Source organism: Polypterus senegalus, chromosome 2 (assembly GCF_016835505.1).
Source record: "Polypterus senegalus isolate Bchr_013 chromosome 2, ASM1683550v1, whole genome shotgun sequence".
In the NCBI taxonomy this organism is placed as follows: Eukaryota; Metazoa; Chordata; class Cladistia; order Polypteriformes; family Polypteridae; genus Polypterus; species Polypterus senegalus.
In genome coordinates this window covers 316,069,576-316,141,664 of record NC_053155.1, presented here as the reverse complement: position 1 = coordinate 316,141,664, position 72,089 = coordinate 316,069,576, and the positions used below count along the sequence as shown (strand labels likewise).

The following is a 72,089-nucleotide window of genomic DNA, read 5'->3' as shown; positions in this document are numbered from 1 at the left end:
TTATGGGATATCATCTACTGTTAAATTCTACTCCGTACTTCTAAAATTTTTATTTTTATAATGTATTGAGGATTTGTTCTGTTCCGTGTATTGTACTGTATTGTATTGACCCCCTTTTTCTTTTTGACACCCACTGCACGCCCAGCCTACCTGGAATGGGGTCTCTCTTTGAACTGCCTTTCCCGAGGTTTCTTCCATTTTTCCCTACAAGGGTTTTTTTAGTCTTCTTAGAGAGTCAAGGCTGGGGGGCTGTCAAGAGGCAGGGCCTGTTCAAGCCCATTGCAGCACTTGTGTGATTTTGGGCTATACAAAAATTAAATTGTATTGTATTGTATTATTAGGATATAGCGGGTTGGACAATGACTGACTGACAAGCTATCAAGGCTCAGTTCACAGGGATAGGTGAGTTAGAGTTTGAATGTTTTATGCAATACTAGGGGGCTTTGCCCCTGCTCACTTTGCTTGCCAACCCCCGTCCCCCCACCCGGCCTTCGCATCACACCGTTGTGAAGAAGGGGACTGAATGCGACCTAAGGAGACACGTCCGCTTCTCTGAAACCACGCTTACAGGGTGATACAATGGGATACAAATACAGTTTTTTTGTTTAACTCCTCTTTGCTCGATTAGCTGTTGGCTTGCTGCTGCTGTTTTGCTGCGTGATCTGCACTTCGCTCGCCTACCCCTTCTCATCCCCCAGCTAGCGCTATGCTCTGTCAAGCGATGTGATGTGAATTTCGCTGGCATACCAACACAAACACGCTCCATTGTGAAGAGTGTGGCTGAATGCACACCTTCTTAACACTAGAATTACCAGGGCCTACAAAAAAACTCGTAGATCTATCCCACCTTAAAATGTTTCGCACCTCTCTGTCAGTGTCTTTTGTCCTTTAAATGTGTTGATTAGCAGCAAACAGCAAGCAGTCTGCGATAAAATCCCCCCACCCCGCACAGTTTTCTCAGCTCAAGTCTGTTTACCTGCGTGTCAGTTGCTTAGAGTTGCACAGAGTGAGAAGTCAAGAAAATCACACCTTTTATAAATACTATATCGTTATTTGGAACACATGCATTTCATGTGTGTTCCGTGTCTACAATGATCTATGTAAAGCCATCGTTAAAACAGAAACGTTTTTCATGTTTTAGTAATAATGTAATAAAAATGTAGACAGTGTATAATGTGTGAAGCCTGAAATCCAAATATCAAAGAAACACTTTCAGAAAAGGTACAAATATAACAGAACAAATGCGCTTCGATTCAAAAATATAACTGCAGAAAAAGCACCCGCGTTAGGGTGTGACATTGACAGGCCAGTTGCTACGACAGCATTGGTGGTGCAACAGTATCAACTGTTGACTGGTAATCAAAGCTTCATGGGTTCGACCCCGGACAAGTCCGTTTTGAGAAGTCTCGTATTCTTACTATTTTAGCATAAAAACATACATTTGATTCCAGTCTATAACAGCCGATGTAAATGTATCATACTTCTAAAGGTTAGCTTTGTTTTTTTTTTTTTTTATTCAGTTTAATTTTCTCAGCCGCGTTAACGATCCCATCTCCCAACATTTGACACTGCTATTTTCACATGAAGACGCACAATAACAGAGGTAAACTCAAATCATGACAACGGTTCTACATCGAATTGAAAATGCACTTTTGCAGTCGCTGTACTTTGTATACGTACATGGGAAGCTCTGCACTCTACTTGTGACTTTACGCTGTAGGAAGTAAGTAAATAAATAAAGGTAAATAAGTAATCAAATTTCCAGTTCCATTGTCTCAAAACACCACTCACATCTATAGTTATTCCCAGTTTCAGATAAAAAGTAACCGCAGCAGATATGGGGTGGGGTGTGGGAGTGTGTTGTATTATCGTGATCGTGACTGAGAGAGTAAAAGTGCAAAAAAATAACGTTAAATTTTACAAGTCCTTTTAATTTACAGCGGCTGTTACAAACACAAATTAAATGTATGTTTTTATTGTATAATATTAACAATAACAGCAGCTCACTACTCTAAATGGCAAATTTGCCTAGGAGCTGGTTTCAAACTCACGATCTCCGGATTTTAAGTCAGCAGTTCCAACCACAGCACCACGGAAGCTGTCGTATTGTGTTTGCACCTTTTGTGAAAGTGTTTATTTGATATTTGGTCATCAGCCTTCACACATTATACAGTTCATGTCTACATTTTGTAATTTATTACTAAAACATGAAAAACGTTTCTGTTTTAACAATGTGTTTACATGGATTGTTGTAGACACAAAACAAATTATTTCCCCTTACAATTCTGGGTAGCTCACACCCAGATAATTAATCAAGGCAGCAACTGGGAGAGCTTCTGTCCTGTTCTGAGCCGGTAGTGGGGATGGTATAGCAGGCTGCTTGCTGTTTATCATCATGTTTAGACAAAAGACGCTGACGGAGAGGTGCGAAGGGATTTAAGTTGGGCCGGATTTATGAGTTTTTTCGTTGGATCTGGTAATTCTAGTGTTAAACGGTGATACAATGGGAAACAAAAACAGCATTTTGTTTGCCTCCTCTTTGCTCAATCAGCTGGTGGCTTGCTGCTGCTGCGGCTGCCGTGCCCGGTGATCTGCATCTCGCGAGGCACAGTTCTGTCATATCACCTACGTCCATATATTCGATCTCTTTTACCTTTTCATCAATATTGCATTGAATTTTGATTCTGGAATAACATTATGACAATGCGACGTTTAACTACCTGTGAGTGAATATTGTTTCTTTCTCTCTACATGAAATGTGTCTGACAATAGCATTCACATAAATGAGAAATGATTTCTCTTTATGGGATTTCACTTTCACCAAACAACAAATCTTTTAATTCTTGCAGATACGCCTCTTCATTGGGAAGACACACTACTTTTTTTATCCCTGATGGCAACACGAATTAATCGAGTCTCCAACTTAAAGTTTAAATCCGAACAATATATTTAATCTCTTTTCGCTGTTTCGTTATTTCACCGAGTAATAATTTCTATTTGTTTGCACTATTGCGATATTTACTATCCTTTTTTTGAGACTTTTGAATTTTCATATTTCTATTATCTCTAACCTGCTCTGCCTGTGTATGAGCCATCCATCCATCCATTCATCCTCTTCCGCTTATCCGAGGTCGGGTCGCGGGGGCAGCAGCTTAAGCAGAGAGGCCCAGACTTCCCTCTCCCTGGCCACTTCTTCCAGCTCTTCCGGAGAATCCCATGCTTCCCAGGCCAGCCGGGAGACGTAGTCCCTCCAGCGTGTCCTGGGTCTTCCCCGGGGCCTCCTCCCGGTTGGACGTGCCTGGAACACCTCACCAGGGAGGCGTCCAGGAGACATCCTGATCAGATGTCCGAGCCACCTCATCTGACTCCTCTCGATGCTCTACTCTGAGCCCCTCCCGGATGACTGAGCTTCTCACCCTATCTTTAAGGGAAAGCCCAGACACCCTGCGGAGGAAACTCATTTCAGCCGCTTGTATTCGCGATCTCGTTCTTTCGGTCACTACCCATAGCTCATGACCATAGGTGAGGGTAAGAGCGTAGATCGACTGGTAAATTGAGAGCTTTGCCTTACGGCTCAGCTCCTTTTTCACCACGACAGACCGATGCAGAGCCCGCATCACTGCGAGCCAACGTTTTTGAATTCTTTACCACGTTCTACTCTGTCATCTACTCTTTGTCTTTTATTTCTGGCCCTGGGCCTGGTTAATTCCCTTGGCACAAAGACTCGTCTCATGGGACATGAAAGTATCTCTCTGAGAAAATCACGTCTCATTTCCTTCCGACCTTCCAAGATTTTTTTTATAACAGAGAGATATTCACTAGAGGAGGTAAATCATTCTACCTCGGCTAGTCAAGAAAGTGGAATCTTTATAAATAAATCATATTTATTATACAAAAATGCTCTGTGAACAGTGAACCTCTGGTGAACACCAAAGACAGAGCAGGGGTGGCTTGAAAAAGCAAAGGCAATCCAAGGTAAACAAGGTCTCAATGCACAAATCCAAAGAATAACCATAAAACAGACCAAAGGTGCCCAAAAATTCCAGAGTTTTCAGAAGAAAGTGCAGTATAATCCCAAAAGACATTCACCAGTGCTGGGACATTCAATGAACCGCAAGGGACTGTTTGTTTGCTCAGCCTCTATAGAACTGAGAGCAGCCCCTTGACGGCGATAGACAGGTGGTTCTGCTTCTTGGGGGAACCACTCCGCAGGAAAATGACAAGTGGAATAGAGTAGAAGTAGCCTAGTCATGTAGAACTGAGGTGATAAACAAAACTAATTACGAAACAAAGGCACAAATTATTTCAACTATTCAGTTATTTTTAAGTCTAGAGCCTGGGGTGCTGACGGTACTCTGAACACTAAAATTGAGACACCAGTAATCATATCGTGATCCGTAAATTCTGAAATTGTATTTGTTTTGCATGGCCATATGATTTGTGGATCAATAAACACACACAGTTGAGTGCATGCCGGACTTTCAGGCTTGATGATTTCTTGAGTAATTAAGAGTGCAGTTTCCACTAACCGCTAACCTGCGTCTGAATTCATTATAACCCTCAAATATGACTTTTGTGCTTCCATACAAGATGCCGCTGACTTTATGAGCCAACCTAAATTAATATTACAAATCATTCAGCGGAAATAACAGTATTCCAAAGGGCTTTGGCTCTGTTATGGGCAGCTGAAAGAGGACATGTTTGGAATACGTCGCTAAGGTGCAGTGAGACCCAAGCTTTGTTCTTCGCCCTGTTTCGGCACCAAATGTGGAATTGTTATGTCAGATCTTCATGAAGTCTTTATTCTTTCCTGCCCAGGACAGCTTCTGGTTTTACTCATGTTGGTTGTGCAAATGGAGAGCCCTCTGCTTATTTTCACTGCTTTTCAAATTTGGAGTTCTGTTTACTTTGTGTTAACATTTCCACCCAAATGAAGTCCTTCCTGGATGAACATGCAATACTGGGAGTGTTCCAGTATGGGTCTAAAACTCACCACAGCACTGAGTCCTCTCTGTTAAGGGTTTTTGATGATATTCTTTTAGCAGTGGACTCTTATGCTTATGCTTCTGGATTGAACAACTGCCTTTGACACTCTAGACCATGAGATCCTCCATCTCCAGGCTGGAGCAGTGGGTGGGCATCACAGGTTCAGCCCTCCAATGGTTCAGTTTTTGTGTCAGTGTAGATGATTTTACTTCCACCTATGTTGCCTCACCCAGGGGGGTACCACGGGGCCCTATCCTGGGACTTTTTCTGTTCTCCTTGTCCCTGCTGCCACTCTGCGCTATTTTCCATAAACACGATATTTCCTTTCATCTTTATGCAGACGACTGTCAGGTTTATTTCCCTCTGAAGCACCCTGGTCCATGCTCTGTCCAGTCCCTGCTCGATTGCTTTATTGACATCAGGAGTTGGATGGAATTACATTTTCTAAATTTTAATGAGAACAAGACAGAAGTCATGCTTGTTAGATCCAACAGCACTAGCGGGACCCCCTAGCATCAACCTTTCGACTGTGGCTCAATATGAGAAATCCATGATCATAAATTTAGGTGTTACATTGGTTTCAACTTTAAAACTTGATGGCCGTGCGAATGCTGTGGTAAAGTCTCACTTTTTCCATTTGAGGCGGCTGTCAAAAATCAAGCCCATTTCTTCTAAATGCAATCTTGAAACAGTGATACGTGATTTTATAACCTCTCTCGTCTAGATTACTGCAATGCACTTCTTTTTGGAATTAGCCAGGCCTCCATTGCTCGATTACAACTGGTGCAAAATGCTGCTGCTCGATTTTTAACTGGCACACGAAAGCATGAGCACGTTACCCCAATTTTGGCTTCCCTTCACTGGCTTCCAGTTCGTTTTCAAATCTATTTTAAGATCCTTGTATTTGTTTTTAAATCCTTTAATGGTTGTGCCCCATTTTATTTGTTGGAACTGCTGCACCCTTATGTACCATCTCGCCATCTCAAGTCAGCAGACCACATCGGCCTCATGCATAACACCGTGAGAAGAATTCATTCTTGAAAATGGTGTACAGACAAAAGCGGAAATGTGCGTATGCACAAAAAATCTAGATGCATAAATCTGTGCGTTCGCCAACTTCCATGTTCTTCCGCTTCATAAATCCCGGTCAGCGTGAAAAGTAATGCATGTACACATACCTGCTGTCCTGCCCTGTCTCCTCCCAGAATTACGCCTCTTTGAATATGAAAATCAATATAAATTGCCCTTAAGTCTTTGAGGGCTGAATATTTTTTCCAAAAAACATTGTTTTCTGAAACACAATGGCTTCACACAGAAATCAACATAGAACGTCTGTTGCTGCATGCTGTGGCCAGTTTGCCAAGAATGTGCGGCAGACAGGTTCTACGAGCCTGTTCAGCACCAAAATTAGCTGGGGACCCATCAGCTGAAGCTGCAAAACCTCATATTCGTTTTCGATCGCCTGTATCAAAAGCAGAGTGTGACAAGTCTTAGTCCAATTCAGAGAGAATAAGCAAAATGCCGTCCACTGAGTATTTTGCTTTACACATTCACTTTGACCTCTCACCACATGTCAGTGCCAATTTTGCCATTGTCTGTGCCTCATTCAAAACCTAACTTTCCTTCTACCAATGAGAGTCTAACTAAAACGTAATGGTTGGTTTTGTCACAGTTTACAGTTGATTACCAATTATCGTCAGCTCCTCCTTTTGACAAACGTCAACATCAGCCCTGAAAGAGTTAAGCTCAGCGTTCTGTGAAAAAACAATGGCAAAAGCACGGGGGAAAATAGAAGAATTTCAGAGGATACCAAGTGGAGGCCAAGAAAAACGCACTATTTGTTGGTTTAAAAATTAATATAAACAACAAAAGGAAATTGATCAAGTGACAGAGTGTGTCGGAGAAACTCGAAAGCTCAAGTTCACAAAGTCGCAGGGTGTCCCAAATAAAAAAAGAAGTTTTCAGATATCAAAGTCGCTGTGAAAAGGCGAGTTGTAGTCCACCATCTGAGTGTCACATGAATGCGTATTAGGGTACAGAGGAAAAAAAAAATAGGGACACAGTGGGGAAAAAAGCACGAAATGTCAACTTTAATCTTTAAATTTCCACTTTAATCACGTAGTTTATTTTGTCATTAAAGTAGAACATCATAAGCTTCACCTTAAAATCTTTTAATTTACTAGTTTCTCAAAACCCATCATAACTAAAGTAGCACGTTAAATGCTTTGTTTTGTATTTGTTCTTCTATGTGCTTTATGCATGTGAATCACTACGCGCTTCTTAAATGGGCTTTCTCTTCCTCCGACAGAACACAGAATCCATTACATTCATGATATTACAGCTCTCTGAATAATTAAAATACTGAGACGTATACTTGATATTATTTTCATGATGATAGGAATTAAAGCATAAAACATGGAAACACGGTGACACAACGATAGTGACGAGCTGGTGCCCCGTCCAGAGATTGTTCCTGCCTTCCACAAGATGCTTGCTGCTCCGTACGCGACATCGATGAAATAATTTATTGCAGCAGTACTGTCTCTTTCAAACGTACTAACACCTAATTACTGTTGTTACTTTGTTTTCTCCAAGTAACCAATCCCCACACAATCAGCTCTGTAATGGATGTTAAGCCATCCGTAAGCTGAGAACGCAGATTCTTCAAAACTTTTAACGAACATTGAAATATCTTAATAGTACGTGTTTAATTATTCTATCCATCTATCCTCCCCTTGTCATGCCAGCCCCAGCAAGAATACAGCGCAAGGCAGGAACAATCCCTGAATGGGGCGCCAGATCCTTGCTAGCGCTGCGACACCATGTCCTCACATGTTTAATTATTAACAATATAGATTATTTACAGTTAATGGTGTTAACATTTTATCTGTATAATGTAATAAACATGCTTTACTGCATTTCATCTTAAAAATTATATCAAGAGCTCCAAGAAGATAGCGCTTGGAAATCTAAATTGACTTAGAAGCCAGTCGTCATCATATGTAAATATACGCTTTATAAAGTGGCTCAGGTTGTACAATATTATAACTATTGCAAGTTTACAGCGAGGTGATTGTACTTATAAGTACTAAGAGTTCTACAAGGAGCAGTTGATCGACAGATTGAGTGCATTTAGAGTTCTTGGGATGAAACTGTTTCTGAACCACGAGGTCCGTACAAGAAAGACTCTGAAGCATTTGTCGTATGAGAGCAGTTCAAATAGACAGCATGTCTGAGGCAGCGTGTGCTTGATGCTGTATCCCGATAATTCTCTTTCCGATCAGCTGCTGTAGAGCTGTGATTCCACACTCAGATACAGTGGGTTAAATACTCAATGGTGCACTGGGAATAACAACACTAAAGCAATGATGGTACAGTATTTAGAATAGTTTAGCCATTCGGTGCACCATTATATTTTTACGGGTCGATTACAATGAGATGCCTTGAACTAATCAATGATATGCAGTTACTTGCATGGTATTTGATAAAGCCGCGTCAAGGATGTGAATCTAAAAACTAAAGGGAAACCACACAGGAATAGTAGCACTGCTTTGATACTGGGTGCTGCTAGTTTGCAAAACCAAGCGGAGAATTAGTGTACGTCAAGGGATTGAACTGGCATGAAAATGTGCGCAGCTTTACACCAAGTTTAGTTTTTATACATCGCAATGTGAACGTGGAAATGGACGTAGACAACATTTTTGTGCGTAAGCACCATTTATACATGTGGCCCTAGATGCTTTTACTTGTTCCTAAGACACGATGCAAACTCCGAGGTAATCTGGCTTTTTCAGTTGCAGCTCCAAAACTCGGGAACTATTTGCCGTTGCATGTTAGGCAGGCTCCTTCACTTGCTGTCTTTAAGTCTTATTTAAAAGCGCACTTTTACTCCCTGGCCTTTAACCCAGTATGATAGGTTGACTATCTGTGTTGTTTTTTATTATGAATTTCTTCAGCTCTTATGTGTTTCTGTTTCTTTTATGCTTTGGTTATTGTGTGTCTGATATGTTGGGTTTTATGGTACAGCACTTTGGTCAGCCTTGATGTTGTTTTTAAAGTGCTTTATAAATAAATAAATAAAGAAATACATTTTTCTGGCAGGCATGTTCATCAGTATTGAATGATAAAATCGTTTTCCATATTTCTGGATTTGAAAGACATGCTTGTGACACTGTTAGAGAATTTGTTGCTTTGTACCTGCACCCTCATTATTTTTTTAATTATTATTTAACACTAGAATTACCAGAGCCTACGAAAAAACTTGTAGATCCGCTCCACCTTAAAATGCTTCGCACCTCTCCGTCAGCGTCTTTTGTTCTTTAAATGTGTTGATAAGCAGCAACAGCAAGCAGTCTTCTATCACATCTCCCACTACTGCACAGTTTTCTCAGCTCAAGTCTATTTACCTGCGTGTCAGTTACTTAGAGTTGTATAGAGTGAGAAGTCAAGCAAAATGACACCTTTTATAAATACTATATCGTTATTTGGAACAGATGCATTTTCATCAAAGCAACATGGGAATGCTGTGGCCAAAGTGCTTTACAATAATAGAATTAAAGAAAAACATACAATTAACATGAATAACATAAATAGAAATAAAATAAATGAACATAAATAAAATAAATAATAAATAGAAGTAATGTTATATAATCACAATGACGACACAATCAGTATTACTGAAGGTCACGGAATGTAAGTGAATAGAAATGAGTCTTTAATCTCATTTTGAACAGTTCAATTGCAGACGACTCCTTTATGTGATGAGGTAAAGAGTTCCACAGGTGAGGTGCCACAGCTGTCCCCCTTAGTTTGTCATTTGGTATGAGGGACAACAAGAGACAACTGACCAGAAGATCTAAGCACTCTGGATGGCTGGTGTAAAACACACAATTCAGATAAATAGGCAGGAGCGAGAAAGTGTAAAGATTTAAAAACCAGCAACAAGATTTTAAAATCAATTTGAAAACTGACAGGCAGCCAGTATAAAGAAGCTAATACTGGAGAAACAGAATCAGACTTTCTTACCCCAACCAGAAAGCGAGTGGCAGCATTCTGGACCAACTGTGACATGCGTATCAGAGATTTGCTAATCCCAGAATACAGCGAGTTGCAGTAGTCGAGGCGAGAGAAGATAAAAGCAGGAGTAGCTTTCTCAAGATCCCTAGAAGATAAAAAAGGCTTGATCTTACCTAATAGACGAAGTTGGAAAAAGCAACTTCTGACTACAGAATTAACGTGTTTCTCAAAAGTGAGGTTACTGTCAAAGATAACACCAAGATTGTGGACTTGAGGTTTGCAAAAAACAGAGAAAGAGCCGAGAAGTCCAAGACCAATCTGGGCTTTAGCTGATGGACCCGCTATAAGCACCTCCATTTTATTTTGATTCAGATCAAGAAAATTATTAGCCATCCAGGATCTTAGTTCAGAGAGACAGTTGTGCAGTTGATTTATTGGAGAGTTGCAGACAGGAATATAAACCTGAGTGTCATCAGAATAGCAGTGAAAAGAAATGTTACATTTCCTAAAAATAGCTCCAATAGGGTGAAGGTATATAGAGAATAAGATAGGACCCAAAATGGATCACCATATTTAAGAGGAGCAGAAGACGAAGAAGAGGAATTTAAAGTCACTGAAAAGTGTCTACCAGTTAGATATGACCTGAACCAGTTAAGAGCAGCCCCTTTAAGCTCAACAAGATGTTCAGGCCCCATCAACAATATCTCATGGTCAGTAGTGTCAAAGGCAAAGGACAGGTCAAGGAGGACAAGGACTGCAGTGTCATCTGAGTCAGTAATAATAGAGATGTCATTTAATACTTTAAGGAGGGCCGTCTCAACACCATGATAACGCCTAAAGCCAGATTGGTAGATCTCAAATAAATTATTGGAGTTAAGGTGGTCAACCAATTGATTATAAATAATTCTTTCTAAAATTTTAGCAAGAAATGGTAATTGGGAAATCGGGTGAAAATTGGCTAAAACTCCAGGATCTAATTCTGCCTTTTTTAGACTGGGACGCACTGCAGCATGTTTTCTAGTTAGGATTCTAGCAGCTGCATTCTGCACTAGTTCACGGCAACGTTTTTGAACCTCGATTAAAACCTGCAGCCATTGCGGCCCTCCAGGACCCCTGCTCTAGATACTGTAATAAACACACGATGCACTTTACTTACTTGAATAATGCTATATCCAGTCCAATAAAACAAGCAGATGAGGTTCATGAAAAGTCTGCAGGTAGCAGGACAGAATACACGTGTGTGAATGAGAGGGAGGTCAGTGGAATGGTGAGGATGAGGGGAGTAGAGCTGGCAAAGGTGGAGGAGTTTAAATAATTGGGATCAACAGTACAGAGTAACGGGGATTGTGGAAGAGACATGAAGAGGAGAGTGCAGGCAGGGTGGAGTGGGTGAAGAAGAGTGACCAGAGTGATTTGTGACAGACGGTTATCAGCAAGAGTGACAGGGAAGGTCTACAGGACGGTAGTGAGACCAGCTGTGTTATATGGGCTGGAGATGGTGGCACAGGAGACAGAGCTGGAGGTGGCAGAGTTAGAGATGATAAGATTTGCATTGGGGGTGACGAGGATGGACAGGATTATAAATGGGGACATTAGAGGGTCAGCTCAAGATGGATGGTTGGGAGACAAAGTCAGAGAGGTGAGATTGTGTTGGTTTGGACATGTGCAGAGAAAGGATGCTGAGTATACTGGGAGAAGGATGTTAAGGGTAGAGCTGCCAGGGAAGAGGAGAAGAGGAAGACCTAAGAGGAGGTTTATGGATGTGGTGAGAGAGGACATACAGGTGATGGGGGTAACAGAACAAGATGACGAGGACAGGAAGATATGGAAACAGATGATCTTCTGTGGTGACCCCTAATAGGAACAGCCGAATGAGGAAGAAGAAGACTATCCAATAGCATTGCAAGGCTAAACACTAGGTCCCATTAAATATACAAAAGTGGTCTTTTAAAAAGAAAAAAAAGAAGAAGAACATTTACAGGTGTATTTTTAGGAAAGGTACAGGTAATGTTATAATTTTCAACAGTGGGCCTTACAGGATTAAAAATGACACCGCAAAACTCTAGAAGAGGAAAAAAACTCACCGCCCAACACAATGCATAACTTGTTTTGCATAGCACTTTTCACCAGAGTTCAGGCACAGACCATTGTGAACAATTCTCGCTTAAAATACAAGTATAGACGACGCTCATTCTTAGAGGAGGAGGAGGAGGAGGAGGGTGGTGGTCACCCCACCCAGGTGACAAGGACCGGGAAACTGGAGAAAAGAGGTGAGAAACCGTATGGAAATCGGATCAAACTCCTTCATTCACACTACCACATCTGGGTCAACCGAAGCAATGGGGACCCAGGGTGCTGGTGAGAACTGAACTACTGGACGAAGAAAGAAAATTGTCACATCGAAAACAGAAATTAACATGGCCATGTGAAGTGTTCAAGCCGGACGTCACTTCAATAAGAAGGAAATCATTGCATGAGAATTATCCAGGTGTATCCAAAGTATCGATTGCTTCATTATCCGAAATGAGACTTACCAGATGCGGAACAATGAGCATCCAACCACTTGCCATTGATGAAACAATGATGCCCTTTTACTCTCTGGCAGCAAGAAATTAGAAGCAGGCATTGGATTTATGGCTGACACTCAGACTGCTACTAGCATAATCACCTTCAAGTAAGTGTCGGAATATCTGGCAAGAGGCAGCCCTCACAATCAGCGGCACCATCAAGGTCCACATCAGACAATACAATACAATAAAATACAATACAGTAGAATACAATGTATAGCCCAAATCACAAAAGAAGTGCCACAATGGGCTTTAACAGGCCCTGCCTCTTGACAGGCCCCCAGTCTTGACTCTCTAAGAAGACAAAAAAAAAAAACCCTTGAAGGGAAAAAAATGGAAGAAACCTTGGAAAGGGCAGTTTAGAGAGAGACCCCTATCCAAGTAGGTTGGGTGTGCAGTGGGTGTCAAAGAGAAAGGGGGGCAATACAACACAATACACAGAACAAAAAACAAGTAATTCCCCTTACAATATAATAGTGCAATAGAAATATTACAAGTGCAGAACAGAATTTAACAGTAGATGATATCCCATCATAGGATTCTGATTTGTTTAGAGTACTGGAGACCTCAGCCATCAAGCTGCCTCCCCCTATTGGCCATCCACTGCTGAGTCAGCACTGAGCCAGCCAATGAAAGGAGATCTTTACACGATGATTCCTGTGATCCTCCATCAGGGATGACTTTACCTTAGGCAGGCACAACACCTTGGCAGGTGGGCAGTGGCACCAAGTGCCACATTTGAGTACCGAGAAGAGAACCAGAATAGGTGAGGGTGAGTAACAAATTCAAACTATCATGTTACTTATGTTTTAGTGCTAATGACTGACAACAGAGATGCAGCTCTAGTCAGGGTGTGCTAAACTGAAGTCCTGAGTCTTTTAAAGCTGAGAATGAAGGGGCATCTCTTATAGTAGCAGGCAGACCACTCCAGAGTTTAAGTGCCCCTCTGTAACTAAAAGCTCGACCTCCCACTGTTATTTTACTAATCTTTGGAATCAGAAGCAGACCAGCATCATGAGATCTTAATGTGCGCTCAGGTTTGTAAGTCATGATAAGTTCAGATAAGTAAGCCGGATCTCAGCCATTCAATGCTTTATATGTTAAAAGGAGGATTTTGAAATCTGCCCTAAACTTAACCGAGAGCCAGTGTAAGGATTTAAGTACTGTAGTTATGTGTTCGTATTTTCTTGTTCTTGTAATAATTCTTGCAGCAGCATTTTGAATTAACTGGAGGCTGAATAAAGAACAGTTTGAACAGCCAGTGAACACTGCATTGCAGTAGTCAATCCTACTAGAGATAAATGCAGGTATTAATTTCTCTGAATCCTGTTTATTTAGAAAGCACCTTAATTTCCCAACATTTTTAAGATGGAAGAAACCTGATTTGGACAACTTTGTAATGTGCGCTTTAAATGACCTGCTAGAGTCAAAGAGAACTCCTGGATTGCGGGCTGATTCAGTAAAATGAATGGAGATTCCAACTGAGTTAAATGATGACAGAATATTGTGATCAGCGTCACTCCCTCCAATAATTAACATCTCTGTTTTATCGTTGTGTTTAAAGACAAGTCATTCTCATCCATCCACTCCTTTAATTCACTAACACAACTAATTAAAGACAACATCGGAGAAACTTCATTTGATCTAAAAGAAATGTATAACTGGGTGTCGTCTGCATACGAGTGAAAATGAACGTGATGTCTCCTAATGAGAGATCCCAGTGGAAGCATGTAAAGTGAAAACAGTGACGGTCCAAATACTGAGCCCTGCAGGACACCATATTGAACTTCTGTGTGTAATGATGGAGTCCTGTCAGCACATTTCTGTACGTATTGGAATCAACTTGATAAATAAGAACTAAACCAAGTGAGCACGGGGCCTGTAAGTCCAACGTCATTTTCTAGCCTGTGCAGTAAAATCGAAAGGTCAATAGTGTCAAACGCTGCTCACCGGTTTGCATCTTGCAACTTTAGTACATGAAACACAAGATGTCTTTTCCTCTACTTGTGTGGTTCAACACACGCGCGTTCCTTATTCCTCTTCGCAACATTCCATTCATTATGATACCAGCTGAATGCTCATTGGTTCTCAGTTTTCGCACATGGAGAGCCCGCCCCTCTGACGAATGAGAATATCATGCCAGGGGCAGACTCGCTGCTCTTCAGTCATTGGGTGTTTCACATTAGACGACTCACTTCACAGTAGGGTGCCACCAACTGGCTAAGGTTTTGTAAATGAGGGCCACAGGCTGAAAATAACTGGGAAAATCATCTAACGTGACTCGATGGTGCAGTACTTAGAGCTGCTGCCTGACAACTCGGGTTCAACTCAGATATCCCCATTTGATTTCTGAGTGTGTGCAAGCAGTAAGTGTGCCCTGTGTTGGAATGGCACCTGATGATGCCGAGGCTCTGCCTATCTGAGACCCTGAAATAAAAAGAAAAAAAGGTCCATTTGAAAAGTGACTGAAGGGCTGGATAACTCACTTTCCTCATGTCCTGTAAAGTCGCTGTCTCTATTTAACAACTAACATGTTCTAATTTAAAGCTGACAGAGCACGGGAACTGACAGAAGGTTTCTGATTCCTCTCAGGTTGTGTGCTCTTTCCAGTAGATTTACACAACTGTATTATTTCATCTGAAGGGACGAGTCAGATTTAATTATCATATGTCAGACGGTCTCCCTTTGGATGGCTTTCACAGCGTATAAAATAACTTTGTCCTGAATATGACAGTCACTCACGTGATGATGGCTTTCAGCACACAAATCCTAAAAGGGCGACCACAGCACGCCTGTTTCATATACGGTGGACTGTACTTGAATCAGGCCTGTCTGTCATTGTTAGATCAAACAAAGATAATAACATTTTTACCACTGACAGATCATCAGACGTGATGTTTGAAGCAACTGCCGTCTTCTTGTCATCAGTGTGATTTTTCACTTAAATTCCCTCCCAACTATGAAGAAACAGGGGCCAAATCTTAAGAGGGCCAATTACCAGACCTCAGAATTGAGCCTTGATTAGAAATGCTGCTGCCTCCTGGTGGATGTGCTCATTTGTGAAGTAAGGGGCCCATTAATTCACAGCTCATAGGGAATGAAGAAAATAACTCTTAACAAAAAAGAAAAAGCTTTCAGTGACAAGAAATGATATTTACCATTTTGCTTTAGTACTATACATTATATCAAAATGATAATCCGCCTTAAATAAAGGACTAGGGTCTGTTATTTTAAGAGATGGCATATAACAAATATTTGTAGGAATAAAATTCATTGCATTTGTCATTCAATCAATCAATCAACATTTATTTATATAGCACATATTCATACAAAAAAATGTAGCTCAAAGTGCTTTACAAAATGAATAGAAAAATAGAAGACACAATAAAAGATAAACATAAGTCAACATTAATTAACATAGAATAAGTAAGGTCCGATGGCCAGGGTGGACAGAATAAATAAATAACAAATAAAAAACTCCAAAGGCTGGAGAAAAAAATTAAAATCTGTAGGGATTCCAGACCAAGAGACCTCCCAGTCCCCTCTGGGAAATCTACCTAACATAAATCAAACAGTCCTCTATTTAGGGCTTTCATAGAAGGATGTGATGTTGATGGTCACGTAGACTTCTGGCTTTTAGTCCATCAATGTTGGTGCATCAGGATGCTTTGAGTGGGTGGTGGTGGCACAGGTCACCACCACAAAGAAACCGGAAAAAGAAACAGAAGAGAGAGTTGGGGTCAGTATGGATTTTAGAGCCACTATGAACAGTTATTATGATGAATTGAACATACAGAGTATCAGTATTAAGTGAAAGTGAAGTTATAAAAAGGCCATGTTAAAGTACATTCTAACAGATGGTGCATCACATATATTTGTAGTAATAAAATGCATTGCGTGTGTCATTCCAACAGATGGTGCATCACAGACATTAGCACTCCTTTTACAAATCCCATACCAAATGCCAATTAATAGACACATATGCATTGCATTTGTCATTACAACAGATGGCACATTACAATCATTTATACTACTTTTACAAATCCCATATGAAATGGCATATACTAGAGACACATACATTGCATTTGTCAATCCAATAGATGGAACATCTCAAACATTTGTAGTAATAAAAGGTGTGGCATTTGTCATTCCAACAAAATACGCATCACATACATTTGTAATAAAAATACATTTCATTTGTCATTCCAACAGATGGTGTATCACAATCATTAAAACTACTTTTATAAATCTCATACCAAATGGCATATAATAGAGACATATGCATTGCATTTGTCATTCCAACAGAAGGATATCACATACATTTGTAGTTAAAAAAATGCATTTCATTTGTCATTCCAACAGATGGCACATCACAGACATTAACACTGCTTTTAGAAATCCCATACCAAATAACATGTAACAGAGACATATGCATTACATTGGTCATTCTAACAGATCGCGCATTACAAACATTTATAATGGTTTTACAAATCCCATATGAAATGGCATATACTAGAGACACGTACATTGCATTTGTCAATCCAATAGATGGAACATCACAAGCATTTGAAGCAATACAATGCTTGACATTTGCATTCCAAAAGAAGGCACATCACATACATTTGTAGTATTTCAGTGCATTGTATTTGTCATTCCAACAGATGGTGCATCACAATCATTAGCACTCCTTTTACAAATCCCATACCAAATGGCATTTAATAGAGACATATGCATTGAATTTGCCATTACAACAGATAGTGCATCACAAGCATTTGTAGTAATAAAATGAATTGAATATGTCATTCCAACAGATGGCACATCACAGACATTAACACTGCTTTTAGAAATCCCATACCAAATAACATGTAACAGAGACATATGCATTACATTGGTCATTCTAACAGATGGCGCATTAAAAACATTTATACTGGTTTTACAAATCCCATATGAAATGGCATATACTAGAGACACATACATTGCATTTGTCAATCCAATAGATGAAACATCACAAGCATTTGTAGTAATAAAACATGTGGCATTTGTCATTCCAACAGAATACGCATCACAAACATTTGTAATAAAAATACATTTCATTTGTCATTCCAACAGATGGTGCATCACAATCATTAAAACTACTTTTACAAATCCCATATGAAATGGCATATAATAGAGACATATGCATTGCATTTGTCAATCCAACAGATGGAACATCACAAGCATTTGAAGCAATACAATGTTTGACATTTACAATTCAAAAGAAGGCACATCACATACATTTGTAGTATTTCAATGCATTGAATTTGTCATTCCAACAGATGGCACATCAAAAACATTAACACTGCTTTTACAAATCCCATTCCAAATGGCATATAACAGAGATGCATGGACTGCATTTGTCATTCCAACACATGCCCTGATTGTCAAAAAAAATTGTAGCAATACAATGCATTTCATTTGTCATTTCAACAGATTGTGCATCACACTCATCAAAACTACTTTTAGGAATCCCACTCAAAATGGCATATAATAAAGACATCTGAATCGTATTTGTCACTGCAACAGATGGCACATCACAAATATTTGTAGTAAAAATGCATTTCATTTGTCATTCCAACAGATGGTGCATCACAATCATTAAAACTACTTTTACAAATCTCATACCAAATGGCATATAATAGAGACATATGCATTGCATTTGTCATTCCAACAGATTGAACATCACAAGCATTTGTAGCAATACAATGCTTGGCATTTACAATTCAAAAGAAGGCAATGCATTTTATTACAACAAATGTTTATGATTGCCATCTGTTGGAATGACAAATGCAATGCATATGTCTCTATTATATTCCATTTGGTATGAGATTTGTAAAAGTAGTTTCAATGATTGTGATGCACCATCGGTTGGAATGACAAATGCAATGCATTATATTGCTACATGCATTACAAAATACATTCCAGTAGATGGAAGGCTGAGGTCAGTGTTGACAACTTAGATTTCAAATTGTTTTAGATAGATAATTAGTAATTAATAATGATAGAATAGGTTCCAGTTTCTCCATAACCCTACTCAGGATTAAGCAAATTTGCCAGATTGATGGAATAACATTGGATAAAAAAGGAAGAGAGACCTTTGCAATCACTAGTGACTTTGATTTTTATTTTATTTTTTTTCTCCTGTTCACTAAGGTGAGTCAGCGGTCCAGTTTCAAAATCAACGGTCAATAGACAGTCAGCAGATGCCTAAACTGGACAGCGTGCTGAGATTTCCTATCCATTGCCAGTCAATACTAGCATTTCTTGTCACGACTCAATTAAAGTAATGTCATTAATTCAGTTTGGTAATTAGGAGAGTCCTGTATAGTGTTGGACGGTTTTTATTTGGGTATCAACACCAGCCTTTGGACTTTAGTGCTGGTATCAAAATGGTTCTGATGCAATATAAGAGAAAAATCCAAATACCACTCTGCCAACCCCTGTCTTGCTCCAGCCTCCCTGGCACACCACACAATGTTGTACCTCCCTGTTGTGCTGCACCATCACACCACACTCTGCACCGCTTCCCTTTGGACAGCCATGAAGTTCTCATCACGTCAAAGCAATCAGGAGAGGAAGTCCTCCATGAAGTTCCAGTCGCATCAAAACATTAAGGTGGGGAGGGAAGGGGATTTCATCCATGTAGTACCGATAGCCTGGATGCAATGGAGGGGTTTCTTCATGAAGTTCCAGTTGAATCAAAACATTGAGGTCGGGTTGTGTTTGTTCCCCATTGTTTTGTGAAGTGTATTGACTGAATGTCTTTCTGCATATATACAACCATGGCAGTGGAGGGCAGAGAGGGGGTGGAGGGGACTTAGAGAAAATCTGATATTTATTTCCAGTAACAAAAGATTTCAAAATGCTGGTAACATTCTACTTCAAAATTTGGGTTTTTACTACTTTACAGGTACATGTCCCAACCACACCTTGAATGCACCTGAATGTGATGCCATTTTGATGCTTTTCTTCTTTGTTTAATTTAAGCTTTCATACTGGTTGATTTATTACTGTTAATTATTATACATTTTTAAAAATGTGTTCATGTTTGTGTTGACATAGGGTGGATATATTATGGATATTCATAATACATGCAGGGCGGCACGGTGGCGCAGTGGTAGCGCTGCTGCCTCGCAGTTAGGAGACCCGGGTTCGCTTCCCGGGCCTCCATGCGTGGAGTTTGCATGTTCTCCCGTGTCTGCGTGGGTTTCCTCCGGGCGCTCCGGTTTCCTCCCACAATCCAAAGACATGCAGGTTAGGTGGATTGGCGATGCTAAATTGGCCCTAGTGTGTGCTTGGTGTGTGGGTGTGTTTGTGTGTGTCCTGCAGTGGGTTGGCACCCTGCCCAGGATTGGTTCCTGCCTTGTGCCCTGTGTTGGCTGGGATTGGCTCCAGCAGACCCCCGTGACCCTGTATTCGGATTCAGCGGGTTACAAAATGGTTGGATGGATAATACATGCATGACATATAAAAACAAAATCAATCAAACTAAAAGAAGTGGCAGTTCATGGTGTGGTGTGTAGATGGGTACAGAATTGGCTCAGACACAGGAGGCAGAGGGTGACGGTGTGAGGAACTCAATCAGAATTGGGTGATGTTAAGAGTGGTGACCAGCAGGAGGCAATGCAGGGGCTGCTGCTGTTGTGAATATATGTAAAATATTTAGATAGGAATATAAAGAGCAAACTGGTTAAGTCAAATGATGATACCAAGATACAGTCATATGAAAAAGTTTGGGAACCCCTCTTAATTCTTTGGATTTTTGTTTCTCATTGGCTGAGCTTTCAAAGTAGCGACTTCCTTTTAATATCTGACATGCCTTATGGACACAGTAGGATTTCAGCAGAGACATTAAGTTTATTGGATTAACAGAAAATATGCAATATGCATCATAACAAAATCAGACAGGTGCATAAATGTGGGCACCCAACAGAGATATGACATCAATACTTAGTTGAGCCTCCTTTTGCTCCTTTGAGCCTCCAGACGCTGTCCTCCTGTAGCCTGTGATGAGTGTCTGGATTCTGGATGAGGTATTTCTGACCATTCTTCATACAAAATCTCTCCAGTTCAGTTCAATTTGATGGACAGCCTGCTTCAAATCATCCCATAGATTTTCGATGATATTCAAGTCAGGGGACTGTGACGGCCATTCCAGAACATTGTACTTCTCCCTCTGCATGAATGCCTTTGTAGATTTCAAACTGTGTTTTGGGTCCTTGTCTTGTTGGAATATCCAACTCCTGCGTAACTTCAACTTTGTGACTGATGCTTGAACATTATCCTGAAGAATTGGGTTGAATTCATCTGACCCTCGACTTTAACATGGACCTCAGTCCCTGAACTGGCCATACAGCCCCACAGCATTATGGGACCTCCACCAAATTTGACAGGAGGTAGCAGGTGTTTCTCTTGAAATGTGGTGTTCTTCTTCTGCCATGCAAAGCACTTTTTGTTCTGACCAACTAACTCCATTTTTGTCTCATCTGTCCAAAGCACTTTGTTCCAAAATGAATCTGGCTCGTCTAAATGAGCATTTGATACAACAAGCGACTCTGTTTGTGACGTGAGTGCAGAAAGGGCTTCTGTCTCATCACCCTGCCATACAGATGTTCTGAATTGTAGAACGATGTACAGATACACCATCTGCAGTGAGATGTTCTTGCAGGTCTTTGGAGGTGATATGTGGGTTGTCTGTCACCATTCTCACAATCCTGCTCATATGTCGCTCCTGTATTTTTCTTGGACTGCCAGACCTGAGTTGGTTTAACAGCAACTGTGCCTGTGGCCTTCCATTTCCTGATTCCATTCCTTACAGTTGAAGCTGACAGTTTAAACCTCTGAGATGGCTTTTTGTAGCCTTCACCTAAACCAGGAGACTCAACAATCTTTGTTTTCAGATCTTTTGAGAGTTGCTTTGAGGATCCCATGCTGTCTGTCACTCTTCAGAGGAGAGTCAAAGGGAAGGAAGCACAACTTGCAATTGACCACCTTAAATACCTTTGACCACTCATGATTGGACACTCCTGTCTGTGAAGTTCAAGGCTTGACGAGCTCATCCAGCCAAGTAATCAGCATTGAGCAGTGGCAGCCATTCAAATCAGCACAATGACAAGGGGACCCACATTTGTGCACAGCCAGCTTTTCACATTTGATTTAATTTCAAACAACTAAATACAGCTTCACTAAAAATCTTTGTTCAGAAAACACCCCAGTACTCCTAGGAAATGAAGGACACACCACTGTGATCTTTATTGTTGAAAGGAGAGTCAATTATTAAGCAGGCTGAGAGGGGGTCCCAAACTTTTTCATATGACTGTATTGTTGCAGTTTTTTTTTTGTAGATTTTACAGTTCATTAGCAGTGTGTAATATGATCAGTGTTGCGGTAATTGTGATTCTCTTTGCATGACAAAAAAAATGTTTTCTGTTAAAATTTTACTTTTTCCTGGTGAATTGCGATGTTTCCTTAAAAAGTGCAGCAAAAAGTATTTGGGATTAAGGGGTGCATTAACAGGCATTAACTCCTAAGTATGTGGCAGTTTAAGGGTTAAAGTTTAAGGAATACTCAAAATACCGAAACAAGCTAACAAGAGGGATGAATCATGAAAACTCTGGCTTGTCTAGTGACATTTCAATTAAGGAATTCTTTATAAATTAATCAGGAAGAAAAGGAGATGCCGATGAACGAATCGTACAAAACAAAAACCCAAAACTCAATGCAACAGAGTAATCCAGTAACCAGAGCGGAAAAAGTCGAAAGCCGTAAGATCGGAAAACAACGAAAACTCGACAATTAGGAAGACTGCACGAAACTCAATGCATCACCACCTGGGGTCCTCCATTGCTTGACTTGAATAGCCAGCCGAAGGTCATGGCAGGAGTGGTGACATAGACATGCCGTAATTCTAGGGGTGTCACCCACAGGACAAATTGAGCATAACTACATTGAAGAAGACAGCATACACTCACAGCTAAACAAATGAGAAAAGTCAAACACAACAAAGAAATACAAACCAGCATACAACATAATGAGGTTATGTATTTAAATCCCACTTCTGACACCATCTAACTACGAGCAAGTCACTCCTTCTGCCTGTGCTACGATTAGGGAAACAACAGAAAATGAACCAATCATATCTCAAATGTTGTAAACCACCTTGGATAAAGACATCAGCCCAAAAATAAGAAGAAACATGAAGTCTTGAAGGAGATTGTAATCAGACCAATTGCAAACTATAACAGGCTTTTCAAACCGAATGTGACTCCTTTTACATCAGTTGCAGCCGACGTTTCCTTTTTGTTTTAGGAGAAACACACGAGGTCCGCTTTCCATTCGTCTACAGTCGCATGTTGCTGCAAGGGGGAACCTCCCTCTCTTCTGGGTCATCAATAAATTTTAAAAGGTAAAACCGGGTCACAAGACAGTAAAGGTTGACATACACTGGTGATGTATGATGGACTGGCACCCCCTGTTGGGTTTGTTTCCACCTTGCGTGCAGGGCTCTCGGGACAGGCTCTGACCCCCAGGACTGCTGAACTGTATTAAGCAGATAGATGTGATGGTGATGATCCAGGTGTGGACTGAGGGCCCCTGCTGAGTTTATTCCAACACTGTGCCCTATGATGCCGGGATAGGTACAGAACCCCTCAACTCTGAACTGAAATGAGCAGGTTTAATAACAAATAGAGGAATGGAGATGACACTGGCATGGCACACCCCCCCATTGGAATGACACCTTCTACAGGGCTGGGGACTTCTATATGCAGAGCTGTGAAAACTCTGGCTTGTCTGGAGACATTTCAAATAAGGAATCATTTATAAATTAATCAGGGCCAAAATGAGATGCCTTAAAAACCAAGACCCAAAACTCAATGCAACAGAGTAATCCAGAAACCAGAGCAGAAAAAATCGAAAGCTGTAAGTTCGGAAAACAACGAAAACTCGACAATTAGGAAGACTACATGAAACTGAATGCACCACCGCCTGGGATCCTCTATTGCTGGACTTGAATAGCCAGCCGGAGGTCATGGCAGGAGTGGTGACATAGACATGGCTGTATCTCTAGGGGTGCCACCCACAGGGCATACAGAGGGTAACTATGTTTAACAAGACAGCATACACTCACAGCTAAGCAAATGAGAAAAGTCAAACACAACAAAGAAATGCAAGCCCACAGACAACATATTGATGTTATGTATTTAAATCCCACTTCTGACACCATCTAACTATGAGCAAGTCACTTTATCTGGTTAAGAGTTAAAGTTTAAGGAATACTCAAAATACCGAAACAAGCTAACAAGAGGGATGAATCATGAAAACTCTGGCTTGTCTAGTGACATTTCAATTAAGGAATTCTTTATAAATTAATCAGGAAGAAAAGGAGATGCCGATGAACGAATCGTACAAAACAAAAGACCCAAAACTCAATGCAACAGAGTAATCCAGTAACCAGAGCGGAAAAAGTCGAAAGCCGTAAGATCGGAAAACAACGAAAACTCGACAATTAGGAAGACTGCACGAAACTCAATGCATCACCGCCTGGGATCCTCCATTGCTTGACCTGAATAGCCAGCCGAAGGTCATGGCAGGAGTGGTGACATAGACATGCCGTAAATCTAGGGGTGTCACCTACAGGACAAATTGAGCATGACTACGTTGAAGAAGACAGCATACACTCACAGCTAAACAAATGAGAAAAGTCAAACACAACAAAGAAATACAAACCAGCATACAACATAATGAGGTTATGTATTTAAATCCCACTTCTAAAACCATCTAACTACGAGCAAGTCACTCCTTCTGCCTGTGCTACGATTAGGGAAACAAAAGAAAAGGAGCCGATCGTATCTCAAATGTTGTAAACCACCTTGGATAAAGACATCAGTCCAATAATAAGAACAAACATGAAGTCCTGAAAGAGATTGAAATCAGACCAATCACAAACTATAACAGGCTTTTCAAACCAAATTTGACTCCTTTTACATCAGTTGCAGCCGACGTTTCCTTTTTGTCTAAAGCGGTTTCTCTTTTTAGGATTTTAGGAGAAACATCTGTGACAAGCTGATTCATTAAACAGAACCTCCTAGTCTCCTAAGCCATCAACCTTTGAGCAGTAAAAATATTCCTATGGGTGCAAAGCCAGCGTGCCGCTGTGAGTTTGATGGGAGACATCATTCAAAACAAAAAATAAAACAACAAATCAGCCACCCATGGGCATCTATCGAAACGGCTTAATCAGCTCTTCAAAAAAAAAAAAAAAAAAATCTAAATTACACGCTATGCACCAGCGGATTAAAGCAATCCATTTTCACAGAACACCAGGGCTCTGTGCATCAAGATGACAAGAGCTACACGTGCAAGCAATTAGACGCATGGAAAGCAGACCTCGCAGGATGGCCGAGAGATTACGTCGGAACGAGGAGCGTCTCTGTACCTGAAAGTCATTCCCTTAAAGGGATGGCGTGACATAAACGCTTCATGCTCTTTTCACTCTAAACATCTGTTTTCATGCATAAACATTAATGGAGGCTGAAAATCGAGGACGGATGCTGTCGTTCACCAAGAGCCGCGCCTAATGGAGATGGCCTCAAATGATTTTAGTGAAGCAAAATTAGGGAGAAATGTGATTGGATTCTTGGCAATAATCATATTTCAAAAAATATATATATATATAAAAATACAAAATAACACTAATTAACAAATGCATTCTTGATGTTATCCTGACGTTTTACCATTCTCTCACAAAATAATATGGCTGTCTTAACAGCATTATAGGCCCCCCGGGGCAAAGCAGTGCATTGGGACTCCTAACTACACAATCACTCAGAGGAATAACAATGTAAATAGTTGATCAAATTCAACATATAATCCTTATATTGATACTTCCAACAAAATCAGAGTTTAAACATTAACCCTTAATGCACCCCCTAGATGCCAAATACTTTTATGTCGCACTTTTTAAGTAAACGTCACGATTAACAAAGAAAAACTGAAATTTGATTCAACAGGAAACTTCATGAAGAACCATCAGGACTTCATGGAGGTCACTCCCAATACGTATGTCTCTAATGTATGCCATATTTTATGGGATTAAAAAAAATAGTGTTAATTATTGTGATGAACCACCTGTTGGAATGACAAATGAAATTAATTTTTATACTCCAGTTCATATGTCTCTATTATATGCCACTTTAACGGAGATTAAAAAAAAAATAGTGTTAATTATTGTGATGAACCACCTGTTGGAATGACAAATGAAATTAATTTTTATACTCCAGTTCATATGTCTCTATTATATGCCACTTTAACGGAGATTAAAAAAAACTAGCCAACCAGCGTACCATACGCATAATCAAACGTTTTTTAATAATTTTTAAGCACAGGGAGAAAATTTAACATTTGCAAAATCGGTAATGTAATAAATTAGCAAGAAAAGCAACATTGTAACAATGCACGGAATGAACCAACCCACAATCGTCCGTGCGGCGTAGCGAAGGGGGTGTGTACAAAGTGCAGGAGCATCTAAGAAGACGCATGTTTGTCGCGGATGCGAATTGCTGTATGTAGCGTGTACAACAGTTTGCTATGCTGCACGCGGTCGTGCGTCGTAACCGAAAACTCGTTTTTTAAAGACTGCTCACTTCATTGTGTTTTAACCTCAGTTGTAAAGGAATGTTTTAATGATCCCATGGGATACCCCTCGCGAACCGTTTTACACGCCGCATATGGCGATTCACCTCCGCGAGAAACACGCCTCTATTAACAGTCAGCGTGTGGGAGGGTGTGCACAAAGGGTAGGGACGAAAACAGTGGGAGCGTATGAGTCGCACTTAATGGCAGTTCCACGGTTTGCAGCCCGAATGCTGAGCCTCAATACACTTTTGATTTCCGGATCGTCACTAGTAGATAAGCCCACCTCATCCAGTCTCTTAGGCCATTCATACTCTGGCTGTAATAGGAAATTCGGGCTTTGTATCCAAGTTTTACTTTTGATGAAGCTTTCTATTGTCAAACCTCTTGATGCCTGATCCGCGGGATTTTGCGCAGATGCGACATATCTCCATTGCGAAGGTTGCGTGTGCTCTCTTATCACTGCGATTCTGTTGGCAACAAAGGTTTTGTAGCGTGCACTTTCATTTGCGATGTACCTTAGTACTGTGGTGCTATCAGTCCAAAAGATTGACTCTTGTAGGGGAATCTGCAGTTCTCGTTTTAACATTTTGTCCATTTTGACTGCAATCACTGCTGCTGTAAGTTCCAATCTTGGTATAGTGACAGATTTTAGTGGTGCCACTCTTGATTTCCCCATTAGAAATGAACAATGTCTCTCGTTTTCTTTGTTAGTCAAAAGGAGGTAGGAAACAGTGCCGTACCCGTTTTCTGATGCATCTCCAAAATGATGCATTTGTGCGGTCACGCCTAGACACACGCTCAGTCTCATGCATAATTATTTATTGAATGGTAAACACTTCTGGAAAGACACGATTGTCTAAAACAGGTTAGTGTGAGAATACAACAGTAAGTGAATGAAAAGATGGAACTCTGGAGAGAGCAAAATACAACACAATAATCAACCCGCGGCATAACAAACGCCGCATAATTATTTATTGATGGTTGAACACTTCTGGAAAGACACAGGGACACCCCTCGCAAACTGTTCTACACGCCGCATACAGCGATTCACATCTGTGACAAACAAACTATTTTACACGCCGCATACAGCGAATCCCATCCGCGACATGATTTTTCCTAGATGGTCCTGTCGTGTCCAGCCTCGTTCTCGAAGCATACACACCGCCTGCTCATGTGTCCGCTCGCAAGAGAAACTCACGGAGAGCCGCCCACCAGCTGCCTGTGTGTGTACCTCTGTCTGTCTCTGGCGCGGCTTTCTCTTGCGCTGCCTCTGTGTAAACCGGTCGGGCACAGAGAAGGTCAGCTGCTGACAGAGCGTCTCGACTGTTGCAGGGCCTGCATTGGTGAAGCAGGTGAGATGGTAATGAAACAGAGGCACAGGGCTTATTGGTTTTTAAAGACTGATTCCTTCATTGTGCTTTAACCTCAGTTTTAAAGGATTGTTTTAAGGATCCCATGGGATGCCCCTCGCAAACCGTTTCACACGCTGCATATGGCGATTCACCTCCGCGAGAAACACGACTCTATGAACAGTCAACGTGGGTCAGAGGTACATGACATTAACCTGACCTGCACTGCATGTGGCCTCTACGACAGACGAACATAAATGACGCCATTTTTTCTGTGTCGTCGCGTCCGAGTTGGTGGGCGAGGCCCTGCGAGTTGTCGTCGTATCCAATGGTCTTGGAGTTGGTGTGCGTGGCACCTTCCCGCGTGCGCCATAGGTGTCTCACTTGTCGGTGGCTTAGTGAATCCACGCCCCTTCCGCCGTGCTTTTCATGGTTGTCTTGCCTTAGTGAATTATATATATAGATAATGTTAATGATTGTGATGAACCACCTGTTGGAATGACAAATGAAACGCATGTTTTACTACTGCAATTCATATGTTTCTATTATATGCCATTTTGTCTGGGATTCAAAAAATAGTGTTAATGATTGTGATGAACCATCCGTTGGAATGACAAATGAAATGCATGTTTTACTACAATTACTGCACCACTGATCATTTTACACACTGCCAATGAACTGTAAAAACTATTAAAAAAAAAAAACTACTGCAACAAACTATTATGATATGTGGAAGGTGCAACTGGTACCATTGATGAAATTCAGTAAATCACCGAGCCAACTGCGCTTGAACTGGCTGCATGCAAGTACACAGAGGCCAAGACTGATGATCACAGGCTAGTCTAGTGCAGGGGCTGAATCCCAGAGACAGTTTTGCTGTTTCGCTAGGGGGCGCCAGTGGTCATGAGCTGGCTGCTCAACGAATGGATGGCACGGATTGATCAGCACCAGCGTGCTGTAAAATTGCACTGGGAAGTGACTGTAGCCTGTTGCGGCATTCAATAAAAGTACGTCATGTACTGTATGTCACTGAATATACTCGGGTCCGGCATGCTGGCAAATTACTCTTGGAACTGATTTGAGCTGGTTGCAGCGTTCAACGAATGTACGTTGCTGAATGCACTCAGCACCATCATGCTGGCAAATTGCATTGGGAACCGATTATAGTCAAATAAAGATTATTCAACACAAATGTTTGAACAATATAACACGTGCCTTGCAAAACACAAAAATTTCAACATATAAATGATACTCGATTGGTAAACCGTACTGATGGCACAGAATGAAATTATGTATTATGAATCAAATGTTCAACACAGTGTTCTTTACAGAGAATTGAGCTGAAGTGACGTTAACATATACGCTTTTATGTGATGTTGTGCGTGAGATCCGTACACATACAGGCACGTGAGGTGGCAGAGGGGACTGTGATATTAAATCAGAAGCGAATGTTAACTTGTAACACGATGACAAATATTTATAGTTTAGTCTAGTGTAGTATTTATTTATTGACAGCAAGTCACAGAACACATAGATCAGCATGGCACCCCCAGCCAGGCAACTGCCCATGCGTTAAGACAGCCCTGCTACCTTAAGAAATGTGTCATATTAATTCATGATTATTTGACTATGTGTTTCTCACTTATTGGTCGAGTTTGTTGTATTCATGGAATTCCACAAATTTGCCAGCAAAGGGGGGCAAAAATTAAAGGGCAACAGCTCAATCCGTTAGGAGAAACCAAAATGAAAGACATGAGGGTCGTGGAAAACCCGGGCAACAAAAAAAACCATCCGTGGTTGGGGTGTCAGAGGAGTCAGTGCATTGCAGGGCGCAGTCACTCACACTCAACGCCTGCACTCGCATGGAGACGGCAATTCACTGAACTGTACGTCCTCAGGTTTGCGAAGCTCATGTTAAAGCAGGTCCACAGAGCAGTGATTCTTAACCTTTTTTTGAGTCACGGACCCTTTTAAAAATCTGATCAAAGCTAGGGACTCCAACTGCCCAAAAATATTCACATAAACACAACTTTGTATGCAATGAATATAATGTATTTTATTTATCGAGATTTGATTGTCTCTTACATATAAGACATACACAAAGTATTATTAAACTTTAAACAATCTAAAAAAAAAAAACTCCTTTTAATGCAAAAAGTAATGGCCACTAATTCAAATGATGAAGTACTAGCTGTGTAAGGCTGTGCTGTAAAAAGCCCGGGGGTCCTAGAAACTATTGACATCATCAGAAAAAAATTTAATTGTAGCGATGTCATGTAATTGAAAGGATCTGGGCATCTGTCTCCTAGGAGGATTCGCTCCTTCGATGTGTTCGACTCGCTTCTGTGTTAGCGGCTCAGCGACATTGTCTTTCTTCGGAGGTTTCATTTTGTCGACGTGCTCGCCTCACTTCTGTATTAGCGGCTCAACAAATTTGTCTTTCTTCTGAGGTTTCGTTCCTTCGATGCGCTCGACTCGCTTCTGTATTTGCGGCTCAACGAATTTGTCTTTCTTCGAAGATTTCGTTCCTTCGATGCGCTCGCTTCACTTCTGTATCAGCGGCTAAACGACTTTATCTTTATTCAGAGGTTTCGTTCCTTCTATGTGCTAACCTTGCTTCTGTATTAGCGACTAAGCGACATTGTCTTTCTTCGGAGGTTTTGTTTTGTCGACGTGCTCGCCTCACTTCTGTATTAGCGGCTCAACAAATTTGTCTTTCTTTGGAGGTTTTGTTCCTTCGATGCGCTCGACTCGCTTCTGTGTTTGCAGCTAAACGACTTTGTCTTTTCTTGGAGGTTTCGTTCCTTCGATGCGCTCACTTTCATTTTGTATTAGTGGCTAAGCGACTTTGTCTTTTCTTGGAGGTTTCATTCCTTCGATGTGCTCGACTTGTTTCTCTATCAGTGACTTTGTCTTTCTTCAGAGGTTTCGTTCCTTCAATGTGCTAACCTCGCTTTTGTATTAGCGACTAAGCGACATTGTCTTTCTTCTGAGGTTTCGTTTTGTCGACATGCTCGCCTCACTTGTGTATCCTCAGAGGTGGAGCCCTTACGCCGAGTCCACCTCCCACTTCCAGGCCGGACAGGCAGACATACAAACACTTCCACGCATAGATGTTTATATATAAGACAATCCTCTTGCGGAAATTAGAACAATCTAGACAAAAACAGGCCATTCAGCCCAACAAAGCTCGCCAGTCCTGTCCACTTAATTCTACTAAAATGACATCTGACAAGTTTTGAAAGTCCCTTAAAACAGACTTACTACTACTACATTTTCTTCTACCATTACTACTACTACTATTACATCTACTCTGTATCAATAGTGCTGGGCTGTAGAGTGAATATAATTGTTCATTTTTATGTGACCCTCACGGACCCCCTGAAACCCATCCATGGAGCCCCTAGGGACCTCAGGTTAAGAGCCTCTGCCATAGAGTGACAGCTCCTAGATATAGGCCATCTGAGCGTGCACAATTGAAGTGATGCACTAAGTAAGAGATGGGATAGGGAGAACATTGGTGGCAGGATTTCAAAACATTCAAACCGTCAGGACGAGAACAGGCCATTCAGCCCAAAAAAGCTCGTGGGTCCTGTCCACTTAAGTCTTCCAAAATAACATCAAGTCGAGCTGTGACGATGCCTATATCCTACTGTCTACCATGACAAACTTCCTATTTACCCTTAACAAGTCTCCAACTGTGTCCCCGTATTCTTGATGAACTCATTTTAAAGTCACCATCTTGATCCACTCGACTAATTCCTTCATCATTTTAAACACTTCAGTCAGGTCTCCTCTTCATCTCCTTAAGGCTCAGCTCTTTTAATCTTCCCTCATAACTCATCCCCTGTAGCCCTGGAATCAGCCTAGTTGCTCTTCTCTGGACCTTTTCAAGCACTGCTATGTCCTTTAGGGAGACCACAACCTTCAAGAAGTATCTGGATGAGATGTTGGGACAGCTAAACAAATGGGTGACAAATGGACTGAATGGTGTCTGCTTCTCTGTCAAATTTCTGATGTTCTTATGGAGACCCAAACTGCACACAGGACTCCAGATGAGGCCTCACCAGTGTGTTATAAACCTTGAGCAGAACATCCTGCGACTTGTAATCCACACATCAAGGCGCTATATAACCTGACATTCTGTTAGCCTTCTTCATGACTTCTGAACACTGTCTGGCAGTTGATAGTGTCAAGTCCACCACGACTCCTAAATCCTTCTCATAAGGTGGACTTTTGTTTTTCAAACCTCCCCTTTTGTATTTAAACTTCGCATTTTAACTTACATGTAATACATTTACTGAAATTAAATTTCATCTGCAAAAATTCTGCCCAAGCCTGTCTGCTGTCCAATTCCTTCTTAAATTATCTGCCAATCCACCTATCTTGGTATTGTCTGTAAACTTAACCAGCTTGTTCTTTATATTCCTATCCAAATCATTTCCATATATTAAAAATAGCTGCGGCCCCAGTACTGACCCTTTCTGGACACCATTCTTAACGTCAGCCAATTCTAATAAGGTTCCTCATACCATCACCCCACCTACACACCACACCCTGAACTGCCACTTCTTTTAGTTTGATGCCCAACCTCTCATGTGGCACCTCATCAAATGCTTTCTGAAAGTCCAGATAAATAATATCATCTGCTCCACTCTGGTCGTATCCTTTTGTTGCCTCCTCATAGAATTCCAGCATGTTAGTAAAACTCGACCTCCCTCTTCTGAACCCATGATGACTGTCCTGTCCTTGCCATGTGTTGCCCAATTTTATCCTTAATAATTCCTTCCATTAATTTTACTGTGATTATGAATCAGGTGCTCAACACAAACATTTGTGAAAGTTCTTTGCAGAGAATTGAGTTGAAGTGACGTTAACATACATGCTTTTACAACTGTGTTATAGTTGCTTGGATCTCCCTGGTCTTCCTTTTTTATATAACAGGATAATATTTGCCATTTTCCATTCCTTTGTAATTTCTACAGTGCTCAGTGACTTCCTAAAAATATGTGTCAAGGGTTTATATCTGTATTCTCTAACCTCCTTAAGATCTGAAGGGTAAATATGATCTGGTCCTGGTGATTTGTTTGATTTTATCTTATTTAATCTAAACAGCTCTTCTCTCTCTACAATTTCCAAATCCCTCAATATCTCCTTAGTAGTTCCTTTTACCACTTGGAAGTTATCTACTGATTCACATATATGAACTTCAATAAAATGCAGGATTAGAGTATCTGCTATTTCACTGTAATTTCTAGTGTTCTCCTTACTCTTCTTGATAGATAGATAGATAGATAGATAGATAGATAGATAGATAGATAGATAGATAGATAGGAAAGGCACTATATAATAGATAGATAGATAGATAGATAGATAGATAGATAGATAGATAGATAGATAGATAGATAAGCAGTATATAATAGATAGATAGATAGATAGATAGATAGATAGATAGATAGATAGATAGATAGGAAAGGCAGTATATAATAGATAGATAGATAGATAGATAGATAGATAGATAGATAGATAGATAGATAGATAGATAGATAGATAAGCAGTATATAATAGATAGATAGATAGATAGATAGATAGATAGATAGATAGATAGATACTTTATTAATCCCAAGGTGAAATTCCCATACTCCAGCAGCTGCATACTGATAAAGAACAATATTAAATTAAAGAGTGATAACAATGCAGGTATAACAGACAATAACTTTGTATAATATTAACGTTTACCCCCCCGGTGGATCTGAAGAGTCGCATAGTGTGAGGTCTCCTCAGTCTGTCAGTGGAGCAGGATGGTGACAGCAGTCTGTCTCTGAAGCTGCTCCTCTATCTGGAGATGATCCTGTTCAGTGGATGCAGTGGATTCTCCATGATTGACTCGAGTCTGCTCAGCGCCCGTCACTCTGCCACGGATGTCAAACTGTCTAGCTCCGTGCCCACAATAGAGCCTGCCTTCCTCACCAGTTTGCCCAGGCGTGAGGCGCCCCTCTTCTTTATGCTGCCTCCCAGCACACCACCGCGTGAAAAGGCGCCGCCACAACCGTCTGATAGAACATCTGCAGCATCTTATTGCAGATGTTGAAGGACGCCAGCCTTCTAATGAAGTATAGTCGGCTCTGTCCTCTCTTGTACAGAGCGTCAGTATTGGCAGTCCAGTCCAGTTTATCATCCAGCTGCACTCCCAGGTATTTATAGGTCTGCACCCTCTGCACAGTCACCTCTGATGATCACGGGGTCCATGAGGGTCCTGGGCCTCCTAAAATCCACCACCAGCTCCTTGGTTTTGCTGGTGTTCAGTTGTAGGTGGTTCGAGATGCACTTCACCTCCTCCTTGATTGTTGTTTTACTACTAAAGTTCTTGATCACAAACTGCTTGAAGAAGCGGCCTCAGTTGTCTTGAAAGCTTGCATATTGTCATCCGTTCAGTTAGCCAATAAAAGGTGTCATTTTACTTAACTTCTCTTTGCATCCATAATGGCTAACACGGTACAACACCCTATAAATACTAAAACACTGAAAGAATCACTTTGGGTTGTCTTGAACATTCTCTGCTCTGTTTTTCTGTGTCTTTTAGCTTCTTCCTAATATCCTCCTTAATGATTGCCCTCATGTTCTCATGCGCCCTATGATTCACATGGGAGTCATTAGTCTTATTTGTCTGTTTTTCCTTTTCCTGCAGCTTCTTCTGTGATAAATAATCAAGCTTTGACACAACAAATCGGTTTGGAGGAGCCTCCCGCGTACTTGAGAATTAGCTGTACATGCAAAAAGGTTGAGGAAATGGTCTTTATAGACAAGAGTCGAGAACAGACCTGAATCAGGTTAGAAAATATGGTGGATATAAAGCTGAAAAGCAGGAAGAAAAAATGAGATCATTAGGAGGAGGGCTCTTCTGGGGCGGAGGCGGAAGTGACATCTTCTGGGGCGGAGTCGGAAATGACATCAAGGGAGACAGGCGGAGTTTCCTGCATTTGGTCTGTGGGGAGATAAGAGAAAGGATTAATGCACTCTGCCACCCCCTGGTCTGACTGGGAATTACTTTCTTTTGAGCCCTTTAGCCGCATCCCATGCCCACGTGTGTGACAACAGTACTGTATTTTTGTATTTCCTATTAATTCCAAATTTAGACATATATATAATCACTCATTCATCAACAAAAATAATATTTCCTATTTTGTTAAACAGCTGAAATTTAGCAGGATTACACATCTAGGGTTAGGTTTAGGGTTATCAATGTGTGTATTGCAGAGACTGTAAATACCTTAAAATACCAAGACAGTCACTGCATGTTGGTGAGTGATCTAGTCATTGATTTCGGAGGACTGCCCACTACTGATACAGAAGTCATAAATATCTTGAATGTTGCAAGAAAAGCTGGATGGGAAGGCTCCTCTAACGTGACTGAGAATGAGGACAGAAGAGTACAGAGAAAATTCTCACCAATGAGGAACTGGAAGATCTTCTGAGAACTTCAAATATTTGCGGAAGTTTATCGACAGGCGCAGGTCTTAAAGAGTGTGGCCCTCAAGTACGATCCTTGGATGGAACAACACCACGGTGTCATCCGGGGGATATCAGCATGTCAGCAAGCACTGCAAGACTTCAGAAACAGCTTCCTATAGCAATGTCTCCAACCCTCAACCTTCAGAGCTCAAAGATCTTCAGCCCTCAACATCAATGTCTGCGATCAGAGTGTTAGCACAGCGTGTGTGAGAGACTACATGTATATTTACTCTATGTTTAATTACTTTTTCTATATGTGCTTGTATTTTAGGGTGGCACGGTGGCGCAGCGGGTAGTGCTGCTGCCTCGCAGATAGGAGACCTGGGTTCGTTTCCCGGGTCCTCCCTGCGTGGATGCATGTTCTCTCCGTGTCTGCGTGGGTTTCTTCCCACAGTCCAAAGACATGCAGTTTAGGTGCATTGGCGATCCTAAATTGTCCCTTGTGTGTGTGTGTGTGCCCTGCGGTGGGTTGGCACCCTGCCTGGGGTTTGTTCCTCCCTTTCACCCTGTGCTGGCTGGGATTGGCTCCAGCAGACCCCCATGACCCTGTGTTAGGATATAGCGGGTTTGAAATGACCGACTGACTTGTATTTTAAATATTGTGTGTTTTATTCCATGTATTTCTTTTTCAGGCCATTAAATAAAACCAATCTATAAGTGTTGGAAGAAAGAAAATGTTACGTTGTTGTGGACGTATACTATAAAGTTAGGCATTCGATAACTGTGTCTGTTCTGAATGTGTACAGACGTCTTTTTGTCATTATTTCCTGAAAAATTTAGTATTGTCTAACAATTATTCGTAATTGACAAACTTCTGTATTGTCATCATCATCATTATCTTCTTCAGGAGATTTCAGCAGAGCTTCAAGTGAGGGTTTCTCCATTTACATGGTATAAGATATTAAAATTAATTAATATAGAAATTCTTTTTGTTGACATGTAATTTAATTTATTAGATTTTACCCGTAGGAATATGAGGAATCTAGGACATGTTTACTAAACGTTGAGTCAGTACAAATACAATGCTTATTGTATTTGTAAGAAATGTGGGCGTTTAAATTAGTTTCTATCCTTTCCTGGTGCACATTTTACTTTGGATTCTTTCCTCATTTTATCCATTTTCTATTCAATAATCTTCCTCCTCAATGTTGTTTAAACATTGTCAACGGCAGTGCCCACTTCTTCATAGTCCTTCTCTGGTGCTGCCAGATCATCCCTGGCCTCTTGGACTTCACCTTCTTCCATGGCCTCCCCTACATAACAATTCACCAAAACTCATTTTGCAAACATCGGATCAAACTTATGATCTAAATGAGCCCGAGCCTCTGCAATGGCAGTTGTGCTGCTTGGCATGCAGACTTCCCACTGTACCCTGGCCAGGTCACCTCCTGGAATGACAGTTGGTGGCTAGAGATTGACACCTACCTTGAAGCCCGTGGGACCCCAATCCACCAACTGGATGGACCACTTGGTCTTGATAGCAGCAGTGGCAACATTCACCTTCTTGGGAACAACGTCACTCCGGTACAGCAGACAGCAGGCCATGTACAGTATTCTCCTTGGTGACGGTCTCTTTTCACCATTTGATTGGTTGGCTCGAAGCAGGAGCATGTGACCTCGGCCACTGAGTGCTGCTCATGATTGGCCTTTTCTGCAGATATAACTGGGGAATAAGACACCAAATGAAAGTGGATAGGGGGATGCGGCACCAAGTTGGTCTGAAACTCAGTTAGATCCTCATTCAGGGTACCATCAAAATGTGAGGAGGCAGGGTCGCTCCACATCCAGGTTTCTTCTGCATATGTCATAAATGGCTTCATTATCGACCAACAAGACACAGTTTGAATGTTCTTAGGATGGCACAGTGGCACACTGGTAGTGCAGTTAGGAGACTCGGGTTTGCTTCCCGGGTCCTCCTTGCATGGAGTTTGCATGTTCTCCCCGTGTCTGCGTGGGTTTCCTCCCACAGTCCATAGACATGCAGGTTAGGTGCAGTGGCAACTCTAAAGTGTGTGCCCTGCGATGGGCTGGCACCCTGCCCGGAAATTTGTTCCTCCCTTGCACCCTGTGCTGGCTGGGATTGGCTGTGTTAGGATATAGCGGATTGGATAATGATTGACTGACTGACTGGATGTGTAGTCAGGCCTGTGGAGACCTGAGGTGTTGGGTAGATACAGGAAGGCAGAGACATTTTAAAATATACGGGATGATGTGCATAGGTCAAATGCAAAAACGACACCATTTTATTTTATTTTACGTAAGGAACTTGAGCATCTGCGGGTTCTAGTATCTATAAGGGTCTTGGAAGCAGACCCCCTGGTGGACACGGACAGCCAACTGTATCGTATACAGTCTTTCCATATGTATATTTTCTGCAATTTTTTTGCAACTTTTTGGACCATTTGTTTATTTATTTGTTGTGTTCTACATATATGTCTGCACTGGAGCTGCTGCTTTTAATCTCATTGTACATGTGTATAGTGACAATAAAAGGCATTCTATTCTATACAGAAAAATACTTTTGATAACGTCTGATTTACGAAGGCCACTGTCTCATTATCTTAGGATATTTTCCCAGGCAAAGCTACATAGCACAGCTAATATTTACATAAGATAATATCCATCCATCTATTATTCAAGCCGCTATATTCTAACTACAGGGTTATGAGGGTCTACTGGAGCCAATCCCAGCCAACTCAGGGCGGAAGGCAGGAAACAAACCCCGGGCAGGGTGCCAGCCCACCGCAGGGCGACACACCCACACCAAGCACACACCAGGGACAATTAAGGATCGCCAATGCACCTAACCTGCATGTCTTTGGACTGTGGGAGGAAACCAATGCAGACACGGGGAGAACATGCAACCTCCACACAGGGAGGACCCGGGAAGCAAACCAGGGTCTCCTAACTGCGAGGCCGCAGCGCTACCCACTGCGCCACCGTGCTGCCCACTAAGATACTATTATTCATGAAAAAGAATAATTTAAAAAACAATAAAAAGGAAAATGAACAAAAAGGAAGGAAACAACCAGAGACTGTAAACAGAATAGCTCGTCACTCTCTAGTCTAGATGTGCTTCCTATCAAAAGCAGCTCAAGTCTATTTTTATTGTCATTCATTCTCATGCATAGTACAGGGAGATTAACTCAAAAGAAGCCCCAAATATTCTCTTGTAACTCCCGTTAGGATAAAGCAATCTGAACCAAATAAAATCCGCTCTATACCTTGACGTTTGTGTAATCAATTGTGTTACATAAGATGCTGGAAGTGGTTTCCGTTTCCTGCCAGACACATTTCTACAGAGCGCTCCGTGTTCCCGAGCGTATCGGCAAGCGTCTCGTGGGGGGGGAAATAGCAGCAATTTTACGTTGGATGTTTTCCTTCAAATCTTCCACAGTGCGAGGTTTGTTCCGATAGACTTTTCCTTTTAGCAGACCCCTTTGAAATGACCCTGTTTGCCGAAAAAGGACTCCATTTCTGCCATGCTCCTAGCTCGATGTGTGACACATTGCTCCACCTTCCGTTAACTTCCGATCATCCAGTTGATTCTGACGTCACTTAAACGAATTGGTGACCCAATAGGTTGGCACCATAAAGACGCGCTTGTCGATGTTGCACACCACCATCCTGATGAGAAGTCGAGTGACTGAGTGAAGGGGTACGGGCGGGATGCACCCAGAAGTTGCAAGCGGAGGTTAAAGGTCGTGATGGCTGTCCGGCGCCTACCTCAGGGGCATCTCGGCTTGTTCGAATCTCCACATGCTGTGGAGCGCATTTCACGTTGTTTCATTCAGATTGCTTCGTCCTAGAGAGAGTTGTTACAGAATATTCTGGGATTCTTTCACGTGAATCTCCCAGTACATTCAGAAAAGCACAGCAGCAGGATTTTTACATTCATTAGACATTTAAAAATACATTCCGTTACAACGAATATCTTTACAATTAAACTTTCATTACATTGAAGTATTTTTATGGTTCCAACAGTTTCTTCATAAGACACGAATGTATAGAAATCTCGTTACTACGAAGTACATTCAGCAGATAATTTCATTACAATGAAGTGACCTTGATATGCCTGAATGAATCAACCATAGAGCTGTTGTTCTGTGGTCGCAGCTCAGTTGTGCACGACGATCCCCAAACAGAAACATTATAAATGTACTCTTTCTTTGAACTTTGCGCATACTGTTGTTTTTTTTTTGTTTTTTTTTTTTGCTACGGTTTTCAGTGATACCTTTTACTTATCACTCGTCAACATTTGAAAAACATTCATTGGAATTTAACTCATTGTCACCCTCATATAGAAATGGCGGACATGAAAAAACGATAACAGTTCATATTAGAAAAAAAAACTTTACATTTTTGCAGCTCTCGATTGTGGCAAAAAGAAAAGAGATGTTGCCAGTGAATTAGGGATTTGGAATGGCAATACGAGCCCCTACAAAGCGGCTTCATACGCCATTCGACATGCAGTGAAAGTCGCCAAACACCGGTATCAAGAGCGAGTGGAGCTGCACTTTCAACAGGGCGACATACAGAGCATGTGGCACGGACTACAAAGGAAAATCTCATGCGACGGTAAGCTCAGACTCCGCATCTCCATTTGCTAACAAACTCAACGCCCGTTTTGAGGCTGAGTACACAGCTAGCACTAACTACTGCCTGACTGCAGAGGATGGTGACATCATTAGCATTGCAGAGCGCGATGTGCGTGCAGTACTGAAGCGAATAAACATCAGGAAGACGGCAGGGCAAGATGGTATCTCTAGACACCTGCTGCGTTGTTGCACTGACCAACTAGCTGGAGTACTCATCACCATCTTCAACAAGTCTCAAGCATAGTCTGTGGTTCCTATGTGCTTCAAAAGATCCACAATCGTTCCTTTTCAAAAGAACAATAAGCCCACGTGCCTGAATGACTACCGGCCTGTTGCACTGACATCAGTAGTCATGAAGGTGTTCGAGAGGCTACTGAAAGACATCATCTCATCCTCCATCCCAAGTACCATTGACCCACTCCAGTTCGTCTACCGTCCTAACAGATCGACGGAGGATGTCATTTCCCACACACTGCACACCACCCTCAGCCATGTGGACAAGAAACAGGGGAACTTTGTGAGATTGTTGTTCACTGACTACAGTTCAGCATTCAATACAATAATACCCTGTAGGCTGTTTGTGAAACTGAGGGACTGAGGACTCAACAACTGCTTGTGTGTGTGGGTGCTGGACTTCTTACTGGCAGAACACAGGCAGTGAGGGTTGGTAACTGTGTTTCCAACACCATCACCATCAACACAGGAGCTCCTCAAGGGTGTGTTCTTAGCCCACTGCTGTACTCCGTCTACAGCCATGACTGCCCGGCCACGTATTCCTCCAACACTATCGTGAAGTTTGCAGATGACACGGTGGTACTGGGCGTCATCGCAAAGAATGATGAGACGGCCTACATGGATGAAGTTGCGAACCTGACATTGTGGTGTCAGGAAAACTACCTCCAGCTCAACATCAGCAAAACCATGGAACTGGTGGTGGACTTCAGCAGGAGACAGCAGCGGGACTATAAGCCCCTCATCATTAACAGGACTCCAGTGGAAAGGGTGAAAAGTTTTAAATACCAGGGGGTTCACATCTCTGAGGACCTGACATGGTCTGAACACATCCAAAGTCTAAAGACTTTCTACTCTGGCACTGTGTAAAGTATCCTGACACAGAACTTTACATCCTGGTTTGGAAACTGCTGTTTTCAGGACCGTAAAGCCCTACAGAGAGTGATCTGTGCAGTGGAACGCTGCTGCAGGTCAGCTCTACCATCTATGCAGGACATTTACACCAGAAGATGCAGGACCAGAGCTCTCAGGATTATCAAAGACTCCTCTCATCCCAGCAATAGCCTGTTTCATTTGTTAAAATAGAGCAAAAGTTTTTGTAGCATCTTGGCCAGGCATTACTGGGATTGTCTTAAAGTGCTTTGAGTCCCACCTCTATCGTGTGTGTGTGTGTGTGTCCAGGTGTGGAGATATGCCGAAGGTATACCAGGCTAGCACGGGGGTGCCCCAAGAATTGGTGCTGGGCCCTCTCCTTTTCTCCCTATACTCCTCCTCACTAAGCCTTATCATCCAGGCTCATGGTTTATCTCTTCAGGTGATAGGCAGCCATACATGTTATTCACTCCAGAGGACATCAACTTAGAATCTCTGCATGTCTTGCTGATATTTTAATCTGGATGAAGGAACACCACCTCCAGTTCAACTTGGCAAAGACAGAACTTCTTGTTATCCCAGCTCGCCCATCTCTGTTCAGTTTGACTCAGTATCGCTGACACCCGTCAAGTCAGTATACAGCCTTGGGGTGATGGTCAATGACCAGCTGTCCTCCAGAGACTATGCTGCTAGGATCTCTTGATCACGCAGATTCACTCTGTACAACATCCACATGAGCAAACCATTTCTGACAAGGGTATGCAATACAAGTCCTGGTCCAGGTTTTGGCCTTTTCATATCAGGAGCACAGGAACACTCTGTCAGCAGGGGTACTGGCATGTGGTACAGATCATTCAAAACTACATTACAGCAGGCTACAGCTACCAACATATCATCTATTTTCATCCTTAAACACGGTCAGCCACCAGGTCCTTCTTGTCTCCCTCTCTGACTTTGGCATCACTGGGACTGCATTAAGGTGCTTTGAGTCCCACTTCCAACATGTTTGTGTGTGTATGTCCTGGTGTGGAGAGATGCCAAGGGTAAACCAGACTAGCATGGGGGTGCCCCAAGGATTGGTGCTGGGCCCTCTCCTCTTCTCCCAATACTCACTAGGCCTTAACATCCAGTCTCATGGTTTACCTCTTCAGTTGATAGGCAGCCGTACGTGTTATTCACTCCAGAGGACCATAACTTGGAATCTCTGCATGTCTCACAGATATTTTAACCTGGATGAAGGAGCATCACTTCCAGATCAACTTGGCAAAGTCAGAACTTCTTGTTATCCCAGCTCACCCGTTTCTTCAGCACCCCATCTCTGTTCAGTTTGACTCAGTATTGCTGACACCCGTCAAGTCAGTACGCAACCTTGGGGTGATGATAGATGACTAGCTGTCCTCAAGGGACCATGCTGCTAGGGTCTCTTGGTCTCACAGAGTCATTCTAAACAACATTCACATGATCAGACCATCTCTGACAAGGGTATGCAATACAACTCCTGGTCCAGGTTTTGGTCTTGTCACTTCTGGACTAGACGAACACTCTGTCAGCAGGAGTACTGGCAGATGATTCAAAATTCACATTTTGGTGTTCAACCAGCTGAGGTGGGCACATGTCATTCCTCTCTTCTGGTTGCTAAATTGGCTCTCTGTATTCAAGTTCAAGATCTACATGGTCACCTACAGGGTAGTCAGTGGGTCAGTATTTATATATATGGAGGCACTCCTGAGGTACTCAGCTCCTTCAGATCTGCTGTTGGACAGCATTTGGTGATGCCATTTCTGTGTGGTATCAGATTTCAGCCCACACTCTTTCTTCATTTGTACCTGCTGGTTGGTGGAACGAGCTGCCCACCTCCATTTGAAATTCCGACTCCCCCAATGTGTTTAAAAAGCATTTGAAGACCCTCTTGTTTGGTGAATTTTGCTCTAACTGATAGTAGCTGTTAGATGTTCTTTTCTACGACTGGACTCCTCATTTGTGATGATCAATTTTGTCACCTTGTCTTGTAACACTTATAATGGGCAGCACATTTGGGCTGGCATCCCTGCCAGGAGTGGCCCCATTACATTAATCAATATATCAAAGAAATTAGTGGAGGCTCCTCTTACCCACTAGATGGAAGAATCCCTGGTCTTTGGATCTCATTTAAATACATGCACGGAATGATGGGAACTGTACTGTAGTGAAGAGACAGATCTGCTGGTGTCAGTGGGTACCACCAAAGCGTGCTGCAGGGAGTTAGTCTCCATGCTTTATGGGACTTCTGATTGACCCGAACATACTCCAGCATCCAAGATGAAGGGAGCTGCTCGACCTCATCCAGGCAGGTTGGAGCTGGGAGGCAGAGGAAGAGGAGTTGGGAGAAGAAGGGAGAAAAGAAAGAATTCACCTTCTATCTTGGATTTGTATTGCTTCCAGGTATTTGGAGGAAGAAAATCCATTATCTGAACCCGTGAGTGTGTGCGTGTCAGTTGGGTCTGGGGTCTGAGGCTCGAGAGTGCCCCCCCGTTTTCCTCACAGTTGCTCCTCATCACTCCCCAGACTGATGTTACTCGATTCTGTTGACCTCTTTTGTAAGTCACTTTGGAGAAAAGTGTCTGCGTAGCAAATCATTTGGAAAGATAAAACGTAAATATGGTGAGTCGTTTCTTTGTGATTGTTTGATGGGTCACTGGCCCCACTCCATTAATCCATACACAGATACACACATACACGTCATCAATTCAAATTCATTTTATTTTATTTCTTGTTTTAATGACTCAAGTGAACGTTTCATCATAGCCCACTAAATAATTCATCCTGCTTTTAAAATAAACAATTAGGAATAAGCGATTGGCTCCACGGCATTTATGCTCAAAGACTGCTCTAATTGTGCCAACCTCTCCGATGGGAATTCACCAACGACGCATCGCTTTAAAGAGCGGCCTCTGCCAGCGGCGACCTCGCTAGGTAAATAGCAAGCATCTGTTCTGTGATTCTAAGCATAGAGGAGTTGCAACAGTCAGAGTGGATTTGTTTTTATTGTATTTGCAATTTAAAGAAGAGTTGAAAGTCCTGTAGCAGCCCTTAAGCATAAAGCAGTCACTTTGTGTACCCTTCAGTAGCCGAGGCCCTCTGGGGACGCCAGGTCCTGCGTGCCCCACTGTTTCCTGAGTCATTATCATTTTCATGTTCTCTCCTCCCTTGGGTGGCTTCCATACCATTTGGTTGAGCAATGCAGAGATTAGCTGAATGTCATACCGTCAACTAATCGATTTCTAATGTTGTAATGGGGAAGGGCGGGGCGGCAAAGCAGGGTCTGTCAGGTTCAAATTGGCTGAAGCTTTTCATCCCAAATATTTTCTTCTTTTAATTGGACTCCAACAAAAATTAAACCAAATGCTGCCTTCCACTTTGTATTGTTTGGTAGAAATGAGGAAATTACAAAATACAAACATGCTAAGCTGGAGTAGAGACGTGTTTGCTCTCTAGAATGTCGCACTTGTTCATTTTACACTTATTAATGCATTTATTTACTAATAATCACACAAGTAGGTTACTCGCAAATAAAAAAGCTAGCTGTCCTTTAGCAGTGAGGGGCACACAGCCTGACAGCGGCCATACTGTTCAGAATTCAGAAACCAAACATCTACTGATCTGGTTAATATGGAGTACTGTATAGTGCCTTTCACACCTAGATTTCTGATACAGCACTCACAGTGCACTACATGAGGCAGCAAGCAGGACACAGAACGGTTCTTTGTTTTATTCTTTAGAATATTTTCTAGATATTAATGCCATCATGTATTAATCAGCAGAAAAGTGGATGACTCTAGCAGTGAGTGTCACCCGATCTGCCATTCATGTCACTGGAAGGACAGAAATAAGAGAGCAAACTGCAAAGAAAAAGTGAATTAAGTAGAAAACGACAGCATTTGGCATCAAAAGATATGAAAAATGCAAATATTTACTAATTTCCTGCAAATTTAAACAACAACGATGCACTTTTCTAAATCAATCTGTCTATGCATCATATAGTGCCTTTCATTTCTCTCTCTCTCCCTCTCTATCTATCTGTTATATAGTATCTATCTATCTATCTATCTATCTATCTATTATATAGTGCCTTTCAGGTCTATCTAACTATCTATCTATCATATAGTGCCTTTCTATCAATCTATTATATAGTGCCTTTCAGATCTACCTATCTATCTATTATATAGTGCCTTTCAGGTCTACCTATCTATCTATCTGTTATATAATGCCTTTCAGGTTTTTGTATCTGTTATATAGTGCCTTTCAGGTCTACCTATCTATCTATCTATTGTGCCTATCACATCTATCTATTATATGACTTTCTATCTATCTATCTATCTATTTATTATATAATGACTTTCTATCTATCTATCTATCTATCTATCTATCTATCTATCTATCATTTCTCTCTATCCCTCCATCTATTCACAGCTATTGGCTAATTCATTGAAAGTCGTTCTGGCTGCACACACACACACACTCTCACACACATCTACTTATTTCACCAGATGCCTGATCATTGAGGTAATGAATGCAGCGGCTAACTTTTTAATTTTATTCTTTTTATTTCTCGTACACCTGCACAGTGTTAAGTTAGCTATCAGAGTGATAAGGTGTCTCTTAAAAGTCTGTATATGGGACGAGATGACTCCTAATACATACACTTAAAGTGTTCATCTGACCCCAGAGGCCTCACTGTGTTTGCTTTAGTAAAGCGGGGTCATAAGGAGGTCTTGGTGATCCAAAAAGTAACTGAGAAACAACCCAGCGAGTTTCTGGTGGTGCTGCTAGAATGATGCCATGATGGCCTCCGAATGATGCCCAGCACGCTTTGACTGTCGGCACAGTAATGGAAGCTGCCGATTGATCTCATTACCCCCTTTTTTGTACAGGATGGTGCTGAAGAAACAGAAGCTTGCACAGGACAATGGCTGGGCTCAAGGAAGGAACACGTAGTGAATGGCAGGAAAGGGCTGACGTTTTCAGTGAGGCGTAGTTGCTCCACTCCTGTCCATGGGAACGCACACGCTTCACACCATCGGAACAATAGCAGGAGCCACAAAGTGCAGAAAAATGAAGGCAGCACTCAATGAGCTCATTGCTTTGTACAATTCGACGTCTGCCATAAAGGGTCGCTGCCGTCGGCTATAGTTTAGTTACAGAAATTAGGGGAGCAGCATGAAGGAGTTAATTATGGAAAGAAAAAGGCAACAATAAGAAAGACGCCAAGACAATGAGTGACATTAATTACTACAGAAACAAGGACAGTGAGGCACGATAAACTGCTGTAAGGAATAAACGTGTGCAACGCCTATGAATAGCATTCACCCCCCTTGGACATTTTTATATTTTATTATTACACAACATGAAATCAGAGATGAATATTTTGGCTTCTTGATCCTGATCAACATAAAATGACTATAATGTCAAAGTGAAAAGGGACCCCTGTAAAGTCATCTAAATTAATTCTAAAAATGCAGTGCCTTGTGAAAGTTTTCATCCCCTCAATGGTTGTCCTATTTAGTCGCATTAAAATCAGCAATTAAAATGGATTTTCATTTGGATTTTAACAAATGGACTTTGAGTCCAAGTTGTTGAAGTGGAATGAAAATGAAACACCCTGTGTATATATATATAAAAAAAAAATCAAGTGATAAATGAAAAGTTGTGAGGGCAAAATGTAAGGAACAGCCGGGAGCCCAAGATGTTTGTTTAAATAGATAGTCCTGAAAGGCACTATATAATAGATAGATAGAGTAAACTGACGCTATATAGCACCTGACCTGACACAGATTGACACGGAGGCATGTATACAATAAAATAAAATATTTTCTTCCCGTCGGCACACATCTTCCCCGTGACCCACAGGTAATACACAGTCCCAGCACTAATACCACCAGTACAACAAGCACTTTTCTCTCCTTGGCACCGGCACAACCACCACCACTCCCACTCCTACTCCCAAGCAACCTTGTCCTCCTCCACCCGACTCTGGCCCCCGAGTAGTGGCTGGAGGCTCATTTTGTAGCCCTCCCAGAAGTGCTCCAGGTGGTAATTGGCCTAATTAGGCTGCACTTCCGGGTGTGGCTGCATTCCAGCCCACAGAGGCTCGTTAAACCGTGCAGCTCCTCCGGGTAGTGACCACAGAGCCCAACAGGTCTGAGTCCTGAAGTCCCACACCTGTGGTCCCGATGTAACCCAGGAGGGCTGCCACCATGCGTTCCGGGGGATGTAGAGTGCATCCCATGGCTTCTCCCCCTGATCCAGTGTTGAAGGGGCATCCCGGCAACTCGTCACACTGCCCCTCTCTCAGATGAGCGCTGTGGGGTTCATCGGCATGTCCCGTGAAGGCCGGTCCTCTCCAGGATAGGGAGTCGGCTTTCTTGGATCTGCGGCTCCGCCCTGTGGAAATATAAACATAATGTCTGGGGGTGCTACCCCGACGTCCCTGCCACTCAGATGTCCTCTCTGGATAACATCTCCAGACGTGGCCACAGCAGCTGCAGTGGTAACAAGGCCGACCCCCTCTATTTCAACCCTTGTGGGAGTGGAACCAGGCAGGAAACCCCTGCCCCTTCACCCGTATGGTTGAGGGTTCATGGTGTCTCTACCCCTTAGCAACGTAGCCCTCATGTGCCCTCAAACAAATGGGCTGACGCTGAGCACTGTTAGGAGTTCCTGGTTTCTTCTTCTTGGTCCTCCTCTTTCTGGGTTGCATTTACGGGTCTGAGTCACTCTTTGGGAAGAGGGACCCCTCGCTGTCTGCACCCCTTTAGATGGCTGCGAGACCAGCAATGGCACTCAGGGCAAGGTTGTTTGGCAGCCGACATCCACCAGCTGCCTCCCTGCACGCTCCCCTACCATGTTGTCAGTCATTGCGGCAATGTCTCGTGTAGTGGGCGGGGTGGCCAAGCAAGCAGTACAAATTATCACTGCAGCCCCTGCGCTCTGCACCCACCCCCCCCTTCCTCTATGACACAGGTCTCACTTACCTGTACCACTTTGTCCTGCAGGCTAGAGGATGATGCACCACGTATGCAAAGCCACTCGGTAATATCTTCCAACAGGGCGCAGAGTTTCTTGTCCAATCCCTCCTTCGTCTCCTGCAGGACCTGAAAAACCTTAACCAAGGACTGCAGGGGTAGGAGGACAAGTTCGACCTCCCGTGCAGCCCAAGAAAAGTTAATACTTTCAGTCGGCAGTGGACTCGGGCTCCCCTCATCCCCTCCCGCCGACTGCGAGCCAACGAGGCCCTGCAGGACCTCCGCAGGTCCCTTCGGGTAATCCCGAGGTTTGGGTATAGGGTCTGTCGTCCCCGCCTGCCAAACTTCCTTGGCAGGCAACTGACGCATGCCCTCCACACCTTTACCTGCTTCAGGGAGGAGCTCCATGTTGGGAAGCTTGTCCGGGCTCTCCTCCTCCAGGCAATGGATCGGGCTGAAGGGAAGACACAGCTTAGCCTCGCTCTCTCCCGAGCTCGCCCAGCCATCACACCATTGACACACGTCCTCCGGCCACCAACAGGTGTTTCACCCCTAGGTGTCCAAGAGGTAGGCAGACGCAAATGCCAAAAACCCTTCCCGCGGCCCTTCACTCTTGGGCACATCACCTACCTCCTGCTGTAACCCTTGGTGCGGATTAGCGTGGTGGCGTCTGGCGGCTGACTTCTGCATCCGCCCGGCTTTCTTCTCCCCCACCTAGCAGAGTGTCTTTAGGAGCTCCTCAGTGGTCATCCTGCAGCCCCTGACGCGGGTGTGCTCTTCGGTGTGCAGTGCTGTTGTGCACGCTCTCCATGCTGTTTTATACATACTCTTACGCTGCTGTGTCGGGCCTTTACACAAATTTTATGCAGGTCCCGGCCAAAATGGGCAGACCAGAATCCTGCCGACTACGCCAGTGTAAACTGATGCTATATAGCACCTGACCTGACACAGATTGACATGGAGGCACGTATGCAATAAAATAAACTATTTTCTTCCCCTGTAGACACACGTCTTCCCCATGACCCGCAGGTAATACACAGTCCCAGCACTAATACCACCAGTACAACAAGCACTTTTCTCTCCTTGGCAGCACCGCCACTCCTCCCAAGCAACCTTGTCCTCCTCTACCTGACTCTGGCCCCTGAGTAGTGGCTGGAGGCTCTTTTTGTAGCCCTCCCAGAAGTGCTCCAGGTGGTAATTGGCCTAATTTGGCTGAATTCCAGCCCACAGAGGCTCGTTAAACTGTGCAGCTACTCTGGGTGGTGGCCACGGAGCCCAACAGGTCTGAGTCCTGAAGTCCCACACCTGTGGCCCCGATGTAACTCAGGAGGGCTGCCACCATGCATTCCGGGGGACGTAGAGTGCATCCCATGGCATCTCCCTCGGATCCAGTGTTGAAGGGGCATCCCAGCCAGGCATGGGACCCGGCAACCCGTCACAATAGATAGATAGATAGATAGATAGATAGATAGATAGATAGATAGATAGATAGATAGATAGATAGATAGATAGATAGATAGATAGATAGATGTGAAAGGCACTATATAATTTTTCTGTTTTGTGGCCTTTTGGTTTCCTTCGAGGGCAGAGGGGTTGCCATCAGAGTACCCCCTTCAGTCACCTCTTTTATTCAGAAGCTCAGCTTCCCAGTGATTCTGCAGTTGATGGATTTTTCTAAGTGCTGCCGTCTGTATGCCAGTGCCATGTAATGGCAACTTTGTTCCCAGTGCTGTGTCCTGCCATGACACTTTAATACAAGAAATGGTTCCATAATATGGGTGACCAGTTTAATGCCCATATCTTTTAAATTGAATTATGAAGTCGGCCCCCATAGCCTCTGAGAATTTGCTCTCATCTCGGCCCCCCATGCCTTGCTGTCATTTTGTAGTCAATGTTCCCGTTCCTTTCCTCAGACGTTCTCTTGCCAGTGTGCCACTCTCATTTGAGGTGATAAAGAGAATTTTGGTCAAGTGACCTCCCAAGATGAGGAGGACCCCAAAAGCTGCTTTTGGTTAGCAGACGGATCAATTGACGGTAATGCCATTCTCATTCCGCCCTTCCCTATCTCACATCCTTGCTCACTCTTTTATTCTCTCCGTGTCTCCTGTTTCCTGTTCCTGGATCTCCTCAAGCAGAAAACCTTGGCGGCCGGTCACCATCTTTCAATCTTAACGAGGTCCAGATTACCGGCGGGCTGCTGCAGCTTGTCTATCATTTTCGGCAGGATGTAAATCAGCATAAATGCCACTACTGGGCACACAGCGTGAACAGATTTATGAAAACCAACCTCCCCGTGAACTGAGCTGCATTACATCAAAGTTGCGAAGAAAGCGAAAGGATTTTCAAGGGGCTAATCTGGAGTTGTTTTGCCGAGACCTCAGGCATTTTATGGCTCCTTAATCTTAATTGAGTCTGGATGGAGTTTGCAATGGGAAAGCCACCAAAGAACCCGACCTTCTGCCCTGTCGAACACTCTCAATCATTTTAGAAGTGAAATCGGACGTAACCTCCTCTGATCGAAAGCACATTTTACATTTTAGAAAATCTGGGATTTAGTCAGAAAGAGTAAGTTGGATGTTTCCTTGAATTACACACATGGGGCTGTGCGTCAGTCTTCAGAACAAGGACTCCAGTCACCGGCAACAGAAGAGCTTCCACTGCCTGACTGCACAATTTCCTAAAGCGGACTTTAACTCCAGGGTGGACAAATGGGTCAGTCCCTTTATAGCTTATTTGAAAAAGTGCAGTCTGGTCCTGAAAAGTGACAAAATAAAATGGCAATTATCCCCTGTGGACCTGCATGCCTTTGAGATGTCATAGAGTAAAGCAGAGCGAGTGTGACAAGAGATCAAGTGTTGCCTGTTCTACAAAGATCTTTAAAACTTGGCCTGCAACCATTTGTTGGGACCCCTAGGAAAGACCCTGAATAATTGGATCTGAGTGATGTTTCAAACTCTCTGTTTTCTTGAATGCATGTCACACACGTCTCCATTTATGCAATCAGTCATTTAGTCGATTTACAATACAATTCAATACAATACAATTTATTTTTTCTATAGCCCAAATGACGCGATGCAAGTGGGCTTTAACAGGCCCTGCCATTTGACAGCCCCCAGCCTTGACTCCCTAAGAAGACAAGAAAACCCTAGCAGGAAAAAAATGGAAGAAACCTCGGGAAAAGGCAGTTCAAAGAGAGACCCCTTTCCAGGTACATTGGGTGTGCAGTGGGTGTCAAAAAGAAAAAGGGGGTCAATACAATACAATACACAGAACAGAACACAAGTAATCCTCAATACAATATGAAATATTACAAGGGTAGAGCAGAATTCAACAGAAGAGGATATCACATCATAAGAGTTGGATTTGTTTAGAGTCCTAGAGTCCTCGGCCATCAAGCTGCCACCTCCTATTGACCATTCCACAGCTGAGTCAGAGCTGGGCCAGCCAATCTGATGAAAGGACCCCTCTAACTGACAATTCCTGTGATCCTCCATCAGAGATGACTTTACCTTAGGCAGGCAGAAGAACTTGTCAGGTGGGCCTTGGCACCAAGTGCCACATTAGAATACCGAGAAGAGAAACAGAATAGGTGAGGGTTAGTAACAAATTCTATCATATTATTTACTAGAGGGCTCCGCCCCCTGCTCGCTTCGCTTGCCAAACCCCCTCATAACGACCCCCCCCACCACGACCCACCTGTGCTGCGTACCGTTCTGAAGAGATGGGGCTGAACACACCCCAAGGGGATGTGGCCACTCCTCCGAAACGCCCTCTTAAACGGTGATACAATGGGAAACAAATACAGTTTGTTTTTTTTTTTACCTCCTCTTTGCTCGATCAGGTGCTTGCTTGCTGCTGCAGTCGTGCCGCGTGATCTGCATCTCGGGCGGCGCACTTCTGTCATATCACCTATGTCCATACATTCGATCTCTTCTCGCTGTATGCATTGTAGTTTGGACTTACATCGTGACAATGCAACGTATAACTGCCCGTGAGTGAATATCGTTTCTTTTTCTCTACACGAACTGTGTCTGACAATAGCATTCACATAAATGAGAAAATGATTTCTCTCGTGGGATTTCACTTTCACCAAACAACAAATCTTTGAATTCTCGCAGATACACCTCTTCATTGGGAAGAAACGCTACTTTTTTTTTTTTTCTGATGGAAACTCGAATTAGATGATCTACAAGTCTCCGACTTAAAGTTTAAATCTGAACAAAATATTCGATCTCATTTTGTTGTTCCGTTATTTCACTGAGTTATAATTTCCATTTGTTTGCGCTAATGTGATCTTTGAGTCTCTTTCGACTTTTCGTACTTCCATTATCTCTAACCTGCTCTGCATGTTTATCGCGCCAACGTTTTTGAATTCTGTACAACGTTCTATTTTGTCATCTACTCTTTGTCCGACATTTCCGGCCCCGGGCCTGGTGAAATCCCTTGGCACAAAGTCTCGTCTAATGGAACGTGAAAGTGTCTCTCTGAGAAAATCACATCTCGTCTCCTTCCAAACTACCATGATTTTTTTTTTATAATAGAGAGAAATGTAATTGTTGTAAGCCAGCCATCTATGTGATAAATGTGGATAGTGCGTATCTAGCTGTGTAAACTTTGTGAAGCTAGAAAGCTAAGTTAACGTTGTCCTCCTGCCTGTTTTGTGTAACTTTCTCCATATTTTGTGAGTTTGTTTTCTTTTTGACAATAAATGGAGTCTGCTTTTATTTAGCTGGTAGCTGGTTTAGTTTTTGTTTCTCTCTCTTAGTTGTGTTAGGAGGTCAAATATTCCAATGCGCTTTTGGAGAGGATTATTAAATACACTTGCACCATATGTCTACTCTCTGTATATAGAATCCTTAGCCTAAAAGTGCAACGATTTTGTGCAATGATTTTATGTCACGTTTTCATGTGACTTTTTTGTCCAAGGCAAAGTCCAAAAAGGTGGTCTTTGTGTTCAGTCATTTTAGTCATTCTGGTTTGTGTTTAGACCATGGCATGTGTGTGTATATTAATTTATCTATCTATCTTTTTATGCATTTATTTATTTAAAAAGCTTCTGTAAGAGGCCAAAGTCCTGGAACAAATAAAGTTTGATCTAATCCATTGTGAAGCCTTGGGCTAGTACAGCCACCCTAACCCCGACACAGACAGGCAGAACACAGGTTGAGCACATAACACCCAGTTGTCAAACATGTGCGAATAGCAGACAACCGTGTGTGTGTATATTCATTTATCTATCTATCTTCTTATGTATTTATTCATTTGAAAAACTTCTGTAAGAGGCCAAAGTCCACCCTGGGACAAATAAAGTTTGATCTAATCCATTATGAAGCCCTGGGCGCGTACAGCCACCCTAACCCCGACACAGACAGGCAGAACACAGGTTGAGCACATAACACCCGGTTGTCACATACGTGCGAACCGCACTCAACCAAAGGGCTTGAATAATGGCAATTCCACGTCTGACCTGGGGGTGGCGGGGTGCACTAACTGTCTCTCTCGATCCCTTTCAGACCAATCTAGGGAAATCCTACAGGGTTCTGGCACCTCGAATATAATACAATACAATACATTTTATTTTTGTATAGCCCCAAATCACACAGGAAGTGCCGCAATGGGCTTTAACAGGCCATGCCTCTTGACAGCCCCACAGACTTGACTCTCAAAGAAGACAGGGAAAAACTTAAAAAAAAATCCCCAGTAGGGAAAAAATGGAAGAAACCTCGGGAACGACAGTCAAAGAGAGACCCCCTTTCCAGGTAGGATGGGCGTGCAGTGGGTGTCAAAAGAAGGGGGTCAATACAACACAATACACAGAACAGAACAAATCCTTAATACAGCATAATAATACAAATTTTAGAAGTACGGAGCAGAATTTAACAGTAGATGATATCACATAATAAGATTTGGATATTTTTAGAGTCCTGGAGACCTCATCCATCAAGCTGCCTCCCCATGTGGCCATTCCACGGCTGAAACAGTGCTGGGCCAGCCAATCCGATGAAAGGACCCCTTTATGACTGACATCAATGCCGGATTCCGCCCCCTGCCTCTAATGATGTAACTTCTGGTCTTGGGCATGATGATGTCACTTCCAGTCCCAGGCCACATCTCCGGTCCTGACCCTGATGACATCACTTCCGGTCCACAACCCTTCACATCTCCCAGGCCTGATGATGTAATTTCCGGTGTCCCACCTCTGATGACATAATTTCCTCCACTGGCCTTTATCACAGACAGGCAGAACACAGGTTGAGCACACAACACCCTGTTGTCACACATGTGCGAATAGCAGGCAACCGTGTTTGTGTATATTAATTTATCTATCTATCTTCTTATGTATTTATTCATTTGAAAAACTTCTGTAAGAGGCCAAAGTCCACCCTGGGACAAATAAAGTTCGATCTAATCCATTGTGAAGCCCTGGGCGCGTACAGCCACCCTAACCCCGACACAGACAGGCAGAACACAGGTTGAGCACACAACACGCAGTTGTCAAACATGTTTGAATGGAAGACAACCAAAGGGCTTGAATAATGGCAATTCCACGTCTGACCTGGGGGTGGCGGGGTGCACTAACTGTCTCTCTCGATCCCTTTCAGACCAATCTAGGGAAATCCTACAGGGTTCTGGCACCTCAAATACGATACAATACAATACATTTTATTTTTGTGTAGCCCCAAATCACACAAGATATTCTGCAATGGGCTTTAACAGGCCCTGCCTCTTGACAGCCCCCCAGCCTTGACTCTCTAAGAAGACAAGGAAAAACTCCCAATAAAAACCTTGTAGGGAAAAATGGAAGAAACCTCGGGAAAGACAGTCAAAGAGAGACCCCCTTTCCAGGTAGGATGGGCGTGCAGTGGGTGTCAAAAGAAGGGGGTCAATACAACACAATACACAGAACAGAACAAATCCTTAATACAGCATAATAATAAAAATTTTAGAAGTACGGAGCAGAATTTAACTGTAGACGACATCACATAATAAGATTTGGATATTTTTAGAGTCCTGGAGACCTCATCCATCAAGCTGCCTCCCCATTTGGCCATTCCACTGCTCAAACGTTGCTCGGCCAGCCAATCCGATGAAAGAACCCCTTTATGACTGACGTCACTGCCGGATTGCGCCCCCTGCCTCTAATGATGTAACTTCTGGTCTTGGGCATGATGATGTCACATCCAGTCCCAGGCCACATCTCCGGTCCTGACCCTGATGACATCACTTCCGGTCCCCAACCCTTCATCCCTCCCAGGCCTGATGATGTCATTTCCAGTGTCCCACCTCTGATGACATAATTTCCTCCACTGGCCTTTATCACAGACAGGCAGAACACCCGGATGTCACACATGTGCGAATAGCAGGCAACCGTGTGTGTGTATATTAATTTATCTATCTATCTTCTTATGTATATATTCATTTGAAAAACTTTTGTAAGAGGCCAAAGTCCACCCTGGGGCAAATAAAGTTCGATCTAATTCATTGTGAAGCCCTGGGCACGTACAGCCACCCTAACCCCAACACAGACAGGCAGAACACAGGTTGAGCACATAACACCCAGTTGTCAAACATGTTTGAATAGAAGACAACCTAAGGGCTTGAATAATGGCAATTCCACGGCCGACCAGGGGATGGTGGGTGCACTAACTGTCTCACTTGATCCCTTGCAGACCATTCTCGGGAAATCCTACAGGGTTCCTGCGCCTTGGATGATATCACTGCCAGTTTCTGGCCCCGGGCCTGATGACGACACTTCTCGTCTACGGGTCTGATGATGTCACTTCCGGTCTCCGGGCCTGATGACGTCACTTCTGGTCCCCGGGCCTGATGATGTCACTTCAGGTTTTGGGCCTAATGACGTCAATTCCGGTCCCAGGACTGATGACGCTACTTACGGTATTGGGCCTGATGACGTAACTTCCGGTCTACAGGCCTAAAAATGTCACCTTCCGGTCCCACCTCTGATGACGACATTTCCTCCACTGGCTTTTAAAGCCGCCATTTTGTCTGATTTCATCAGCTCTGTTTTGGACTCAGTCGAGTAAACAATGCTCTGTTCTACTAAAAGCTTTTTTGCAACCAGGGGACATTATGCGGGTGGCTGCCCCAAACCTTTACGAATGTCATTCTTGTCACACAGGTTTATTTATAAATGGATTTAAGGTTACTTTTTGTCCTTCTGACATTATTACAATATGCTTACGGAGAGGATCATTAAATACGCTCACACCATATGTCTACTCTCTCTCTATACAACCCTAAGCCTAAAAGTGCAACAATTTTATGTGACGTTTTTATGTCACGCTATAAGTCGGGCTTATTTTAAAACCTATGTTTGGTATCATTCTTTTCAGCATTTATTGAACTTTAATGTGATTTTGTTAGATTTTCAGATTCTTATTGTGTTTTTAAATTATAAACTAAAAAATGTCAAAAACTCATGTCCCACGAGACAAGAATTTATGCCAAGAGATTCAACTATGTCCGGGGCTGGAAATAAAAGACAAAGAGTAGGACAGCTGCTGTACAGGGTTTTAAATGTTCGAAGTGCCAACTGAGAAGAAGATTATGTGACACGGCAGCAGCTGATCGAGCAAAGAGGAGGTAAAAAAAACTATTGTTTCACATTGTATCACCATTTAAGAGGGGGTTTCGGAGGAGTGACCGCATCTCCTTGGGGAGCATTCAACCCCCCTCTTTACAATGCTAGTGGCAGAGACGCTAAGTGACTGGTGTGTAGTGCAGGCAGGGGTGGGGTATTGGTGAACACAGCGAGCAGGGGGCGAACCCCTAGTCTTTAATAAGCAACAAGAAATACAAACCTAAAACCAGGCCCTCCAACCCTAACTCTCCATACCTCACTCTGTCCTTCTCCTCTCACAATCACTCTCTCTAACCTTAAAACCCAAAGAAGCGTCTTTTATAATCTGCACCCCACCCACAACCCAGGTGATTTATTAGCAATGGGCAACTCAATAGGTGGGTAATTAGGCAGGACGCAATTAAGTCATCAGCACCAAATTAGAGTCAAGTTTAACAAAAAGATCGAGAGTAGGTTGTAATTTTATTGAGAACTAGCCAAATACCCGCGCTTTGCAGCGGAGAAGTAGTGTGTTAAAGAAGTTATGAAAACGAAAAGGAAACATTTTATTTATATATATATATATATATATATATATATATATATATATATATATATATATATATATACATTGGATTCAGTTAGCGCAGGGAAGCCACCTACCAAATTTCGTGAAGATGGGGCCATAAATAAGAAAGTTCAACATGGCGTATGTTGTCAACCTTTATGCGTAGAATTTCGAAATGAAACCTGCTTAACTTTTGTAAGTAAGCTGTAAGGAATGAGCCTGCCAAATTTCAGCCTTCTACCTACATGGGAAGTTGGAGAATTAGTGACATTGGAAACTTCAATATGGCGGCCGACTGTGGCATCATACCACCAAAATAAGTACGTACATCGGTTTTGGTTAGCGCAGGGAAACACCTACCAAATTTCGTGAAGATGGGGCCATAAATAAGAAAGTTCAACATGGCAAACGTTGTCAACTGTTATGACCGTTACGCGTAGAATTTCGAAATGAAACCTGCCTAACTTTTGAAAGTAAGCTGTAAGAAATGAGCCAACCAAATTTCAGCCTTCTACCTACACGGGAAGTTGGAGAATTAGTGATATTGGAAAGTTCAATATGGCGGCTGACAGTGGCATCATACCACCGAAATTAGTACGTACATCGGTTTTGGTTAGCGCAGGGAAGCCGCCGACCAAATTTCGTGAAGATGGGGTCAGCCTTCTACCTACACTGGAAGTTGGAGAATTAGTGACATTGGAAAGTTCAATATGGCGGCCAACAGTGGCGTCATACCATCGAAATAAGTACGTACATCGGTTTCGGTTAGCGCAGGGAAGCCGCCTACTAAATTTCGTGAAGATGGGGCCATAAATAAGAAAGTTCAACATGCCGGACGTTCCCAAACGTTATCGACCGTTATGACCGTTACGTGTAGAATTTCAAAATGAAACCTGCTTAACTTTTGTAAGTAAGCTGTAAGGAATGAGCCTGCCAAATTTCAGCCTTCTACCTACACGGGAAGTTGGAGAATTAGAGACGTTGGAAAGTTCAATATGGCGGCCGACTGTGGCATCATACCACCAAAATAAGTACGTACATCGGTTTTGGTTAGCGCAGGGAAACACCTACCAAATTTCATGAAGATGGGGCCATAAATAAGAAAGTTCAACATGGCAAACGTTGTCAACTGTTATGACCGTTACGCGTAGAATTTCGAAATGAAACCTGCCTAACTTTTGTAAGTAAGCTGTAAGGAATGAGCCTGCCAAATTTCAGCCTTCTACCTACACGGGAAGTTAGAGAATTAGTGACTTTGGAAAGTTCAATATGGCGGCTGACAGTGGCATCATACCATCGAAATAAGTACGTACATCAGTTTTGGTTAGCGCAGGGAAGCCGCCGACCAAATTTCGTAAAGATGGGGTCAGCCTTCTACATACACTGGAAGTTGGAGAATTAGTGACATTGGAAAGTTCAATATGGCGGCCGACAGTGGCGTCATACCATCGAAATAAGTGCGTACATCGGTTTTGGTTAGCGCAGGGAAGCTGCCTACCAAATTTCGTGAAGATGGGGCCATAAATTAGAAAGTTCAACATGCTGGACGTTCCCAACCGTTATCGACCGTTATGACCGTTACGTGTAGAATTTCGAAATGAAACCTGCCTAACTTTTGTAAGTAAGCTGTAAGGAATGAGCCTGCCAAATTTCAGCCTTCTACATACACTGGAAGTTGGAGAATTAGTGACATTGGAAAGTTCAATATGGCGGCCGACAGTGGCGTCATACCATCGAAATAAGTGCGTACATCGGTTTTGGTTAGCGCAGGGAAGCTGCCTACCAAATTTCGTGAAGATGGGGCCATAAATTAGAAAGTTCAACATGCTGGACGTTCCCAACCGTTATCGACCGTTATGACCGTTACGTGTAGAATTTCGAAATGAAACCTGCCTAACTTTTGTAAGTAAGCTGTAAGGAATGAGCCTGCCAAATTTCAGCCTTCTACCTACACGGGAAGTTAGAGAATTAGTGATGAGTGAGTCAGTCAGTGAGGGCTTTGCCTTTTATTAATTTAGATTGTTCACAACACTCTCTGTAAGGAGCGCTATAAGAAAAATGAAATAAATTGTGTTGTACTATGTTCCACAACAGGCTCCAGCTCGCCCTCTGTCTGCAGCAACACAAACAGCTGGCAGTTTTCTGCTGGCAGGCATACCTCGTGGCAGCTCGGAAGCATGGCACCACTGAGCTGAATCCCATTCAGCCACACATGGCGGTGTGCTTTGTGGTTTGCGTGTTTTCCATGTGTCTGCTTCTACATTAGGCACCTCAGTTAGACGTACAGGCTGGATGGCTTTAAATGGGCACCTTGTAGGCATGAGTGGGTCCTACCAGCCAAGGGTTGGTACCCACCTTATGCATGCAACCCAAGAGTTCAAAGAAGATGTTTAGCAAATTAATGAATGATTGGATGGGAAAAAAGAAAGCAGCCTTAAGAAAAAAGTCTACCCTTTTGTAGCACCCATCCAGGTTGTGAACCATCTGCTTGCTATGTTTTCGTTTTGAAATATGAATTCCACTTTTACAATAATTTAAATGCAGTAAACTGTAATTGTATTCAGTAAATGACTCGACAGGATCTTCCGTTTTCAGAACAGCCAGGTTTAAAAAGGCCGGGCGACGACAAACAGGCTGGAGATTCTAATGTGCGGTAATTAATTAATCTCCTGTTCATTTTTTTGGAGTGTTTTCAGTTACTTTCGTTCGGCATGAAAATCATATATTGATATGCACTTTAATATTTTGCCGTTTTCAATAATTACACCATTTTAGTCAACTGTGGAACAACAAAGGATGCTGAACAGCCGCCAGAAGTGCTGATCAAATGGCCGGCTTAAACGACAGGAGATGTTTTACAGATTCAGACTGAATGAGAGCTTTTGGCAGCTGCTCGGCTTGTTACCAGTTACGTTGAGAAATTAGAAATGCAGAAAAGAGGCTTTTATTGCTACTTTTCAGTTAAGATTGTGGAATGGGGCAGCTCGTTAATGCTAATGCATCATAAACAAGCATTCCGTTTCTGAGCCTGTTTGTTGTCCATGTGAAGCATTCACGTTCTTCTTGTGTCTTTGTGGGTTTTCCTCCAGGTTGCACTGCTTTCCTCCTATACTGCAAAGACTTATGGATCAGATTAACTGACCACTCTAAAGTAAGAGTGAATATGGGTGTGTGGAATGGAGCACGCCTTCTAGAGGTCTACCTTGTTCCTAATGCTGCCAGCACTGAAAATGTTATGTTATTGGAAACATCTGGTATAAAAAATGGCCAATGCACCTGTACATCACTTTCTCTGTCCATCCATCCATCCATCTGTCCATCCATCTTCATGTCCAGGTTATTGGGTCAGCAGTCTAAGCAAAGATACCTGAGATGTTGCTTTTCCTCACCACCTCCTTCAACTCCTTTGGGGGGATATCAAGGAGCTGTCTGGAGATGTAATCTCTTCAGCATGTCCTGGGTCTCCCCCGAGGTCTCCTCCCATGCCCATTTACATGCGCCCTGCAGTAAGGTTTCCAGGAGGCACCCTAGCCAGATGCATGAACAATAAAATACATCACAATTTTTAATTTGTATAGTGTTCTTCAACAAGTGCCGGTTGAAAGTGGAGGTGGATGGCAACAATAAAAGAAAATTTGAAGGAAAAGGGCTGGACTGGTGAGGAGGTGCAGGTTTGGAGAAGGCTGATCAAGCACATCAAACCCCACATAAAAGTGGGAAAAGATAAAGAAGAAGAAGAAAATGAAAACAATGAAGATGAAGACAAAGAAGAAGAAGATGAAGTAAAAATAAAAAAACTGACAAATGAAGATGAAGACAAAGAAGACTGATGCTCGTTCGAGAAACATTCCTATTAATGCGGCACTCATTCAAGAAAACGTGAGGTTTCTAAACTCTCTTGGGACCTCTGTCAATGGGGCGACACGCCGAAGAACGTCCTGAAGTGCGATCACCTCGTCTGTGGAAGACTGTTTATACAGTGCATCTGGAAAGTATTCACAGCGCATCACTTTTTACACATTTTGTTATTTTACAGCCTTATTCCCAAATGGATTAAATTCATTTTTTTCCTCTGAATTCTACACACAACACCCCATAATGACAACGTGAAAAAAGTTTACTTGAGGTTTTTACAAATTTATTAAAAATAAAAAAACTGACAAATGAAGATGAAGACAAAGAAGAAGAAGATGAAGTCGAAGATGATGAAGAAGAAGAAAGGTGACAAAGATGAAGACAAAGAAGAAGATGAAGACAAAGAAAAAGGCGAAGATGATGACAAAGAGAAAGACAAATAGTCAACAGGGCCACAAGAAACATGTTGGGGAAAAAAAAAAAGATGCAAATTAACTTCCAAAGATTTGAGAAGAATCAAACGTGAAGTTACCAGGAAGCCGTTATCATCCAGTGCAGTCAAATTCCAGAACAGCAACCTATATGGAGTGCCCAGAAGTACAAGGTGCTCAGTACTCAGAGACATGGCCGAAGTAAGGAAGGATGAAACCCGACCACCCCTGAACAAGACATATAAGTTGAAACGTCAAGACTGTGTCATGAAATATCCGAAGACAGATTTTTCAAATGTTTTATGGACTGATGAGATGAGAGTGACTCTTGACGGAGCAGATGGATGGCCCCATGACTGGATCAGTAACGGGCACAGAGCTCCACTTCGACTCAGACACCAGTAAGGTGAAGGTGAGGTACTGGTATGGTCTGGTATTATTAAAGATGAGCTAGTTGGACCTTTTCAGGTTTAAGATGGACTCAAAATCAACTCCCAAACCTACTGCCAGTTTTTAGAAGACAAAGACACTTTCTTCAAGCAGTGGCAAAAGAAAAAGCCTGCATCTTTTAAGAAGACCATGATTTTTATGCAGACCATGATTCATCACATGCATCGAAGTACTCCACTGCATGGCTAGCCAGTAAAGGCCTTAAAGATAAATGACATGGCCTCCTTCCTCAGCTGACCTAAAGCCCTTCTTAAACGGCAGATTTAAGTGGGAAGGAAAGGAGAGCACGTCTCTGAACGGCGTCTGGGAGAGGCCGTAGTCACTGCTGCTGCACAAAACGTTGTCAACAGATCAAGAAACTGACAGACTCCATGAATGGAAGGCTTATGACTGTTACTGAACAGAAGGGGCGCTCTACTGGGCACTGATTTATTTTTTATTTTTTGAAATGTCAGAAATGTTTCTTTGTAAATTTTGAGTTGTTTATTATTCTCACTTTAACAGGCAAACAAGTGAGAGGGGAAAATTTCCTTTCGCTTTTCCTTTAGGTGCGTAATAATTCTGCACACTAATAGTTGCCTAATAATTCTGCACATGTTTGTATTCCTCTAAGAATGTTCACATTCACATTTCCGTTGTAAAACATTCAGGTTTATTAACATTTTGGATTGTCTGATAGCACTGTATTTGTTCCATATTAAAATGAATCTGCCAAAATACAACTTGCTTAATAATTGTGCACACCGTGTATATATACAGGTAAAAGTCTGTTATATCTTTGCCATGAAATTTTCATTACAACAAAGTATTTTTATGGTCCTGACAGTTTCCCCATATGACACAAGTCTATAGAAATCTTGTTACTATGAAGTACATTCAGCAGATACTTTCATTACAACGAAGTGACCTTGAAATGCTTGAATGAATCCTCCACAGAGCAGTTAGTTCTGTGGTCGCCGCTAAGTTGTGCACAACGATCCCCAAACAGAAACATTGCAAAAAAAATTTCTTTCTTCGAACTTTGCTCATAGTGTTATTTTTTTTTTTTGCTTTGTTTGTTTCCTGCGGTTTTCAGTGATACCATTTGCTTATCGCTTGTCAACATTTGAAAAACATCCATTGGAATTCTAACTCATTGTCACCCGCCTATAGAAATGGCAGACACGACAAAACGATAACAGTTCATATTATTAAAAAAAAACGTAAAATTTTTGCAGCTCTTGATTGTGGCAAAAAGAAAGAAAAACGTTGCCAGTAAATTTGGAATTTCGCCATCGACACTGTCAACTTTCTTGAAAGACTGAGCAAACAAAAGAAGAATAATCTTAGGTTGTAAACGTATGCGAACTGCTGCATTTGAAGACGCTGAAAAAGCTGTTTTTATGTGGTTCAGTGATGCTCGTTCGAGAAACATTCCTATTAATGCGGCACTCATTCAAGAAAACGTGAGGTTTCTAAACTCTCTTGGGACCTCTGTCAATGGGGCGACGCGCCAAAGAACGTCCTGAAGTGCGATCACCTCGTCTGTGGAAGACTGTTTATACAGTGCATCTGGAAAGTATTCACAGCGCATCACTTTTTTTCACATTTTGTTATTTTACAGCCTTATTCCCAAATGGATTAAATTCATTTTTTTCCTCTGAATTCTACACACAACACTCCATAATGACAATGTGAAAAAAGTTTACTTGAGGTTTTTACAAATTTATTAAAAATAAAAAAACTGACAAATCCCATGTACATAAGTATTCACAGCCTTTGCTCAATACTTTGTTGATGCCCCTTTGGCAGCAATTCCAGCCTCAAGTCTTCTTGAATACAATGCCATAAGCTGGGCACACCTATCCTTGGCCAGTTTTGTCCATTCCTCTTTGCAGCACCTCTCAAGCTCCATCAGGTTGGATTGGAAGCGTTGGTGCACAGCCATTTTAAGATCTCTCCAGAGATGTTCAATCGGATTCAAGTCTGGGCCACTCAAGGACATTCACAGAGTTGTCCTGAAGCCACTCCTTTGATATCTTGGCTGTGTGCTGAGGGTCGTCGTCCTGCTGAAAGATGAACCGTCGCCCCAGTCTGAGGTCAAGAGCTCTGGAGCAGGTTTTCATCCAGGATGTCTCTGTACGTTGCTGCAGTCATCTTTCCCTTTATCCTGACTAGTCTCCCATTTCCATCCCCACAGCATGATGCCGCCACCACCATGCTTCACTGTAGGATGGTATTGGCCTGGGAATGAGCGGTGCCTGGTTTCCTCCAAACGTGACGCCTGGAATTCACACCAAAGAGTTCAATCTTTGTCTCATCAGACCAGAGAATTTTGTTTCTCATGGTCTGAGAGTCCTTCAGGTGCCTTTTGTCAAACTCCAGGTGGGGTGCCATGTGCCTTTTACTAAGGAGTGGCTTCCGTCTGGCCACTCTACCATACAGGCCGGATTGGTGGATTGCTGCAGAGATGGTCATCCTTCTGGAAGGTTCTCTTCTCTCCATAGAGGACCTCTGGAGCTCTGACAGAGTGACCATCGGGTTCTTGTTCACCTCCCTGACTAAGGCCCTTCTCCCCCGATCGCTCAGTTTAGATGGCCGACCAGCTCTAGGAAGAGTCCTGGTGGTTTTGAACTTCTTCCACTTACGGATGATGGAGGCCATTGTGCTCATTGGGACCTTCAAAGCAGCAGACATTTTTCTGTAACCTTCCCCAGATTTGTGCCTGGAGACAATCCTGTCTCGGAGGTCTACAGACAATTCCTTTGACTTCATGCTTGGTTTGTGCTCTGACATGAACTGTCAACTGTGGGACCTTCTATAGACAGGTGTGTGCCTTTCCAAATCATGTCACATCAACTGAATTGACCACAGGTGGACTCCAATTAAACATCTCAAGGATGATCAGGGGAAACAGGATGCACCTGAGCTCAATTTGGAGCTTCATGGCAAAGGCTGTGAATACTTATGTACATGTGCTTTCTCAGTTTTTTTATTTTTAATAAATTTGCAAAAACCTCAAGTAAACTTTTTTCAGGTTGTCATTATGAGGTGTTGTGTGTAGAATTCTGAGGAAAAAAATGAATTTAATCCATTTTGGAATAAGGCTGTAAAATAACAAAATGTGGAAAAAGTGATGCGCTGTGTTATGTGCTATGTTGCCAGGGCTGCGTCTCTCCGCCAAAGCAAACTCAATGGGTAATGCAGGGAACAGGATTACTTGGCCACTAACCTGGTCATGACCCTACCTGACTGCTGTGTCTGTGTATAGGAGAGTGGCAGATCACACGCTACAATAAACCACCGTGCTGTTCCTGTTTCAAGCTGAATAAAGCTGGTTTTGCTAAAGTACTGAGACTCAGCCTTGTTTTTTGGGATGTAAGACAGGAACTTATAGCACAACCACAGTCTTTTAGGATTCGCTTCTGTGGCGCTTCACTGCACCGCTGTGAGCCCGCTGTTGCCCTGCCCCGGCAACGGACAAACAATCTTCCACAAACACGACAATCGCATTTCGGGACACACTTCGGTGTGTCGTCCCAAGAGAGTTTAGAAACCTCACATTTTCTTGAATGAGTGCCGCATTAATAGGAATGCTATGGGGGGGGATCCCAAATGAGTTTAGAAACCTCACAATACGCAGAAGATAAAGAAAAGGATGATTCGGCTTCTGATTGACAACCGTTCTGCCCACAACAGCAGTGCTTCAGCCATTGGATTTGGACATCACTCACACCCTGAACGTGTATTATCGCAAGGAAATGCTAAGAATCGTTTTGTCAGCATAACTTGTAGGCAGGAGGAGATTAAAATTAACGTCAAAGAAGCTATTGGAATGATTGCAGACGCCCGCACGCAAGTAAAAGAAAGCACTACAGCGACAAATACAGAATCTCATTGCAATGAAACTTTCATTAGAACGAAATAACAAAATATTTTTTAGGTCCCTGGAAGTTCATTGTAATGGAATTTTACCTGTATATATATATATATATATATATATATATATATATATATATATATATATATATATATATATATATATATATATATATATATCTGTCCCCCGTGGCTATGACCACGTAGTAGTGAAACAGGACGGTGAGGAGGGTCTTTTCCGGCTCCCCACTCCCCTCGGCCCGCAGCCTCTGTCTCCGATTAGTACAAATATATCATTCCTGCAAGTGAACTATGATACTTAGCGTGATAAAAGAAGTCATAAAATCAGAAAGCAGCCTTAAGAAAAAAAGCCCACCCTTGTGTAGCACCCGTCCACATTGTGAACCATTCGCTTGCCACGTTTCTACATTTAAATATTAATTCCACTTTTACAATAATTTAAATATAGTAAATTGTAATTCTCTTCAATAAAGGAATCAGACTTGACAGGATCTGCCGTTTTCAGAACAGCCAAGGCTTAAAAAGGCCGGGCAATGACAACTGTGTGATAATTCAGCGCCTATTAATCTCCTGTTCATTTTTTTAGGAGTGTTTTCAGTTACTTTCGTTCAGAGTGAAATTAAACATTGATATGCACTTTGATTTTTTGCCGTTTTCAGTAATTGCACCACTTTAGTCAACTGTTGAACAACAAGGGATGCTGAACAGCCGCCAGAAGTGCCGATCAAATGGCCGGCTGGAACGACAGGAGATGTTTTACAGATTCACACTGAATGAGAGCTTTTGGCAGCTGCTCGGCTTGTTACCGGTTACGTTGAGAAATTAGAAATGCAGAAAAGAGGCTTTTATTACTACTTTTCAGTAGACATTTTGGAATGGGGCAGCTTGTTAATGCTAATGCATCATAAAACAAGCGTTCCATTTCTGAGCCTGTTTGTTGCCCATGTGAAGCTTTCATGTTCTTCTTGAGTCTTTGTGGGCTTTCCGCCAGGTTGTACTGCAAAGACTTAGGGGTCAAATTAACTAGTCACTCTATAGTGCCCCCCCATATGAGAATGAAGGTGGGTTTGTGGAACGGAACTCACCTTCTGGAGGTCTACCTTGTACCGAATGCTGCCAGCACTGAAAATGTTATGATGAGAGAAAAAGTCGCAAAATCAACCTGGATGTTAAAGCAAATTCTAGAAAAAAACCCGATCTAAATCCGTTAAGTAGTTCTCTCATGAAGCGCGGACAGACAGACAGACAGATGTTGAATTTTATATATACAGTAGATATACCAGTAATGGCGCACTGCACGATAATGTGCAGTGAATCCGCTTGACTTGAAAATTTCTAGTTTTCATTGTCTATCTCTGTACATTCGTTTGCTCAGAGGTTGATGCGCTTGCTCTTCTTGAGCGGCTTTTCTCCACCCTAGCGGTCTGCTTCTTCTCTTCTTTCATCGGCATCTTCCATCCATCCATCCATTTTCTAACCCGCTGAATCCGAATACAGGGTCACGGGGGTCTGCCGGAGCCAATCCCAGCCAACACAGGGCACAAGGCAGGAACCAATCCTGGGCAGGGTGCCAACCCACCGCAGGACACACACAAACACACCCACACACCAAGCACACACTGGGGCCAATTCAGAATCGCCAATCCACCTAACCTGCATGTCTTTGGATTGTGGGAGGAAACCCATGCAGACACGGGGAGAACATGCAGACTCCATGCGGGGAGGACCCGGGAAGCGAACCCGGGTCTCCTAACTGCGAGGCAGCAGCGCTACCACTGCGTTCATTGGCATCTTTCGCGTTAAAACTGATTAAGTCAGTGTTTGCAATTACTTAGTACATTTTCCTTAAGTTTTCTCTTAAGCTGGCACTGAAGTCTTTAATCTGCCTCAAGAATGGAGAACTAGGGGAAGTGACAGCGAAGGTGGTAGGGAATGAGAACGGCGCCTGTACGCATGCGCCGCACTGTCACCCTGCTAGCCGCTACAGAGAGATGATTGTACAATAAAATTAAAAAAAAAAAGAGGAATAACCTTGGAGGTTAGTCATCACCCCGAAAGTGGATAGTAAACGTCACGCAGTATATGTGTACCAAATTTCATGCCAGTAGTTCAAACTGAGCTACAGGTGATTTAAAATCCTGGACAGACAAACGGACAGCCACGGTAGCGTATTATAGAAGAAGACTAGCTCTTCACCCGCATAGTAGTGAAACAGGACAAACTTTAAATTTACTTTAAAATTTAAAGTTACATTTACTTTAAATTTAACGTTAAAAAAATGAAAAATCCTCCTGGTATTGCTAGCTAAGCGGAGGCGAGGTACACTTGAAAACGTAGAGGCAGACAGACTCGAACCACCCCGCTCCCTACTCCTGACGTCACGCTTCCACATCCCCTCGGAGGGGGAAACTGTCAGGACCATAAAAATACTTTGTTGTAATGAAAATTTCATGGCAAAGATATAACAGACTTTTACCTGTATATATACACGGTGTGCACAATTATTAAGCAAGTTGTATTTTTGAAGATTCATTTTAATATGGAACAAATACAGTGCTATCAGACAATCCAAAATGTTAATAAACCTGAAAGCTGAATGTTTTACAACGGAAATGTGAATGTGAACATTCTTAGGGGAATACAAACAGTATGAGTGCACAATTATTAGACAAGTACTAGTGTGCAGAATTATTACGCACCTAAAGGAAAAGCGAAAGGAAATTTTCCCCTCTCACTTGTTTGCCTGTTAAAGTGAAAATAATAAACAACTCAAAATTTACAAAGAAACATTTCTGACATTTCAAAAAATAAAAAATAAAATCAGTGCCCAGTATAGCGCCCCTTCTGTTCAGTAACAGTCATAAGCCTTCCATTTATGGAGTCTGTCAGTTTCTTGATCTGTTGACCACGTTTTGTGCAGCAGCAGTGACTACGGCCTCTCCCAGACGCCGTTCAGAGACGTGCTCTCTTTTCCTTCCCCTTAAATCTGCCGTTTAAGAAGGGCTTTAGGTCAGGTGAGGAACGAGGCCATATCATTTATCTTTAAGGCCTTTACTGGCTAGCCATGCAGTGGAGTACTTCGATGCATGTGATGAAGCATAAAAATCATGGTCTTCTAGAAAGATGCAGACTTTTTCCCGTACCACTGCTTGAAGAAAGTGTCTTTGTCTTCTAAAAACTGGCAGTAGGTTTGGGAGTTGATTTTGAGTCCATCTTCAACCCAAAAAGGACCAACTAGCTCATCTTTAATAATACCAGACCATACCAGTACCTCACCTTCACCTTACTGGTGTCTGAGTCGAAGTGAAGCTCTGTGCCTGTTACTGATCCAGCCATGGGGCCATCCATCTGCTCCGTCAAGTGTCACTCTCATCTCATCAGTCCATAAAACCTTTGAAAAATCTGTCTTCGGATATTTCATGACCCATTCTTGACGTTTCAACTTATATGTCTTGTTCAGTGGTGGTCGGGTTTCATCCTTCCTTACTTTGGCCATGTCTCTGAGCACTGAGCACCTTGTACTTCTGGGCACTCCATATAGGTTGCTGTTCTGGAATTTGGTCACACTGAACGATAACGGCTTCCTGGTAACTTCACGTTTGATTCTTCTTAAGTCTTTGGCAGTTAATTTGCGTCTTTTTTTTTCCCCAACATGTTTTTTGTGGGCCTGTTGACTATTTGCAACAAAACGTTTGACGGTTCTGTGATCACACTCCAATATCTGAGCAATTTCAAGAGTGCTGCATCCCCCTGAAAGACTTTTTACAATTTTTGACTTTTTAGTGTCGGTTAAATCTCTTATTTTGGCCCATTTTGCCTGAGGAAGACAAGCTGCCTAATAATTCTGCACACCTTGATAAAGGGCGTTGATCTCATATTAGCGCAAATATATCAGTCCTAGTCCGGAATATTCAAGCAAATTCTAGAAAAAAACCTGATATCCGTTAAGTAGTTCTCTTGTGAAAAGTGGAGAGACAGACATATATATATATATATATTATATATATGTATATATATATATATATATATATATATATATAGTGGCATCCGGCCGGGGCTGGAGCCCGGCTGGGATGCCCAGGAGGACCGGAGGAGGGCTTATGTCTCCTCCAGACCACGAGGGGGCGTCCGCCCTAGTTTTGTTGGGGGCCTCGGGTAAAGGGCTTGAAAGCCCAGCCCTGTAGGGACCCGTGACTAAGGCCAGGCGGCGCCCCGGTGCCTCGATATCCCTGGAGCCCAGCACTTCCGTCACACCAGGAAGAGCTGGGGGGAAGACGACCGGGGACACCCGGACGGCTTCCGGGTGTGCAGCCGGCACTTCCGCCACACTGGGGCGTGTCTGAGGAGGAGTGCCGGGAAGCAGCTGGAGCCCGTCCGGGTTCCAATTTAAGGGGACTGCCTCCCTCCAGTCGATGACAAGAGTCGGGTGGAAGAGTGGCAATGTCTGGAGAAGGGAGGAGGCGGTAAGAAGAAAAGAGAGAGAGAGAGATAGAGAGGAAAAAGAAGAAGAAAGAGAAGGCATTGGAGTGGGCTGGACTGAGGGGTATTGGGGATTAGTGAGCTGTATTGTAAAGAAGGATGAAAAATAAACGTGTGTTTGTGGGTGACATTAACGTGTCTGCCTGTCTGTGTCCGGGGCAAGGTTCACAATATATATATATATATGACATATGGGCAGCAAAGTGGCGCAGCGGTAGCTGCCTCGCAGCTAGGAGACTTGGGTTCGCTTCCCGGGTCCTCCCTGCGTGGAGTTTGCATGACTCCCCATGTCTGCGTGGGTTTCCTCCCACAGTCCAAAGACATGCAGGTTAGGTGCATTGGCGATCCTAAATTGTCCCTAGTGTGTGCTTGGTGTGTGGGTGGACTGGCACCCTGCCCGGGGATTGTTTCCTGCCTTGCGAACTGTGTTGGCTGGGATTGGCTCCAGCAGACCCCCGTGACCCTGTAGTTAGGATATAGTGGGTTGGATAATGGATGGATGGACGGTTGGGAAACAAAGTCAGAGAGGTGAGATTGTGTTGGTTTGGACATGTGCAGAGGAGAGATGTTGGGTATAATGAGAGAATGGTGCTAAGGATAGAGCTGAAAGGCAACAGGAGAAGAGGAAGAGCTAAGAGAAGGTTTATGGATGTGGTAAGGATATGAAGATGCTGAGTGTAACAGAACAAGATGCAGAAAACAGGATGATATGGAAGAAGATGATCCACTGTGGCAACCCCTGACAGAAGCAGCAGAAAGAAGAAGAAGAAGACATTTGAGTACAGTAGGTCCAGTTTGTTGTACCTACTAAAGGAATGCACTTAAAGAAGTTTGTTCCTTCCAGAGTTCTTTGGCTGCAGTCACCAGCACGGTCAAGTGCTGCTAACCGAGTGAATTCCGTTGCATAACCTTTGGATCATTAAAATCGTCTAGACAGAATGTTTGGTGGAGCTGAAGGCTCCTGTAGGATTTGGTGTCAACCTCACCTCTGTAATGGCCAGGGGTGTTGCACCCATATTGTTAAATTCCACGTGACCAGTCGATGTGTCAGCTTAGATTTTTTACTCTCTCTCTGTTCATCTTTACAGATTTTCCACCAGTTTTTGAATAACGTATGAATGTCTTTAAGCCTCTGTCCTGTTTGAGGAGAGGGGTGATGGTATCTCAGAGCAGGTGGAAAATGAATCCACTATCACATTACCATACATGAGCTGCTTAATAATTTACTTTTCAGATATCCGTCTTGTATTAAAAGTGCTAAGAGAAAGCGTCCATAAATGTATTTTTCAGAACCACAAATCGTGACTCTTAAGTGATTTCATTTCCCACCCAGACGTTATCAGTCTAACTTAATTAAAAGAAAGGCGCAGTATGAAGGAAGCCCACCGCTTTTTTCGAATCAGAGAATGTCTGGAAAAGGTGTCATGGGGGAATTTGGAAATGAACTGGGAAATGTAAAAACCTGAATCCTCTGAAAACCAGAAAACAGCGTCGACATCTGCAGGCGACCACCGGTTACGCATCAGGAACAAGAGTGGGTCCTCCGGATAAGGCTGGACATCGGAGAATAAAACTTATCTTGTTAAAGGATGTTCCTTTGTGCACCATGGAGGTGATGAGGTCTGCTGATCTAAATGTGAATTGAGATATTATAGCGCTGAGTGGCGCACACCAGGGACGACCCAATGGATTTGTTGTTTTAGGACGGGGTGACCAGTGTTTTTTCGGCTTGCGAGTTACTTTTAAAATGACCAGTGTCAGGGATGCCAGGGGCCATGACCCGGCCGGGAAGGACCGGATGTGGGCCTGCACCCACCCTGGATCACGTGGGGGTTGCCTTCCGGGTTGCTTTGGGGGCCACGGGTAAAGGGCATGGAAGCCCTACCCTGTAGGGGCCCGTGGTCACCGCCAATAGGTGCCCCAATGCCTTGGGGACCTGTTACCTCTGCACTTCCGCCACACCAGGAGGTGCTGGGGGGAAGATTTTGGATGTTACCCGGAGAGCTGCCGGGAGGACAGCCGGCACTTCCGCCACGCTGGGG

General features: G+C 42.7%; 1 pseudogene; it reads right to left on the bottom strand.

Moving 5' to 3' along the window:
• Positions 1-36,253: 36,253 nt before the first annotated feature.
• Positions 36,254-38,585, bottom strand: LOC120524639 (annotated as a pseudogene).
• Positions 38,586-72,089: the final 33,504 nt, after the last annotated feature.